This window comes from Arachis ipaensis, chromosome B4, assembly GCF_059453495.1.
Source record: "Arachis ipaensis isolate K30076 ecotype BB chromosome B4, ASM5945349v1, whole genome shotgun sequence".
NCBI lineage: Eukaryota > Viridiplantae > Streptophyta > Magnoliopsida > Fabales > Fabaceae > Arachis > Arachis ipaensis.
The window spans coordinates 41,113,175-41,185,263 of NC_142439.1; the positions used below are offsets into that span (position 1 = coordinate 41,113,175).

General features: G+C 35.2%; 2 protein-coding genes and 1 non-coding gene across 5 annotated transcripts; 1 reads left to right on the plus strand and 2 right to left on the minus strand.

Annotated features, from left to right (window-relative positions):
- Positions 1–12,751: 12,751 nt before the first annotated feature.
- On the plus strand, positions 12,752–18,666 carry LOC107639297 (TPX2 (targeting protein for Xklp2) protein family). The gene is made up of 10 exons (XM_088483330.1): positions 12,752–12,932; positions 13,050–13,107; positions 13,702–14,562; positions 14,746–14,940; positions 15,424–15,464; positions 15,541–15,627; positions 15,706–15,802; positions 15,916–15,987; positions 16,287–16,397; positions 17,864–18,666. The coding sequence occupies exons 2-10, from the start codon at positions 13,054–13,056 to the stop codon at positions 18,314–18,316; spliced, it is 1,971 nt and encodes a 656-aa protein (XP_088339456.1). The 5' UTR covers positions 12,752–12,932; positions 13,050–13,053; the 3' UTR covers positions 18,317–18,666.
- Positions 18,667–18,732: 66 nt separating this feature from the next.
- On the minus strand, positions 18,733–21,609 carry LOC107639298 (pentatricopeptide repeat-containing protein At2g01860). Of its 3 annotated transcripts, none has more exons than XM_016342776.3 (2): positions 21,319–21,609; positions 18,733–20,551 (listed from the first exon to the last, which is right to left on the minus strand). In XM_016342776.3, the coding sequence occupies exon 2, from the start codon at positions 20,492–20,494 to the stop codon at positions 19,025–19,027; it is 1,470 nt and encodes a 489-aa protein (XP_016198262.1). In that variant the 5' UTR covers positions 20,495–20,551; positions 21,319–21,609; the 3' UTR covers positions 18,733–19,024. The 3 variants fall into 3 exon arrangements, with proteins under 3 accessions (XP_016198262.1, XP_016198263.1, XP_088339457.1); XM_016342777.3 differs by having other exon boundaries at positions 21,312–21,609; XM_088483331.1 differs by having other exon boundaries at positions 21,210–21,609.
- LOC148567299 (small nucleolar RNA snoR101) lies at positions 21,173–21,236 on the minus strand. Its single transcript, XR_015882746.1, has one exon. It is a non-coding gene; the product is annotated as a small nucleolar RNA snoR101 (small nucleolar RNA).
- Positions 21,610–72,089: the final 50,480 nt, after the last annotated feature.

A 72,089-nucleotide genomic window follows, 5' to 3' on the forward strand; every position in this document is an offset into this window, starting at 1 on the left:
CTTTTCTACGGGCAATTACAGTCCGTTCCAGGATTCTTTTTAGCTCTCTATTAGAGACTTCAGCCTGCCCATTTGTTTGTAGATGATATGGAGTTGCTACTTTGTGGCTAATTCCATATCGGACCATGGCAGAGTAAAGCTGTTTATGGCAGAAATGGGTGCCCCCATCACTAATTAGTACTCTGGGAACACCAAATCTGCTGAAAATATGTTTCTGGAGGAACTTCAACACAGTCTTGGTATCATTAGTGGGTGTGGCAATTGCCTCCACCCATTTAGATACGTAGTCTACTGCTACCAAAATGTAAGTGTTTGAGTATGATGGTGGGAAAGGACCCATGAAGTCAATACCCCATACATCAAACAACTCAATCTCTAAGATCCCTTGTTGAGGCATGGCGTAACCATGAGGTAAGTTGCCAGCTCTTTGGCAACTGTCATAGTTACGCACAAACTCTCGGGCATCTCTATAGAGAGTAGGCCAGTAGAAGCCACATTGGAGGACTTTAGTGGCTGTGCGCTCACTTTCGAAGTGTCCTCCATACTGTGATCCATGGCAATGCCACAGGATCTTCTGTGCCTCCTCTCTAGGGATGCATCTGCAGATCATTCCGTCTGCACATCTCTTAAAGAGATATGGTTCATCCCACAAGTAGTACTTTGCATCAGAAATTAGTTTTTTCTTTTGCACCCTGCTGTACTCCTGGGGTATGAACCTCACAGCTTTATAATTTGCAATGTCTGCAAACCATGGTGCTTCCTGAATGGCAAAGAGTTGCTCATCTGGAAAGGTCTCAGAGATCTCAGTAGAAGGGAGGGACGCCCCAGCTACTGGTTCTAACCAGGACAGGTGATCAGCTACTTGGTTCTCCGTCCCTTTTCTGTCTCTTATTTCTATATCAAACTCTTGCAGAAGCAACACCCATCTTATGAGCCTTGGGTTTGGATCCTGCTTTGTAAGTAAATATTTAAGAGCAGCATGGTCAGTGTACACAATCACTTTTGATCCTACTAAATAGGATCTAAACTTGTCAATGGCATAAACCACTGCAAGCAGCTCTTTTTCTGTGGTTGTGTAATTCTTCTGTGCGTCATTTAGAACACGACTGGCATAGTAAATGACGTGCAGAAGCTTGTTATGCGTTTGTTCCAACACTGCACTAATGGCATTGTCACTGGCATCACACATTAATTCGAATGGTAATGTCCAGTTAGGTGCAGAGATGACTGGTGCTGTGACCAGCTTGGCTTTCAGGGTTTCAAACGCCTACAGACACTCTGTGTCAAACACAAATGGCGTATCAGCAGCTAGTAGGTTGCTCAGAGGTTTTGCAATTTTTGAAAAATCCTTTATGAACCTCCTATAGAATCCTGCATGTCCCAGAAAGCTTCTGATTGCCTTAACATTAGCAGGTGGTGGTAATTTTTCAATTACCTCTACCTTGGCTTGATCCACCTCTATTCCCTTGCTTGAAATTTTGTGCCCAAGGACAATTCCTTCAGTCACCATAAAGTGACATTTTTTCCAGTTTAAGACCAGGTTAGTCTCTTGGCACCTTTTCAGGAAAAGTGCTAGATGATCAAGACAGGAGTTGAATGAGTCTCCAAATACTGAGAAGTCATCCATGAAGACTTCCAAGAACTTCTCTACCATATCAGAGAAGATAGAGAGCATGCACCTCTGAAAGGTTGCAGGTGCATTGCACAGACCAAAAGGCATTCTTCTGTAAGCAAATACTTCAGATGGACATGTGAATACTATTTTTTCTTGGTCTTGAGGATCCACTGCAATTTGGTTGTAGCCTGAATAGCCATCCAAAAAGCAGTAGTATTCATGGCCTGCTAGTCTCTCTAGCATCTGGTCTATGAATGGTAAAGGAAAATGATCCTTTCTGGTGGCTGTATTGAGCCTTCTGTAGTCAATACACATGCGCCACCCTGTAACTGTTCTTGTGGGAACCAGTTCATTCTTTTCATTATGAACCACTGTCATGCCTCTCTTCTTGGGGACAACTTGGACAGGCCTCACCCAGGGGCTATCAAAAATAGGATAAATAATCCCATCCTCTAGTAACTTAGTGGCCTCTTTCTGCACCACCTCCTTCATGGCTAGATTTAGCCGCCTCTGTGGTTGAACCACTGGCTTAGCATCATCCTCCAATAGGATCTTGTGCATGCATCTTGCTGGGCTAATGCCCTTAAGATCACTTAAGGACCACCCAAGAGCTGTCTTGTGTGTCATTAGCACTTGAATTAGTGCTTTCTCTTCCTGTGGATTTAAAGCAGAGCTTATGATCACTGGAAAAATGTCACCCTCTCCCAGAAATGCATATTTCAGGGATGGTAGTAGTGGTTTGAGCTCAGGTTTAGGAGGTTTTTCCTCTTCCTGAGGGATTTTTAGAGGTTCTTTTATTTCCTTTGGTTCCTCCAGATCAGGTTGAACATCCTTAAAGATGTCCTCTAGCTCTGATTCAAGACTCTCAATCATATTGATCTCTTCCACCAAAGAGTCAATAATAACAGCGCTCATGCAGTCAATTGATGTGTCTGGATGCTGCATAGCTTTGACAGCATTTAACTTGAACTCATCCTCATTGACTCTCAGTGTCACTTCCCCTTTTTGGACATCAATGGGAGTTCGTCCAGTTGCTAGGAAAGGTCTTCCTAGAATGAGAGTTGCACTCTTGTGCTCCTCCATTTCTAGCACTACAAAGTCAGTGGGAAAGGCAAATGGCCCAACCTTGACAATCATGTCCTCAATGATGCCTGATGGATATTTAATGGAGCCATCAGCAAGTTAAAGACATATCCGGGTTGGTTTGACTTCTTCAGTCAACCCAAGCTTTCTGATAGTGGATGCAAGTATTAGGTTGATATTTGCTCCAAGGTCACATAGAGCTGTCTTGGTACAAGCACCCTCTAATGTGCATGGTATCATAAAGCTTCCTGGATCTTGAAGCTTTTCTGGTAAGCTTTTCAGAATGACTGCACTGCATTCTTCAGTGAGAAACACTCTTTCAGTTTCTCTCCAATCCTTCTTATGACTTAAGATCTCTTTCATGAACTTAGCATAAGAGGGTATTTGCTCAAGTGCCTCTGCAAACGGGATCTTTATTTCAAGAGTCTAGAGATAGTCTGCAAAGCGGGCAAATTATTTATCCTGTTCCGCTTGGCGGAGTTTCTGAGGATAAGGCATCTTGGCTTTATATTCTTCAACCTTAGTTGCTGCAGGTTTATTCCCTACAAAAGTGGTTGGAGAAGCCTTCTTAGAGGGATTACTATCAGCACTTGCAGGTGTCTGATCCCTCATTGACGTTTGAACGCCAGAACTGGGTAAGGAATGGGTGTTTAACGCCAGCTTCCCACCCTTTTCTGGCGTTTGAACGCCAGAACTGGACAAGGAATGGGCGTTTAACGCCAACTTTTCTCCCTTTTCTGGCGTTTGAACGCCAGAATTATTCCTCTCTGGGCTCTTGCTGTCCTCAGAGGGATTTTGGGCAGTGGTTTGGTCATCCTCTGTCAGTTGTTCCTTTCTTGGCTTTTTACTATTTTGAGCTGAATTATTCAATATCTTCCCGCTCCTTAGTTAAACAGCTTGGCATTCTTCTGTTATCTGTTTAGATAGCTGCTGTCTTGTCTGATTTAATTGTGCTTCTATATTCTTGTTAGCATTTTTAGTGTCTTGGAGCATCTCCTTGAATTCTGCTAATTGTTTTGTCATTAGAAGTAATTGCTGATTTAGTTCAACAATCTGTTCTTGGGGATTATGATCAGTAGTTGCTACCGTAGCCTCTTCTTTTATGGAGGACTCACTGTTTGAGTACAGATGTTGATTTCTAGCAACTGTATCTATGAGTTCTTGAGCCTCTTCAATTATTTTTCTCATGTGTATAGATCCACTAGCCGAGTGATCTAGAGACATTTGAGCTCTTTCTATAAGCCCATAGTAGAAGATGTCTAACTGTACCCACTCTGAAAACATTTCAGAGGGGCATTTTCTTAGCATCCCTCTGTACCTCTCCCAGGCATTATAAAGGGATTCATGATCTTCTTGTTTAAAGCCTTGGATGTCCAGCCTTAGTTGTGTCATCCTTTTTGGAGGGTAAAATTGATTCAGGAATTTGTCTGATAAATGTCTCCATGTTTTTATGCTTGCTGTGGGTTGGTTATTTAACCACCTCTTAGCTTGATCTTTTACAGCAAATGGAAATAGTAATAATCTGTAGACATCCTGATCCACTTCTTTATCACGTACTGTGTCAGCAATTTGTAAGAACTGTGCCAGAAACTCAGAAGGTTCTTCCTGTGGAAGACCGGAATACTGGCAATTTTGCTGCACCATGATAATGAGCTGACGGTTTAGCTCAAAACTGCTTGCTTTAATGGGAGGTATACAGATGCTACTCCCATATGCAGCTGTAATGGGGTTAGCATATGACCCTAGAGTCCTTCTAGACTGTTCATTTCCACTTTTGTCCATGATGGAGAAAAGGGAATTGATATGAATTGCAAATAAATTATATTTTTAAATATTTTTTTAATTAAAAGTAACCGAAAATAAAACAAAATAAATGGGAGATAAAATAAATCTTTCAAAAATTAGAAGAAAATGAAATAAAAGCAAATTGAAAACTAAATTAATAAATTAATTAAAAAGATTTTGGAATTAGCAATCAGAAAGATATGATTGAAAATTATTTTGAAAAAGATATGATTTAGAAGTTATGATTGCAATTTATTAAAAAAAAGATATGATTGAAAATCATTTTGAAAAAGATATGATTGAGAAGATATGATTGCAATTTATAAAAAAAAGATATGATTGAAGAAATTAAAAAGATTTGATTTTTGAAAAACATTTTAAAAGATCAATTTTTGAAATTAGAATTTTGACTTGACTAAAAAAAAGATATGATTTTGAAAATCTTTGACTAATTTAATGCAAAATTTCAAAATTTATGAGTAAAATAAGGAAAAGATATTTTTTTATTTTTGAATTTTAATGAGGAAAGAGAAAAACAACAAAATGACACCAAACTTAGAAATTTTAGATCAAAACAAAGAGAACAAACAAGAAAACTTTGAATGTCAAGATGAACACCAAGAACACTTTGAAGATCAAGATGAACACCAAGAACAAATTTTTGAAAATTTTTTAAATAAATAAAAGCACAAAAACACACCAAACTTAAAATTTTTAGAAAATCGAACACAAATTTTCGAAAAATTAAAGGAAAACACAAAGAAGACACCAAACTTAGAATTTTTAAAGATCAAGAAACAACTAAGAGTATGCAAATTCGAAAAATTAAAAGAAAGTAAAAGCATGCAATTGACACCAAACTTAAAATATGAAACTAAACTCAAATAAAAGACTCTAAACCAACAAAAATAAAATATTCCTAATCTAAGCAACAAGATAAACCTTCAGTTGTCCAAACTCGAATAATTCCCGGCAACGGCGCCAAAAACTTGGTGCACGAAATTACAATCACACTTTTGCAACTCCGCACAACTAACCAGCAAGTGCACTGGGTCGTCCAAGTAATACCTTACGTGAGTAAGGGTCGATCCCACGGAGATTGTCGGCTTGAAGCAAGCTATGGTTATCATGTAACTCTTAGTCAGGATATCAATAATTCTCGGATTTAATTGTAAAAAGTAAAAGAACATGAAATAAATACTTGTTATGAAGTAATGAAGAATAGGTTGAGGTTTTGGAGATGCTTTGTCTTCTGAATCTCTGCTTTCCTACTGTCTTCTTCTTCATGCACGCAAGGCCCCTTCCATGGCAAGCTTTATGTTGGGCATCACTGTTGTCAATGGCTACTTCCCGTCCTCTCAGTGAAAATGTTCCAAATGCGCTGTCACCGCACGGCTAATCATCTGTCGATTCTCGATCATGTTGGAATAGGATCCATTAATCCTTTTGCGTCTGTCACTACGCCCAACACTCACGAGTTTGAAGCTCGTCACAGTCATCCCTTCCCAGATCCTACTCAGAATACCACAGACAAGGTTTAGACGTTCCGGATCTCAGGAATGGCCGCCAATAATTCTAGCCTATACCACGAAGGTTCCAATCTTAGATTAGAAACCCAAGAGTTACACATTCAAGCTTGATTTCATGTAGAACAGAGGTGGTTGTCAGGCACACGTTCATAGGTGAGAATGATGATGATTGTCACAGATCATCACATTTATCAGGTTGAAGTGCGAATGAATATCTTAGAATAGAAGCAAGCGTGATAGAATGGAAAATAATAGTAATTGCATTAATTCATGAAGAACAGCAGAGCTCCTCACCCCCCCCCCCCAACAATGGGGTTTAGAAACTCATGCCGTAGAAGATACAATATGAAACGTGTAAAGTGTCATGAGCTACAAGATGAATCACTAAAAGTAGTTTTTATAGTAAACTAGTGACCTAGGGTTACAGAAAATGAGTAAGCTAGGGTGTTTAGTGTAAAAATCCACTTCCGGGGCCCACTTGGTGTGTGCTTGGGCTGAGCATTGAAGCTTTCATGTGTAGAGACTTTTCTTGGAGTTAAACGCCAGCTTTTGTGCCAGTTTGGGCGTTTAACTCCAGCTTTTATTACAGTTCTGGCGTTAAACACCAGAATTCTTAAGCTGACTTGGAATGCCAGTTTGGGCCATCAAATCTTGGGCAAAGTATGGACTATTATATATTGCTGGAAAGCCCAGGATGTCTACTTTCCAACGAAATTCAGAACCCAACAGCATCTGCAGTCTTTTTTCAGCCTCTGAATCAGATTTTTGCTCAGGTCCCTCAATTTCAACCAGAAAATACCTGAAATCACAGAAAAACACACAAACTCATAGTAAAGTCCAAAAAAGTGAATTTTAAATAAAACTAATAAAAATATAATAAAAACTAACTAAAATATACTAAAAATATACTAAAAACAGTGCCAAAAAGCGTATAAATTATCCGCTCATCACTTCCTCCTTTTTGCATGCTCCTCTTCCATTCTCACCAATCCATTCCTACCTTATACATCTGAAATCACTCACAAACAATATCAAGGTATCGAATGGAAAGTAAATGGAATAAAATAGACTAAATTAGGAACAAAAGAGCATGTTTTCATAATCAAGCGCAATTTAGGAGGAAAGCTCAAAAGCATGCTATTTAATGGAATAAGTGTAGGTTTATATGATGAAATCCACTCAATTCTAACCAAAAATTATCGTAAAATATGGATTCATCAAGCATCTTCATGCAATAACAAACATTTTTCTTTACTTTTGGCTTTATATTCTTGCATCTCAGCCATCACATTATCATAAGTGTGGCACAAAATCGTAGTCAACTTCTCAAATTCTGATGTAAATTCACAAATATTGTGTGAGAAATATACCAAATTATTAAATCTCCTACTTCTTGGCTCCAATAAAGGCTTGTCGTAGCTACTCTTGATACGTGTGTGCCTCGTCTTTACATTCTTACTTAAACATTCTAATATATATCTCGGTGACACTTTACCTACTTGCTCAAAGCTTAACGCACTCAAAGAATGATGGCACAATGTACCTCTTGACTTAAATAATAAGCACTGGCATTTTACTTCACATGATATCGCATTATATGTAACCACAAACTTATTGAATGTTGAGTTTGAAACCTATTCTACAACTTCATATGCCGTAAAACCTAGAGCGTACTCCGTTGATCTTGTGATACAATTCACCTTTCCTCTAAATTGTGCTTGAACTTTCTTAAACATCTCATGAGTATACACATGCTGAAATTGAGCTTCTATTGATGATTTTGTTGCACAAGATATAATAGTATGAAAATCTACAGCATCAGATTTTCTCTCTTTTTGCTCTCTACTTCCTATGCAATATAATTATCATATTTTTTCACAAATTCAATCAATGAGCTATTGCACATAATAAACTTGTTAAAAAAATATGCATGCTGTCACTCTTTTGTGTGCTTTTCATCCTAGCCCAAAAGTGGCGATCAAGATAAACTAGGATCCATAAATGACGATCTTTAAAAATCTCTAAAAAAATATAGAATATGTAAATCAGAAACTACAGCACCAAAACATATATAGTTTCACACCGTTATTACAAACTCAAAACACATAAATATCCAAACACTAAAAATAACATCATTAATTCCAATAAAGCCACCGTTACTTGAAAGTCACTTATTGTCTCCAACACCATACTTCATAAGAAAATCATTCCAATTTTTATCAAATACATCTTTTGCAAAAGAGTTTCAAACAAAATGACTCATCTCTTGTTCAATTTCTTCATGTCTCTTGTAGCCATTTAATTTTTATAGAATCTTCTTCATCATATGCCAAATACACCACCTATGAATTGTTACTAGCATACAAGTCTCAATAGCCCTTTGCATCGATACACATTGATCCATAAGAATACCTTTTGAAGCCTTTCCTCCATGAAATGAAGCCAATATTCAAATAACCATTTGAATGATTGAATATCCTTATTTTTTTTATCAAAGCACATCCAAGAAGTGTAGAATTCCCAGGGTGATTCACACCAACAAAAGAACCAAAAATCAAATTATATCTGAAGTCAATAACACAGAAACAAAATTAGCTATGGACCGAAAAAAGAATTAGATATGCACCAAAACGTGTTTCACAAAGCATAGAAACTAGAACAGCAAATTACCTGTTTGTATTGTAAGTGGTATCGAATGAACAATATCTCCAAAAACTCACAAGAAGTCCTGCTTCTTGTATTAGCCCAAAAAGCATTTTTGATTGAGTGATCAACCTCAAATTTAAGCTCATAAAAGAAGTTCTGATTCTTCTCATTCATTTTTATAAGTATTTGCCAAATTCTTTGGTATCATCTTGTTCAGAAATATTACGGACATTTCTTGTAATGTAATTTCTCACATCTTTTTCAATAAAACTTAATTCATGATGATCTCCTGCTGCTGTGACAAATGATTGATATAGTTTACTTGGTATAATTCCATCTTTATCATTATTCTCAGTTGTATGACACACAAACATGCTTAACTGCCTATATTGTTTAAGCATTTACACTTGATTTGGACAGCATAGATGTGAATGATTCAAAACAACTTTCGAAATAACCCAAACACCAGTGTCCTTCAATATATGTATATAAATTCTTACTGGACAATTTAATCCAGCCGAGAAGGTTGTCTTCTGAGTTAGAGATATGTTCGATTTTCATTTTTTTCTCTATTGCATGTAATCAATTGGTTCTTAATTTCATTTTCGTTCCTATTTGTGTTCCTTATTTTGGTAGAAAAACTTGCAAGTTTAGAATAATCTTTGTAGAATTTTTCAGCTTCTTCAAGTGTGTTAAAAGTCATCCCAACCTTTGGGACATACTGCTCATCAACATCACACAAACTAAAAAGAGACAAAAAAAAGGCTATAAGCACGACACCATAGTAAACTAACAAACCATCGAAAGTGTTCATATTTGTAATCAAAGAATTTCATCAGCTCATTGTTGATGAAAATCACATAAAAGTAAAAAAACACAATAACTAATTCCATTTAGCACCGAATGTATAGCATAAGAATCAACAACATCAACCACAAAATCATATATCAAAGTGACTACAACAAAAGACAAAACACCTAAAATAATTCTAGTTAACATTAAATTGTGTCTTAAAATACACAGAAACTATCATTAAACATAACATAAATAGATTCATTAAAAAAACAATGCAAAACACCTACATTTCATTCAAATTTAAATCTTCAACCATGAACACTGATTTTTACAAAGAAAAATGAAATTATTAAACTCATAGACAAAATTATACGAGCATCAACTACTAACGAACTATATTAACTAGGAACGAACCAAACCTCGTCCACTTAATTCAATTCAAAACAATAATCCAATTCGCATTGATTCAACTGATCTAAACTTACATCATTCATTATTTTCAAATACGAAAAACATATATGAATTTGATTTCATTGTTTTATCAAAAACAATTCAGTTCAAACAATATTCATCATAAAAGAAAAAGTCTATAAAGAAAGAGAGAAAAAATCCCCAGAGAAATCAAAGAAGAAAACGAAATTCGCTAAAAAATGTCGAGAAAGAAGCCATTTATGTTAAAAGTCTGTTACATATTAGGGGCAAGTGTATGTAAATGACTTGATTGGATTTAGTTAACTAAATCACTTGGTTATTGATGCATGAGCATCATTTGATAGTTTTCTAGTGAATTATGTTACTAAAGATGGTGATTTCTCATTAATTCTCTTATATTTTTATCAAGATACTTTGAGTACTTTATTTTATATGTTTTGCAGAGGATTAGTGAAGATTTTCCCAATAAACAAAGGACAACCAAAAGAAAATTTCAAATCACAAGCCAAAATCAAGTGAGAAAGCAAACAGAAGAAACAGAGAACTAGAAAAGAGGAAACAGAGGAGGAAGACACAAACAAGTAAGTTAAACGTGGAGAAGCCATGTTACACATTGGACCTAACTCCAAGAACAACTTCAAGTCACTTTTCTTCAAGAATGTGTAACATGGAGAAGCCACATTAAACGTCCAAGCTCATTCTCACCCATGCATGCATCTACGTTTAACTTGCATCAGCCAAGTTAAACGTTGGGCCAAAGGCCAGTGGCTTCCCCTTCATCAAGATTGCATAAGTTAAACATGGGAGGTCCAAATTAAACGTTGGGCCAAAAGCTAGCAAGTTCCTCTTCTCTATGTATCGCACAAGTTTAACATGGGACAACCATTTTAAATGTTGGGTTTGTGCCCAATGGCTCCCCCTTCTCATTATGTCGCACACGTTTAACTTGCATCATCCAAGTTAAACATTGGGCTTCCTTCCTCCCTCCTTGTGTCACACACGTTTAACATGGATAGTCCATGTTAAACATTTCTTCATGCAATGTTAAACGTCCAAGCAAGCTTCTTCCACATTCAAGCCTCTTCTTTACCTAAGTTAAACATAGGATATTCCAAGTTAAACATGGGCTTTCAAAGTCCCCTGGGAGATCTTTGCTTTATGGAAGTTAGTTAAAGAAAAGATATCAGTTGATTTAGTTTTAATTAAGTTTTGAATTAATTAGTTCTAAAGGTATTTAAGGGATTTTGAAAAACCCTGAAGAACATCTAGTTATTCCTATACACTTTTGAAACCTTGATTTTGTTTTTCTCATCATGAGTAACTAATCTTCTCTATTAAGGTTAGGAGCTCTGTTGATTCTTATGGATCGATGTTATTATTTTTTTATTCTTGATTTATGTATTGATGTTTCTAAAAAATTAAGTTTTGTTCTTCATCACAAAGATTTGAACATATTAGAAAATAGTTTGGATCTAAATTGAATTCTAAAATCATCCTGGGAAGGCTGTGTATTAGAATTTAGCTTGAAATTTATTCTCATGATTCTCTAAGTTTTGAAACTAGTTTGATAAACGGAAGTAAATCATCCAGGATTAGGACTTGAGACTTGTGTAGTTTTAAATCAGTGAATGTGCTTAATCTCTTATCTTAAATAATTAACTAAGGAATTAGTGATTAATTAAGTTAAAGAGAAATTGAATTGCCAAGAAATTGAAGTTTGATTAATAAGGATTCACCATAAGAAATATTTTTGCATGATCAAGGTAGAAAGTGAGAAGCATTATTTCTAAAAGTTTCAATATCTCTGAAACTTTAACGTTCTAATTCATATTACTTTCTTCATCTATTCACTGTTGCTTTTAATTGGTTGCTGTTTAGTACTTGAGTTATCTCAAATTAAGATTTTGTTTGTCTGACTAGAATAATCATTTGATCCTTGTTGCTTAGTCAGTTAATCCTAGTGAAAATGATAAATTGATAATTCACTCACCGTGATATTACTTAATACGATTCGTTACATTTATTGATAGTTTGTGGTCATATTAAATTCGCATCAATTATAAAATTTTATTGTATATATAATACGGTCATTTTAAAATAAAAGTTATTTTGTGACAAACAAAAGACATATTTTGTAGAAGCATTAATTATTTTAATACATCAAGAACTCATCTAGTTAATTTTAAGAACAAAAGTAAAAGGTTATCTAAATTTATTTTAGAATTAGTTTTAATATATTGATAATATAAAATATTTTATATAATAATTTAATTATATTTATTTTTTAGATGACTATTTATAATATTTATAAAAATTAATATTTTTACTAACATATTATACATATTATAATACAAAAATATTATTTATAAATAAAAATCAATTATTATAGATTTATATATAAATATATAATAATTTAATTTATTTTTAATATATTTTATATTTTAATATATATTTTTTATCAATAACTAATTTTAATAAACACTTAACATGTTAATTTAAATATATGTATAAAATTATTTTAAAATACATTAAAATTAAATTCTTTATTTTTATTAAAAGATCTGAGATCTCTAATGTTGTAGGTTCCGGTGCTGGTGTTGAAATTTATCACTTTTAATGAAAAGAGAGAAATGGGAACACGTGGGTGCACAGAGTCACCGCATTGCCGTGACTGAGTTCTCGTGCCTCTGTCTTCAGTCTTCACCACATGCTTAGGAGCCAAACGGTGACTTAACTATCCGTTAAAGCCATTAGTCATGAAAGTGAAACTGGCACATACCTCTTACTCTGAACGTGTCGCTTCAAAACACGACAAAACAATACACCCTGCACATGATTCTACCTTACATTATTAACTCTTAACTCCTTCTATTTTATTTATTTATTATTTCTTTAGAACCAACCAAAGAAACCAAACTTGGGAACCAAACTTGGGATTTAAAGGGGGAATCTTTCGAAGCATTATAGGCTTCCGTAGTCTCATGTGTCTTCTTGATACCTAACATGCTTCCTGGGTTTTGTTAACACAAGGACCATTGGAAACTGCGGTTACTTCTTCTTGCATCTTATATGCTTTCTTTGTTGTTTACAATTATGGTTTCTGTGCTTCTGTGTTTGTGTATGTTTCAGTAATATAAGGGTGTGTTTGGTTGGTTTCTTTTCAGGGTAATGATTGATGATATGGCTGGGGAGGTTGAAGAATCATTCAGCATTAACTTTCAGGTTTTTGTGTTGTCTTTTCATCCACTTTTGTTGATTTCAGCATGGATCTATAGTTTTCACTTTCAGTTTCAGTTATCATGTTCCATTCATAATCCATTACCACACATGCTTTTATGTTTTGGTAATTCTTAGTTAGTATATTCAGTTATTGTGTCATAGTCTCTGATACATTGTAGTTTCGATCTCATATATTATTGCTTCTTGAACTTAATCTAAAATTAGATTTAGGTAAAGAAATTGACTGGAATTGAATAGTGTAATATTGTTATTATGCCAGTTCATTCTTAGTAAGGTTGAAGGTATACTATTGAAGGTATACTATGCCAGTTGGATAGATTTTGTTTGTGTTCTAATTTCTATGGGTTGCATCTTAAGGAAACATTCATATCTATGATTTATAATACTGCATATACATGTTTTATCTCTTTTTTTTTCATGTAATTTTCTCCCCGGTCACTTGCAACTCACTGTAATATCTTGCAATAGTATCAACATTATGAGAATTGAACGGATATGGTATTAATGTTGATACGAAAAACTTGATTTTTGTTCATGACTGTTGTTGCTTTGGATTCTTCCTTGCCAAATTTGCAGGCCGATTCTATACATTCGGGCTCGATCTCATTCGGCAGATTTGAAACAGAACCTTTATCTTGGGAAAGAAGGTCTTCTTTCTCTCACAATAGGTACTTAGAAGAGGTTGAGAAATGTTCAAAATCAGGTTTAGTCACTCAGAAAAAAGCATATTTCGAGGCTCATTGCAAGGAGAAGGGCCTTTTTGGTTTTATTCCATCCGGTGGCCATGACAAATCGGATAGAGCAAACTGCGAAAACAAAGGCTCAGAGGGAAAGAGCAACCAAGAAGGTTTTGATTCAAATGATGATGTTCATTATGTTCAATATGATGAAATGTCACGAGAGGATTTCGATTCGGATGAAAATACACATTGTGTTCAGATAGAGAAGAATTTCCAAGAGCCAAATGAAGATGACTTCTATATTCAATTTGATCAAAGATTCCAAGAAGATTTTGGAGCAGATGTAGCAAGCAACTATGTTGAAATAGAAGAAAGATCCCAAGAGGAGTTTGTGCATAAACACAATGGTTCAGATTACCATGGAGATTATGAAATGATTACATGTGAAAGAGAATATGTCATCAGAGAATGTCCAATTGTTTCAGTTTCAAGTTTGCAGACAGAATCTCCTATGAACAGTTCAAATTATTTGGAAGATTTCACTCATAAAGATATTACTTTAGATGAAGCTTGTCGATTTGAAAATGAAACAAGAAATATACTCTTAGTCAGTAATGGGGGGATTACTGAAGCGAAGAAAGACAATGAAACTGCAAATGATGATGAATTTTCAAGAAGCACCAGTATGACCGTGAATGAACCAGCTCATGGTGTTGATAGAGCAATTTTGCATGATCCTGTGAATCCTTGTCCGAAGGTACACATTTCGAGTGTTTGGTGTGAATAGTGTTAATTGGGTGCAGAATAAATACTATGAAGATAGTACATCAAGATTACTTATCTTAACCATAACAGCATGTGCTTATGCTTATAATTTGTATTTCCTTCAACTGAAGCCTTGTTTCCCTTTCTTATACAACCTTGCTTCTTATATACATAGGAAACAAAGACAGAGCCTAGTCTGAATTTTGAAGTAAAAAATATTCAAGTGCGCAAAAGCAGTTCTTCAAGATCATCAAAGGACCCTGCAAAATATCATGGTAGAGAGAGTCCAAGGAGAACAAATATGGGAAAGAATTCCTCTAAACCTGCAACTCCAACTACTCAATCATTGTGCAGAACCACCACCAAAGAGGTAAGAATTTATGAGTATTAAAAATTTTGGTTGTTAATTCCATTGTATTGCTATACGGTATGAACATGGTTTCCCTTCTATATATTTGGCTTATAGTTGTTGGAGTAGTACCCCAAATCAGTTCCCATAAAATTTTTAGTTGGACACTTTAATTTTCAACAAATTTTAATCACCAAATTAGTCTCTAACCATTTATTTTGTTAGACAAATCAATCATTACGTCAATTAAAAATAGACAAATCTGTCCTTATCGTTGTTTAATAATGACATAACAGTTTCTAAGAAATTTTAAAATTCTCATATTAGTCCCTCCATATAGACGAACAATCTGATGTGAGGATTGATGATTTGTCTAAATAAGTAAAAGTTTGGATATTCATTTGGTGGATAAATCTGTTTGTCCGGCTAAAAGTTTGTTAGGGACTGATTTGGGGTATTCTCTACTCTTTGGATTCCCCTTAACTTTTGTGCCTCCGTATGCAGGTTTCTAAAGTTCCGGAAAGCCTAATTCATGAAAGAAAAAGGTAGTTGTTTCTCTTCTGGAAGTGTTATTATTCACTTCACATTTTTCATACCTGAAATGCTTTTAAATTGTGATAGTGATAAAGTATCAAGGATTAAAAAGGATGCAGAATCCCAAGCTACTGTGCTAAAAACCAATTCCAAAGGAATTCAAGAAGCAGAGAGGTTTGTAACCTGTAGTGCTATATGTACGGATTAATGTTTTGATTTCCTTATTTTTTATCTGTGATTAATGTCATATAGGTCAAATCGAACTTTCAATACAACAAAGTCTGATGGTAAGCCTAAGGCTGCAGCTTTCAACTTTAAATGTAGTGAACGAGCAGAACGGAGAAAAGAGGCAAGTGTTATCATTTTAGTCTCACTTTCCCTGTGCTTTTTATGTTTTTATCATTAAAAGAAAAAAATGGGTTTTTAAGAATGTTGATTTGTTTCCATGATTGTTTTACTTAGTTCTACTTGAAGTTGGAAGAAAAATTGCACGCCAAGGAAGCTGAGATGAATCAAATACAAGCAATATCACAGGTAATTTTAAGTTACCAATAATATCTTATGGTTCTTATAAGTTGGTATGCATGATAGAATATCAGGGTAAAGTTTTCAAACCGGTTAAACTTGAAGAAAGAAATGAAGTTACCAAGTTCCAAATGAGTTTCCTTTTTTTTTTTTTTTATGCTAATGTTAATATGTAATTTGTCTGAGTAATATGAAAGATCTGGGTTTCCAAAGGATTGTGTAACTCTAACTAAATGTAGCTGACTCCACTTAGTTTCGTATTTATGAAGCTTGAAGAATTTTCTTATATTCAAGGTCTAATTATGCAGGAGAAGAAAGAAGCTGACATTAAAAAACTCCGGAAGAGCCTTAACTTTAAAGCAACACCAATGCCTTCATTTTATCGCACGAATTCGTCTTCACAATCACAGGGTAATAAGGTACAGGCTTTCTAAGGAGCTGATTAGTTTGTAAAAATATTTTCTATTTTCGTTTTCTATTTTGATTTTCTGAAAATGATTTTCATTTTCAACTTTTCCCATTTTAGAAAAGGCTATTGGTTTGTGAGAAGAAGATTCATTTTTAAGTATCGAAAATAATAAAAATATGCTTTGTTGGTTTATTTTCAATAGTTTAAAATCACAAAACTATATTTTTATTAAATGTACTATTTTAGTTATTTAATTTTTTATTAAATTAACAATTAATTTTTATATGGTATGAATATGAAATAAATTATTATCTTATTATACTATTTTAGAAAAATTTGGTATCTCTTATATATATATATATATATATATATATATATATATATCAATTGAAACAAAAAATCAAAACTAAAATTAGTTTTACACCGAACGAATCAATTAATTAATATCAAAATTTAATGATGTAAACAATTTTTTAACAAATAATTTATTAATAAAATGAATAAATAAATATTAAAGTTAAAAAAATTTAAAACAAAAAACCAACTTTCTTGTCAATAATTTTAAGTTTTATATTTTTTTTAATTTTTATTATCGATACCTTCATAATTGATTATCATTTTAAAAAATTATTTTCATAACAAAATTATTTTTTTAAACAAAAAAATAAAGGTCAAAAATAAAGAAATTTAACAAATACATGTTAATTCGGATAGTACGTACTTAATACTAAATAAAATAAAAAACTCAATAAATATATATTTTAGTTCTAATTAGAGCTCTATTTTTTTCTTTAATTATCTTGTCTATATACTCAAAGATACAAAAATCAAGCATAAAATAAAAAATTGAGAATCAATTGAAATAAAAAAAAATCACTTTTTTCAAAAGATGTATGTTATAAATTGGTAAATAATGGATATCCTAACAACAGAACATATAGAGAAAGGAAGAGAAGGAAGAGAAGACGGAAAAGAACGAGCGAAGTACATTGGGTGAATGTCGCGTCAGTGAGAAAAAAAATAATATAAAAACGAGTAGGTGAACTCCGAACATTTGTCCCAAAACTAAAAACGCTGTTTTGGTGTAAAAACGTTTTCAAAAGTTAAAACTGGAAAGACTGAAAACATGACAATAGCGTTTTTAACTTTGTTCTGTCTTTTTAAAAAATGTCATATTTTCATTTTCATCGAAAATGAAAATGAAAATGAAAACTTAAACCAATCAGCCCCTAAATTTTCCTAGTTTGCTTTTTGTTTATAAATTAGAACTTATGATCTATACATGAACTGATTAGAACTTATGATCTATTCATGAACTGTTACGTCTTGTTCACACTCATCTTCAAAATTATGAGACTTCCTTAGACTTGGGGTCGGTTCAGCCTTTCTTTACCTCGTTTAGTTTAATAATTTAGTCAAGTAATTCGTCAAACTGTTATTTTAACTGCACCTAATCAATGTTAGTGGATTCCTCAGGCTGTGTCACGTAACACCAGAAGTAGCAAAGCACAGAATCAACCAAAATGTTCAGGGAGTGAAGCAGCTGTATCATTACCTTCAAAATCGAAGACCAGAAGTGATCAATCTTCTTGTGAATATGTAACATCAAACGAACGATATAGTATTTTGGTCGAAGAGTGCAGTCAGACAAATGTGTCTAAAGCCAGTCGAACAATTTCTCCTGCTCCATCAACCAGCCAGAGCTGCCGCCCCAATCCTGCAACAAATAATCGCCTTTCGGGAGAGAAAGACCGAGCAAAGGTTACACTGCAAAAACATAGAGTATCGGAGAGTAGTAAAGGAGCAAAAAGACAAGACAATGAAGGAAAAGACAGTGATCAAACTCAAAAAACATCAAAACACAGATTTGAGATCATGAGAAACAGTTCTTCTAGTGGTGGTAATCTCACTGTACGTGTTGCTTCCTGAAGAAGATTGCCCCTTCATCTTCAATCTTGAGCCATTTGATTAAAGCATATTGCAGAATGCTGATTGATGTAGCAGCAGCATGTTTAGACAGTATTATGCAAAATGCAGATTGAAATAGCAACAGCATATTAGTATTCAGGATATTTAATTGATGGTATAGCTGACGTAATTCAATGAGGGTTACTAATTTTAGTGGTAGCTACACTGTTATATAGGCAGCAATAGCATGTAAAAGTGAGCTTTAGTAAATACTAATTTGCATACTTTTTACTGTTGTTCCTGTTAGACCTTAGAACCTTAAAGTATTTATCATAAAATAAATGAACTTGATTGAACTTTTTGTTTTCAAATACATTACCCTTCAATTGATATTTCTTCTAAACCGTATATTGTTACCTATTATCAGAAACTGGCAGTTCTCAATCGAATGTCTCTAATCCCAGGCTTTTCACATTCCTGTTGGTTCTCAATTGAAACACAGTGAAAGTTAATAATATCAACATTATTATGGTCATACTTTCATACATATGGAGACACATAATAGATACAAGTGGTTTTCACAATTCACTTGTATACTACAAATTTTTCTGCCCCTCATCCTTGATAACAGAATGTACATGGAAGCTTATAATGGCATAGTAGCCATTACAGTATTAAGAAGGATTAAGAATTGATATAAACAACTAGAAGCTGCAAGATTATGAAAACCTATTGCTTTTGATTCGTCAAATCGGGTGAGGCCAAATACTTATCCAGCTTGAATCCTGCTTCCTCTGCCTCCTTGCAGATATCCTTGCACTTTGCCATTCTTCCGGAGGCCATGTAGATTCCAAGCAAGTCCTTGTATATGCCGTAAGTGGGAGAAAATCCTGCTTCTTTAAGCTTTGAAAAATATCTCACAGCTCTAGGTAGATCATTCAAAGCAACAAACAGCTTTATCACCACACGATAAGCCGGAAGATCGAAGAGGCAGTTTGAAGCCTCCATTTCCCAAACTACAGCCAATGCCTCCCTGTATTTCTTCTGCGTGTAGCGGCTGTGAATCAAACAACTGAACATGACAGCATTTGGTTCGGAACTGGACTGTATGAACCAGCTAAACAGGCTCTCGACTAATTCAAATTTCCGTATCTTATTGCACACTTTCATTATAGCTGTACAATCTTGCTGGCTTAGATTCAATTCATCTCTTTCTCCAAGTTCATCTAATAATGACTCTACATGCTTGTGTCTATCAGGGTTCTTTCCAAGTTCTAATATCAGTTTCGCATAAATGCCTGGATCCAACATTCTTTTGTCCCTTCTTGATACCGAAAGAACCTCCAATGCAAGCTTAAGGTTTCCGCCTTTAATGAAACCCTTTATCATTGCCTCCAAAACACCACGACTTGCCAAAGCAGTGAACTTTTCAATGTTGAATGGAATCTTCAACTCATGGTTCCTGGCCAAAACTTCAACCGTTGAGGCCAGAATCCAATCATCTGGGTAGAGATGATGTTGCTTTTGTGCCCAATTGAATGTCTGCAAAGCTCTCTCAGGGAGCCCCATATGACCTAATTCCCGTATTGTCATTGATAAGGATCCCTTCCTTAGGAACTGCACCCATTTTCCAAGAACTATAGATACATCTTTGTCTGGTTTAAGCTTATTGATCTCTCTTGCTAACCCAACTAGGAAACTTGGGCTCTTATACACTTTCTTAGCCATAGAAGCACGGGATGAAGCTGCTGCTGGAGCTGCTAATTTCACTAGTCGTTTCAGTGTAGGTAGTCCCAAGGGTCGAAGCTTGTAGGGAACTGGAAGTGGAAGAGGTCTTTTCCGTTCTAATTTTCCAGGCTTTTGTGGGATTCTCCCTTGAAACAAGGAAGAGATGGCTTCAATCTCATCAGATTCCCAAAGAACAATAGTATTTTCTTTTTCCTCTTCGTTGGCAACAATAGATCCTCCTTCACGGAAATCAATATCTTCCTCAGTTTTTTCAGGGGTGGTGCTAGGCTTCTTCAAGAACAGATTAACGCCAAACTCTGGAGGTTGCTTGGCACGTCGTGGAAGTTGGACATTCTTTGTTGATCTTCTCCTCCTATTTGAATGTGCAGCTAAAATGAATCTGTCATGTCTGCACAGAATTCTTCCCAATGGAACAAAATGAACACCAGGAAATGACACCGCGTAGGCCATTATTTAGAAGAATGAACCAGAAATATTATGGTTGAACTATCAATTGTCATTGAGAACCTGCAAAAAAGAATGATAATACACAACATATATATTAGTGGATGTTTGGTTTGGCATTGGTCATCTCCCAACGCATGTTAAGTTTGCCTCAAATGAATACAATTGTATTTGGATAATATTGGGTAAGCTCAACGTAGATTGAGTTTTGTTCTAAATAGCGATAAGATGTTAGTTACCTATTTTGACCTTTTATATTGAGTAGTATGTTAATTTTGATCTTTGACTTTCCTTCTAGTAATTTTGCATTTCAATGTAAGTTTAGATAACATGGTCCAAACAATATTCATTTTTCAAAATAATGTCCAACCAAAAAAATCCAAACACAAACCACATTGAAATTTATCCAATTTTAATAAAAATTAATTTTACAAAAGCACATTCATACCAACATTCATTTGCAAACACTAATCATCGAACATAACTTTATCAATTAAATCACATGAACTGAGTTCAGAAACCATATTGATTACAATATAAAAGTAATGGTCGAGCAGAACTTTTAACAAACAGATGGTATACAAATTCTAGATGGTATCAAACAAGTGTGTATTATCTTTTCATTCAAACATAAAGAAACTTGAAGCATACCATAAACCGGTATGTGAAGTGCAAAGGAATAAAGGCATCAACTAATGAACTTGTCAACAGAAGAACTTACCTGAAGTTCAGAGATCAAGTGTAAAACCATCATTTGCCATTTTCCTTTGCAATTTTCATAATTTTATTCAAATAAGAATTCGAAAACAAGACGAAAACAAACCATAAACCTCTGATGCTGTTGATGGATGACTACGGCGGAATTACAGCGCCGGATATGGAGAAACGGATAACAGAGATACACAACAACACTGACAGGACAGAGACAGCACGAAGAGCGGCTTTCCGCTGCGGTTTTTCCGGTAGGGACGCAGACGCCGAGCAAGAGAGGGACTCAGGGAACGTGGGAAGGGAGGTTGTTGTGAGAAGAATAGGAAGAGCGAAGAGACAGGGTTTCTATGTACATTTTGGTTTTATATACAGGGACAAAAGAATCTTTCTAGATTTGGATTTTGGAATTCAATCAATTTTGGACTCAGAACTTCAAATTAATCTCTAATTATTAGATCGTCGGACCATCCGGTTCAATTGAAAAACCAATGAACCGGATCTTAATCCAGTTCGTGTGATATAGTCTAATATAACACATTAAACATAATTATAGTCTAATATAAACCTTAAAATATCATCCAAATTAAAAGTATTACATAAACCAAAATGTTATGATCTCATTCAAATACAAACTTAAGTCAAATAACAAAAACAACCAATCAAACATAAAATGCCAACATCCAACTGATCCAAGTTTGTCATCAATCATCAAAATCTACCATAACAATACAATCTAACAACTAATCAACTTATCAATGCCAAATCAGCAAGCAACCCTAAACCCAACAACTAATCAATTATCAAGGTTTCAACAATAAACTATAACAATTAATCATGCTTCAAGCAACCAGCTTCAACAATTAATCATTTAGTAATGCTTCAAGCAATCAGTACCAAAAAATTAATCATTTAATCATGCTTCAAACAATCAGTTTAAGCAGTCAGCACTAAACAATCAGTTTAAACAATTAATCACTTAATAGTTAATAATGCTTTAAGCAATCAGCACTAAAGAATTAATCAACAACAAGCACCAAAGAATTAATCAGCAACCAGCACCAAAAAATTAATCATTTAATGAAGAATTCTAACTAATGAAGAACTCTAACTAATGCATCTGAACAAATCAAGGCTTATGTAGAAATCATGAAGACCAACACTGTTATGCTATTCCTTTGATAGCCATTTGGATTTTGGACCTGAATATTATCTTTCCCTCTTGAATGGTTCATATTCTTCTTTGTTTTACAAATTAGATTATGTAAATAAGCATGATTTTCAGTCACATAGAAGAAGACTTCTCTGATGCATGCTGGTTAACAGGAGGAGTCACTTCAACAATTATTATTACAACAAATTAGATTTATACCTAGGGTTAGTGGAAGACAGGGAAGAATGCAGAGCTGGCGGCGACAGGGACAGTGGCTGGGGTGGAAGGGTCGAACAGGGCTGGCGTCGGCGGGAAGACACTTCGCGACGGCAAGGAGTGGTGGCGGTGGCTGCGATTTCCACTGCTGACTTCGTGACGGACAGAGCTGTGCGAATCTCCAAGCTGGCTCCAGGAACTTGCGACGGTGAGTGACTTCCACGGAACTTGCGACCGCGGCGGTGGCTGGACGGAGGGTGCGCCGGAAGCTCGAGGTGGAGACTAGAGGCGTGGTAACTAAGAGCGAGAGGTGAGAGTCGAGGGTTGGAGGGTGGAGGCTCGAGAGTGTTGTCTGGGTGAAGAACTGAAGAGTGAAGACTGAATGCTAGGGTTCTTTTGGGAGCAAAACGCAGCGTTTTGGGCAAAAACTAAAAAACCGGCCGGGTCCCGGTTCAGTTCGACCGACTGGTTTTTGGCCGGTTCGGCGGTTTAATTTTTGTTCTTGAATTTGGCAGTTTTCCCTTCTGTCCGAACTGTGTTTGTTAACGGTTTTTGGTTCGACCGACCGGTTCGAACCGATTTTCAAAACATTGGTCTGAACACACCGCAAATTCAGAAAAACTTATTTGAATTGGTTTAAACTGCTGAAGAACCGGACATAACAACCATGGTCAACCTGCGCCTCCACCTTGGACCTGCAATGCCTGGAATATAGTAGGAACGCCAGCTAATTGCCTTAAAAAAAGAGCTATGACATGTCGGAAATGGATCCTCTCAATTGTTAAAAAAAAATTGAGAGTGTAAAGTGTGATCTCTAACCCTTCATTGCTCTCTCTCTCTCTCATATTTATTCTTGGTTTCACTTATAAAATTAATGGTGAGAGAACACACTTTACTCTCTCAATTGTTAAAAAAATTGAAAGGATCCATTCCCTGACATGTCTCGAACTCTCACCATGAAGGAATCTAATGCCACACTAGTCACTCGGCCATATGACAACCGATCCAAACCGGTGTAAACCACTCACAGTCTCACATCATAAAGGAATCTAATGCCATACTAGCCAATGGGCCGCATGACAACTGATCCGAACCGATGTAAACCACTAAAGAACCGGATATGATAACCGTGGTCAACCCGCGCCTCCACCTTCGACTTGCAATGCGTGGAACATATTAGAAAGTAGGAACGCTAGTTAATTGTCTTCAAAAAGAGCTACGACATGTCTCGAACTCTAACCATGAAGGAATCAAACGCCTCACTAGCCACTAGGTGTAACATCTCCTTTTTTAATTATGTTTATTATTTAATTAATTAAATTTATAATAATTTGAATTTTAACCTTATAATAAAATATAAGAAAAAATAATATACTTAAAAAACTAGCATATCTAATTTAAAATTTGAAAATACTAGTTTTAGTAAATTTTTATCTGACAATAAGCAACCTTTTAAGATATAGTCATAACTAATTCTATATTTATTGGATCTAAATGATCTTTAGTTACATGAAAAGATAAGAAAAGTAGTTTTATTCTTTAAGTTTAGTGTAAAATCAAATTCAAATTAAATTAGGTAGATAAATCCGTTACGAGTTCATAGTAGAGAATCGTGCTCTAACCAACCATCCTAATGTACTAACATTATTTCATAAATATCTCAAGCTATTATTATCCGATTGAATTTGTTCAAAGTTTGTTTTAAAGCTAACTCAATTCTATATAAATTTAAGTCTAATAGCTATTTCAAAATTCCAAATGTAGAAAATTTTATAGGACTTACAAAGTGACAATTCAGATTAGAGATTTCACCTAAATGCGAGTTACATTCTCCTAACACAATCTGTATATACCTAAGAGCTATTTGAATCATTTATTTCTCATTATATTCCCTTTTCTTTTATATAAAACTTTCTAGGTAACCTATCTTCTCTATCTTCTATTTTCTCTATAAATTGTCATTCGTGTACTTTATCCACTTCATTATCAGAAAAGTTATTATCTCTTCTCACTTTCTTACTTTGACACTAAATCCTTTGCTAAACTATTCACAAATTTTACTCATATATTATTCGAGAATATATCCTCTCTGAACTATGCAAACTATGGAATATGGAGATTTTCTTTCTATGCCTTAGTCAAAGATTCAGACCTACATTAAAACATACACAAAGTCTAGCCATGGAACAAGTCTCTCTTCGGTAAGGAATCATGTCTATTTGAATTGGAACATATATAGGATTTCTACAAACTTTACTGGAGGTAGGGTTTTATACTACTTTTTTGATATGTCATATTTTAAATATTTTTAAATATAGATGTTAGCATTGTATATCATGATATAGTATTTCTTTATTTCATACACATTAAGCATTATAATAACCATCTTATGTGCATTAAAGAACTGAGGGAATGATCCTTTAGTAAGGGAAGGTGACCCCAAAGACAAGATATTGAAATGATTCTTTAGTAAGAGAATGTGATTGATCGAGATGATCTTTCAGTAAGGGAAGATGATCACCAAACTTTTGGGATAAGAACCTTCGATAAGGAAAGGGGACTCCCACCTTTTTATACCGGTTTGAGCTCAGTACCTTCCAAAGTCAAAGTAATGTTAAAAGAATGCTTAAGAAAAGTTAAAGTCTATTTGATGCATTGCATAAGAGTTTTTTGGTCAACAAAGGATCATTTTCTTTTCATGTAAGAGAAGTTAGGAGAATGTCAAGAAAAACTAAGTCAAGGTCCATGTGTTTGTATTATTTATAATTTAACGTTATAGCCATTCAGTCATGAGTCACATGTATCATAACATAAGCAAATGAGAAGCATCTAAAAATCACACCACTCCAACTAACAAAGGCTTTTAAAAATAATAATTGAACAATATTGCATCATCATTATTTTTATTTTATAAACTTAGAGTGGCTAGAGATGGATACAATGACACCATATAGATAAACTATTGAGAAACTTTTGTTTTTCACCCCTTTCTCTATACCATCTTCAAGAACAATGCGGCACGAAACGATGCACTGCTCAATTGAGATGAAAAGACCAGTGCACGATTAGGAGCGAGATATCAGGGGCGTAGATACAGAACGTTAAGCACTTACACAAATTCATATTAAGAAGGGAGAATAGGCGGTTGATTTAGTAATAGTTATGCAAATTAAGAGAATTAGAAATTTTTGTGTGTCTTATTTTATCTTTATTAAGTAACTACAATTGTGAATTTGATGTTTTTTTATGATTATTTGATGTGAGTAAAGTTTGTCATTATTTTTGTTTTTATAGTTTAGTACGCCTATTTTTCATGTTAGTATCTCTAGATCCACTTATATTTTTTAACTAGTAACGGTTCTAATAAAAACTAGCTATCCACTATTTTTTTATATATAAATTATTTTATATAAAGATTTTATTTTTTCAAAAATATCGTAAAGTTTCAATATCAACGACCAATATAATCTAAATGAGGCTTAAATCTAGTTTAGAAATATTAGGGTGTTACGTTTTGGTATCAGAGTAATTTAATCGAATGGGGCCATATTTTATGCTTGTAAGATTAATTAATTATCATTTAGTTATAATTAATGTCATGCCATGAAATCTTTTCAATATGATGCAATTATATTAGAAATATGTGATCATCTAATAGTAAAAGTTATTGTGCTCTTATATTTTTATTTGAGACTTATCACCGTAATTGTTTGATCAAAATATGTATGTGTCAATGTCAAAACATATATCACTTAGGAACATTCTGTTCATACTTAAAGACATAGCCAAATGCACATGAGACATTCTCAAAAAAAAAAGTTAAGAATATTGTTCACATGTTCATATAGAATAATGGGTGACAAGTTATATAAAAATAATTTTAAAATTAGGAGACCAAAAAACTCACAATTTGCACCATAAACAAATAAGATTAACTTATCTAATTGCTCTTAAGTGAATGCATACAAATAGCGATATGTATCTAATTATGCCTTTGCATGTGATTTATATGATTTGAATATTTGAGTTTGATGTATTAGAATGTTGCTTGATGATTAATGATCTTTATTGCTTGTTAGAGATTAGGCTGTAAACTTAGATTTTCACTTAGGGTAATATAGAAAGAGTAAGTTGCATAGTTAATTTTCCATTCTATACATTACATTTTCAAGTAAGGTAAGATTTGGGTGAAAACTTAATAAGTCTAGTTTGTTGTCTTCAAAGTTTAGGACTATTTAAGATCTTTAGAAAAATTTATAATTTTTGAAAGTAAGAATGCTTAAAAACTTTTAAAATAGGAGGATTTTGATGCGTCTGCTCTTTAGTAATTTTTATTATGTTTTTTTTATGTTTTTTTTTATGTTTTCTTAGGTTTAAATACATAAATCTTTATCAATCCTATTAAAATAAACTATCAGTGCTACTTAACAAGTTTCATAGTGTTTTTAAGGAAATATAGGGTTTTAAAGATAAGAAACTCAAGTAGCGGAGTAATGATAATCAAAGAGTAACAAAACAGAAGAACTAAGGAAGCAGAAGGTGTACCTACGCACATAAAGGAGCGCAAGCACCAATCAAGGAATGCATCTAAAGGTGTGCGTACGCATACACTTATGCATACGCACGAGTCAAGATTTTTGGGAAAACGTGCCACGTAAGAAAGAGAATATTTACACGCCCTTAGCATCATCACTAGCTAAGAAACTTCTAAAAAACGGGCCAACAAACTCCCAGTAACTTCCCAAGATCAAATCAAATAACCTTCAGATTTGATTCTCCTTGATTATAGACTCTCCTTGATCTTAGATGGATAAAGATTTGTATTTAAATTTATTAAGTTAGTTTTTATCTTATTTTAAATATAAATTAGGAAGTTATCTTAACCATTCTGGTTAAGATAAGATTAGTTTTAGAATTTGAATTCGAATTTGAATTAGTAGGAATTTTAGTATAAATAAGTGAGATCACTCACTGAGAAAAGGCCACGGTGTGGGGGGCTACACTCTCTCCTCTTTGAAAATTTACAGTTTTAATTTCTTATGGATTCTCTGAAGAACATGAGTTTTTAATTCTCCTTGGTTAAGGTTAGGAGCTCTGTTAATTCCATGATTTAATACATTAGTTTTTCTACTTTTAATTTATACAATTGATTTCTTCTTAAGAAAAGGTTTTGGTTCTTCATATTAAAGGGTTTGAATATATTGGGAAACAAAATCTTCATTGATTTGAATTCTCTTAACCTCTTGGAAAAGTTGATTAATTGAATTTAGTTTGAAAACCGATTCTCATAATTTTTAAGTTTTGAAACTGGATTGATAAGTGACATAAAATCAACTAGGAAAGATTCTTATGAATTGTGTGATTTTATAAATCAGTGAACGTTCTTCAACTTTTTTCTTAAATAATTGACTAAGGGATTAGCGATTAATTAGGTTAAAGAAAAATTAAATCTCCAAAGAATTAGGGTTTGATTACTAATGATTTACCATAAAAGTATCTTTGTATGATTAAGATGGAAAGTGAAAAATATTAATCTGGAAGTTTTAATATCTCCAAAACCTTAACTTTCTTAATCATATTATCTTTATGTTAGTCACTGCCTTACTTTTTTTCATTGATGTTTATGTTTCAAAGTTTTCAAAATCCAAATTTTGATTGTTCGACTAGAATAATTAATTGACTATTGCTTGCTTAATCCGGTAATTCTCATGGGATCGATACTCACTCTCGTGAGTTTATTACTTGATACGACCTGGTTCACTTGCCGATATTTTGTGGTTTATAAAATCCACGAACAAGTTTTTAGCGTCCTTGCGGATGATTAATTGAGATTGACAACTACCAATTGTTCGATTATCTAGATTAGATATTTTTTAGTTTATTTAAATTTTTTATTTTATAATTTTTTTATTTTTCTTTATGTTTGTCACCCTTCATTTTTTTTGCTTTTTAATTTTTACTTTATTTTCTTAACTTCAATTTTATTTCTTTTAAAAACTTTTGTTTGTTTCTTTTTATTTTCTTTTAATTTTTGTTTTTTTTATTTTACTATTTATTCAGTTTATTTTTTTTACTTTATTTTTTCTTTTATTTTCGTTTTTCTTTCTATTTATTTTACTTTCATTTTTTATTATTTTAAAAAAATAAAGTGTCTTTCGGTTAAAATGATTTTAAAATTTAAATTTTTAGGATTTAATTTGAATTTAAGTTTGGTATTTTTTTGAATTTTAAATTTATAAGTAAGTCAGTTAGTTATTTAAAGTGCATAATTAATTTAAAAAATTAAGTTTGGTATTTTAATCTTTGAATTTTAAATTCTCAAATCTCTTTTTTGATTTTTTTAAAGGTTAGGATTCAGATTTAGTTTATTTTATTTTTTTTTAATTTTTTTCTTTATTTTATTTCTTTTGATATATATATATATATATATTTCTGTTCGTTCTTCTTTGCCTTTCTTTTTACCACATGATGCGTTTAATTTGGTTTTGTGTTTTGTGCTAAGGAAAATAACGGAAAGAGATTACATGGGTTACTACTCATACCCAAGGGATGATTCATAATATTGTGGATGGAGAAACTATCCGAATTTTGGTTGGCAAGGTCAAAACCAAGAAAGCTACAATGCTCCATATTCCATCTATCAAGAACCATCATCTCTATATTCTTATCAAGAACCATCATCTCTTGATCGTACCTTGGACAAAATACAATAAATAGTGAATGCATTTATGCAAGATTGTCCAACCTCACCTCCTAATTATTTAAATCAAAATTCTTCACCACTTGGTATACCTCAGCACAAAATTCCTTTCAACATTCATAAAATTCATTTTACTAGCCATAAAACCCGTTACATATCCCTCAAAACAAGTTCACCACATCACTTACATATCCACAAAACTATTCCCAACCTTCATCTCTTGAGCTAGCATTAGAACAATTTATTCAAGAGACTAGAGCACTTAGAGAAAAAAGTAAAGTCTCAAGAAAAAACCTAGAAGAGCACGTGAGACGAATGACACAACATTTTGTTGAGGAACCAACCAATGTCTTCCTGAGGCCCAAGGGAAGAATACAAGGCCATAAGTGAAGAGGTGCTTAGCAAGGAGATTGAAGATCAAACTAAGGCTACAAAAGAGGAGTTAGAAGTGCAAGAGCAAGACCAAGAGGCCCATATACCAAGTGAAATTCCAATAAAGAAGGAGGTTGTGGAGGCATACAAGCCTAGAATTCCATATCCGTCGAGACTACAAGAGGTGGCAAACAAATAGGAAAAATTCCTCCCAAAAGAAGCAATGCAAAATAATACAAAGGAAAGGAAGGATGGCAACTAAAGGAGTCTACACTCCAATGAATCAGGAAAGTACAATGTGGTTTATTTAATTTGACCATCAATCCAAGAAGTTCTTGATGAAGGGGACATCCTAGCCATTACACAACACCAAAGTCCTGAAATCAGAGAAGTGGAGGGAAGCAAGGAAAGCACTCAAAGAAGGATCGTGGTCAACAAACAAAGAACATTATCTTGGGCAAGAAGAAAGCCGAGAATGAGTCAAGCTAGAGACATCAAAAGAACACTTGATGATAGGCAACTCAATTAGTTAGTATCCTTTTTCTTTTCTCCTCCATCAAAGTCCTTTCTTCTAATAAATTGAAAAAAGAGAAAAAAAAATGTTTCCAATGAATAAGCTAGGACAGTAAGTAATGTTGGTTAGTAGTTCTTCCCTCTATCTTATCTTTCCATATTCTTGCATCATGCATATCTCCATGCATCATCTTATCCATACTTATTATCTTGTTTATCCTCTAAGCATCATATCATAATAAAAAGAATTGTTTTACGAAAGGAAGAATGAATTAATTAAATAAAATCATATTATAAAGTGGTGATCCATGAATTGTAATTATGAAAAGGCTACCACAAGGGAATGACCTTGAATAACAAGAGGAGGATGATCCCTCTGAAACAAAAGCTTAGAAAAGTATTATGAGATCTTATAAAACAATCAAAGATCCTTGGGCTAAAGAGAAAAAGAAAAAGAAAAAGAGGAGTAAAGAAAGAAAGAAACAAAAAGAAAAGAAAAATAAAAATCAAAAGTTACAAAGCTCTGAGCATCAATGGTTAAAGAGCCCAGTTATGTGTCTGTGGTGTTGATTGTCCAAGGATAGGCTTCGGTAATTAGATCCGAGGGGTGCTTCATCACCTGGTAACTTGGACCAACTGGTTCGGGATTATCGATCGAAAACCCACTGTTGATTTTGGAAAATTAAAACTCGATTGAAGTGATGATCAAACATTATTGGATTATTATCAATTGTGTGTATTATTTGTTTTGCTAAGTGTGCAGGAAATTAATTTAATCAAAGCCAACCCAAGAAGCATGAAATGTAGCCCAAACCCGGTCTAGTCCACATATGCACATTGATCCTTAATAAACAAAAAGCCTCAACACACGTTGTCCATCAGAAATGCAAATATAAGGAAAGAAAGGAATAAGCCCAAATCTCTTCCAAGACCAATTCGGTGTTTACACTCAAACCCATCTCTCTTCAACCTAATCACTAATAGGACAAGTAAATTAAACTTCATTTGAATCCTTTCTCGATTTCACCGAACACAAACTCTCTCTTCTCTCTCTTCTTTTTCTTTCTTTTCACATCAAAACTCAGAGCCAAGAAAGAAGAAAATGAAAAGAGTCGAAGTTAGGGCACAGTAAAGAACAAAAAGGTCCTTACCAATTTCAAGCAAGAAGAAGGGCTACAACAAAGGGATAAATCTCATCCGGACAGAGCATCACAAAAGGTGGTTTCCCTATCTGTGCTACACCAAGAAACTGTGAAGAAATCTACTGAGCTTCAAGCACAAATCAAGCAACCATGGAGAAAGTGAAGTCAAACATGCTCAGATCGATCTTCATCAACGATCAGAAATAAAGCTTAGGGCCAAAGAAAAGATACACGGCCAAGATCAAAGAAGATTGAAGAAAAAGGATGAAAGAGAATAGGTATGTTGCATGCCACAGATTCGGTACTCTCTCTCTCTCTCTCTCTCTCTTCTGACTATGTCGCTGCTAATTCTGATGCTGGAGAAGAAGACAACCCAAAGTGTTGAAACTTGGTTCATACCTTGGAAGCTTCACTCTTTTATAATAAGGGTAAACGGATAAGGATTGAAGGCAAGAGAGAAAGAGCACTTGTTTAGGTTTTCATAGCTCCCTGAGCTGTTCTTGTTCTTTTCCTTCATGGTTTTTATTTTGTAATTCTTTTTCTCAATTTAGTCTGTTTGAGTTTTATTGGAAAAAGGCAAGCATGGTGAGATTTGTAAGAAAAAGCCAATGAGAGGAAAAAGGCAATGAGCTAGACTTGGAGAAAAAGCCAAAAATATCTCAGAAATTCTTTGTATGTATTTTTGTTTTGTGTCATGATCTTGTAGGATTTTCTTGCAAGTTAGGTTAGCACTTTGCTATTGAAAGCTAGGTTGAGTCCTAGTCAAGTTCAGATTGGTTTAGAATCTGGACTTGTCCCAGATAGGATTGGGTAGATCCTAGGGAGAATTGGTGACTGTAATCTATTGAAAAGATAGTGAAATTATGTCACTGTTGTGATGGAGATTAGATGTAGGCTACATTACACTAGATAGCTGGACCAGGATATATCTATGTGTCAATCTCTACTCTCATCTCTGTTTCTAATTCTGCACAATAGGAGACAAAACAAAAATATTTCCTACCGAGTTAAGAGACAAACCCAAAATATCTCCTGTATTTTCATAACAGAAAGCAAGTTTACATGAGAAAGAAAAAGGGGCCAAGATTCAATCCCCATTCTCTTAGGTAGCGTTTGTTTGCAGAGACTGGAACTGAGAATGGGGGACAAGAACTCAGTATTATGTTTGTTGAGGTAGAGACTAGTACTTAAATTTGTGTCTCTGTCTCAAAAATTTCAGTATTTTAGTACCTCCAAAAAGTAGGGACACTAGAGACTGAGATTTTTAAAGACAGAGACAGAAACTTTAATAATATTTTTATACCTAAAATACCCCTATTGTAATTAACTAATTCCAAAATCTATCCTTTCTTAAAATCAAATTAGAGCTTCAGTGTGAGTAGCCCTTCACTCCATCTTCTCATTCATGTTTCAAAGAGTGGTCGTTCCAGCCTCTGCGTCACCAGTCAGCACAGCCCCGTCGTAGCTGCCGTCGTAACCACCACAAGGTAAGTGAGTAGCAGTTGAAGTTCCTCTTCCTAGGCCACGATTTTTCATGTCTTCGTTTGCTCCTTCATAGGATAACGTTTGAGGAACCCAGTTGAGAAAGTCTCCCCTGTTGCTGTCGAGTTCATCAGACTTCGTTGTTGTCATCACAGTTTGTGTAACCTAGGTTAGTTGGGGTCAAATTTTTATTACTGGTTTGGGTCTATTTTTTATGTCGCGAGTTATGCTCTGTGGATTTCGTTCATTCTTCAACTAGATGCATAGAAAGAATCTGGGTTTTTCTCTCTTCATTTCGATTTGGTTCTTTGTTCTTTAATTTCGTGTGTGATGTGCTTCTTATGAATTGGTTTTGGTCATGCTTGGTTATTTTGTTTTTCATTCTTATGCATGTTTTGATTCTGAAATCTGGGCTGCTCTGTTTGCCTAATTTACGTGTATTTAATGCGAGAATGTGTAAATTATTTTGTGAAATTTATAATTATTGTGGCTATAACCAGCACAGTCACTATTATTTCTGAAATCGTATTGAAGAGGAATTTGTTAGGTTAGTTGTAGTTTAAAGAGTAGTGGAACATGCTTTTGATAGGCTTTAATTTACTTGAAACTAACTTAAAATTGAGAAGTAAACTTCAGTAGAAATAGGTTACTTCAGTAAACTTCTATTAGACACTCCAATTTTAATAATTTATATGTGAAAATTGTGTTAGCATCATAGTTAACTATAATAGTGGCATGTCGGTTCATATTATGTTCGTTTCACATTGCTACTGCTAGAATAGGATTCGTGTATTGACTGCTGATATTTAATCGGAAATTAGTTATCTTTTTCTTTTTATTCTTAAGTAATGTTGTTGGGTGTAATTTTTATCATAGAATATATGTTTTTGTATGTTTTTTCAATCCTATTTAAATGCAGTGTTTGTGTGTGTACGTAATGTAATGTGTTGTATGGGTGAAGGTAAAATTTGGAGTGGTTGCAGTGAAAATAGAAATGCTTCTTGTCTTTGTGTCGGTGAATGTGAAAGAGAGGCTATTTGGTAAAAAGAAATGTGATGTGAATGTGAAAGGGAAAGGAAAATTGAGTGAGTGGATGGGACGGTGGTGATATTTTAGTTTTAGGAGCTGGTATATGCATGCAAGTGTTTCAGAGTCAGAAGCTATCCTTTTGTGTGTGTGATGTGATCTGATGTGATCCTTTTGTGTGTGTTATGTGATCTGATGTGAATTGTGATGTAATGATGTCTGATTTATTAGAATAACTTTTTTCAAGCTAAGAACGGTCAATGTTAAAAATCTTAACCTTTTAACAGGCACATTCTTCTTACCTTAGTTTTCATGAAATTTCCAAAGTCCAAAGTCCATATTCCTTGTAAAGATATATTTGTTTTATTATTATTTAATTTAATAAAAATATATGATATGTATAAGAATTTCTTTGGATGTTATTAAATTATTAAAAAATATTTTTAATGAAAATTTTTTACTTTTATTTTTTAGTATATTTAACAAAATTTTAATAATAAAAAATAAAATTCTAAAAAATATATCATTTTTATTAGTTATGTTTTACATATATTTCTATAAAAGGTCTTTTTTACTAAAGAAAATATTTTTAACATATCAGATTCTTAAGTTTGATAAACTTCATATGATTAGACCTGGATACTGTTAACTTTCTTTTGGTTCCAGATTTTTTATTTTGTTTTTGGTTCTAAGAAGATATAGCAGATTTTGCATTAAGTAGTTAATAGGAATATCATTCTTTTATATTTGTAGTGTGAATAATACAATTTCACAAACTCTAATTATATTAAGATCTGAATTTGGGTGTCATACGCAGAATTATTTTGCTTTTGCAGTAGGTGTCTGATAGTGTCTACTTGCATGCTCTTTTTTTGGAGTTTTAATTGAATTTGGAAAGGGTAAAAAAAGGAAAGAGAGAAGTGGGTTCAAGTCCAAAATTAGGGAACAGCAGCTTTGATTACTCGTATTAGGTGTTATTGATTGGTAACTCTGGTGTTGGCAAGAGCAGCCTTTTTTTCTTCTTGATTTCTCATTAAGCAATGGAACATGCTCTATAATATATATTTGCCTCAGCCATTCATCTATTTCATGTATTTTGAATATTTGCAGAGTTTATTAACTCAACTTTCTTTCAATGTATGCTCTTTTATGTATTATTCCATCTTATATCTATGGTCCATATTTTTTTCCTTCTAGTTTTTCAGCAGGAACTTCATAAAAAATTTGTTAAACGTCGTTTATTTTTTCACATGCACATCCGACCAAGTTCTACAGTCCTGGCAACTGATAGCTGATGCCATTGTTGGTGTGAACGAGAAGTGGAAGGTTGGCGAGAAGCTCACACAGCTTGGGTTCGGTGATGACTAGGGGTGCACAAGACCCGGTCTGGCCCGAAGACCCGGACTGGACCCGATGACTTCGGGGCTAATTTGGCCCGGCTTCGTTATGGCCCGGTCAGACCCGAGGTTTTAATAGATGGCCCCGGTTATTTATTAAATCGGGTTCGGGCCAAGCCTCGGGTCACCCGGCCCGGCCCGTTGGACCCGTGTAGTTGTTTGCTACTTAATATTTTGTTGTTATTGGTTGGTATGACACTATAAATTATTATTATTATGTTAATCTTGTGTTGGTTGTTAACTTTGTTTTAATTGTCTTTTGGACTTTGAATGTTTAATGTGTAATTGATATAATTATTATTATGAAACTTTAAATTATTATTATTAGATTCTAAATTATTATTATGCGAATGTTGCATTGTTATGGAAGAATTATTTTTAAAAATTTAGAGGTTCAAAAAATGTAGAATCTAATTTTTGGTGATATCGTGATAAAGTTGATCAAGACCCGGGCTTCACCCGGTCTAGACCCGGCTTAAATGTGGTCCGAAAGTAACACGATTTCATCGGGTCTAGGGTCGGGTAAGGGTCTCATAAATAGACCCGGTCATTATTTAGGGTTGGGTTTGGGTCACGGCGAACCCGACTTCACCCGGCCCCATGTGCACCCCTAGTGATGACGAGGTGGTGAGGGCGATTTTGAAGTTTGCTGAAAGTCCTAACGTGTATGCACACTTCGGGGTGACACCTTAAGAAATAAGTACTCAGAATTAATAAAAAGGAAAATTTACAATTTTATAACAAAAAGCTAATGCCCTAATTCTTAGACATCAGTATCGCAAAATTGTCCATCCATTCTATTCTGAACAGCTTTCACGGCGGCTACTCTAGCCGCCTTGGTAGCCCTGTTAGCAGCTATCACTGCTTTGTTCACCTCATCGTCGACACGCTTAAGGTTAATCGTGCTATCGGCCATTTTTCTTGTAGCCTGCAATTAGACAAACACATAGATAAGAAAAAAAAACACCCAGTTTATTTGGAGGGAAACAGCAGGATGATTGAATGAATTGAATCCCTGAAGTGCTCGAAGGACAGCATGAGAGTGTGGTGGCAGAGGGTGCTTCAGGTTGCCAGCATCCCATTCACCGCATCTCCGGTCGGCATTTCGAAAGGTGTAAGTTCCGATACCTTGCCTGCGCCACTCATGCCGTGCTCCTTCATAGCAGTGTTCATTGGCAAAGTAGTATACACCAAATCCATGGATTTTGTCTCCAAAATACTCCCCTGCATACCTATCCCCATTTCCACACCAAAACACAAGATAGAAATTGACAAAATTCTATACAAGTAAGAAAAAATCAGAGCAGTGAGAACAAGAAAGTTACCTAAAATGGTAACAACCGAGTCTATACTTGACGCCAAAAATAATATAATGTCAAAAATCCTCATTGCCATCATACAACATTAACATAATAACTAATAAGTTAACAGCAATAATAATTTTTAGTGCAAACATTGATTTAGTTAAATTAACGGCACTAAAGTCTACTTGTGAAAATTATTTGGTCCTTCTACCTGTTTAATTTGGTTCTTTTCTAGCTAAAATAAATGCTAGTGCCTCTGGCTTTTTCAATAAAATTTTACACTCCTAGTATGTTAGGCAGTAATAATAATACATTCCCAAATTAATATAGCACACCAGGTCATATATTATAATTTCAACTAACTAAATCATATTGATTATTGCAGGTCATATAAACTAATTTTGGATTTAATAAGTTTTCGAAAATTAACCAGATTTGTTATTCTATAAAATGTTGAATACTAAGTTAGGATCAATTCAATTAAGTGAGTTAGTCACTTGTCTTATGAACCTTTGGGTAGCTACCGATTGGTTACTTATCAATTGGGAATAATGTAAAGTAACCATAAGTTTGAAACTGATGAAAAGTAAAGCAAGAAAGTGATTCAGTTATAATTTTTATCAGGCTAAATAAAATTCAAAGTAAAAAACTGAGGAAGCTTAATTATTTCAACCATTTCAACTAAAGATATAATAATACAATGCCATAAAGAAAAAGAAAAGAAAAAGAGAATTCAAAGGGGAATGGGGCACAGGCAGTAGTATTTAATTTTCACACAACATCAACACCTGAACCAAATCAACTTGAGCAGTTTCCTACTAACTCCAATTCTCCAATTTTATTGTATTAAGGACCACAAAAGGTCACAGATTCATGTGAAGATGCAAACAAATTAGTGGACAAAGGAAAATTAGGAAAATAAACATTTCATTTTTCTAAAATAATTTCAAAATTAAAAGCAATTCTGAACTTGGGAAAACAAAAAAATAGATTCAAAAATGCAAATACGGCAGGTTCGAATAAGTAACTACATACATAACTCTATCCCTATACCTTCTTCATTTGGTTAGGTGGCATTATCAGGAATTAAATTTAAGAAAAATGTGTTGTAGAATGCATGTTCAGAATCAAGACTCAATATAACAAATCAGATTAAGTCAACAGATGTCAAAGTAGATATGAATATTGTGCTTCACGAACTTATCGGGTCCGTTGAGAGACAAGAGACACAGCTTCGACACGGTGGCGATAGTGGCGGCACAGACCCGAAAGCACCCAATCCGCAGCAATGAGAGAACCGTTAGAGGCTTCAAGACGTGATTGTGATGCGCTGGAGATAGGCGCGCCGTCGTCACTCAGTCGTATCCGGCATTTCTAGCGACGACGGGAAGACCGGAAGATTTGGGAAGAGGAGACAAGAAGAAGTCTGGACTGGGTTCGAGCTACAGTAGGTACAGGAATAACTGAAATCTAGATTTGGGATTAGGGTTTCATATAAAATTTAAGGGTATAATTGTAAATTTAACAATTTCAGTATTTAGTTTTAATTCAAACCAAACAGGATACTGAGACAAAATTCAATCCTGTACACTATTACACCAAACACAATACTAAGACTTTTTTATGTTCCTGTCTCTCAGTCATTGTCTCTCAGTCACTGTCTCGCAAACAAACACTACCTTAGCCACTGATAACCATCACCCACAATCAAAAGTTCCCTTGAGACACAACATTTAGTTGTCCAAAGAGGCACCGAACATTGATGTCTGGGATTTAAAGTCTTTTAACTATATGCTTGTGGTGTGGCTTTGTCAAGGAGAGGCTTGCGTAACTAGATCCGCGGGGTGCCTTATCACTTGGTAACTTGGGCCAACTGGACCGGGATTATTGATAAACCACAATTTTATGATTTATCTTGTATTGAATTTGTTGGATTTTATCAACTTTTCCCACATTTATTCAATGAAATAGCATGGTTTTGGAATTCTCCCTAATTTATGCTTAAGAGTGAAAACATGCTTTTTAGGCCTTAAAATTGTTAATTTTAATTCACTTTGATTCTATTAGAAGTCTTGATATATTTGTTGAGTGATCTCAGGGTTTATAAGGCAAGGATTGGATGGAAGAAGTGAAGAAAAAGTATGTAAAGTGGAGAACTCATGAAGAAATGAGCATTTGGAGAATTCATGGCGACGCGTACGCGTGAGAAGGTCATTTGCCAGGCGACGCGTACGCGTAGCCGACGCGTACGCATGATAAATGGCACGTGACTCACTTAAAGGTAAAATGCTGGGGGCGATTTCTGATGCTATTGAACCCAAGGATTGGAAGGGAAAGAACACAAGTAGTCATAATTTTAGTTTTAGCATGTTTTAGGTTAGGTTTCTAGAGAGAGAAGCTCTCTCTTCTCTCTAGAATTAGGGTAGAATTAGGATCATTTCATCTTAGATCTAGTTTGTAATCTTGTTTTAATTTAGTTTTCTTGCCATTTCTTGTTATTACATCTTTGCTATCTTAGTTTACTTGTTATTTGCTTTATTTGGTTGTCTTTATGTTTATGCACTCTTGATACTTTTGATCTTTATTAATGCAATTTATATTTTTATGTTATTATTGCTTTCTTTAGTTGTTATTGTTGATTTCTTGCAATTGGTAGTTGTTAGACTTTATTATTGTTGCAATTTTACTATGCTTTTCTTTTATGCCTTCCAAGTGTTTAATAAAATGCTTGGTTGGATTTTAGAGTAGATTTTTGTGCTCTTGGCTTGGGTTGCTGATTTGGAGACTCTTGAATTATCAAAATCTCTTGTTGATTGGTAATTGAAAATTGCCGGTTAGCTTGAACTTCACTAAATCTAGTCTTTCACTATGAGTTGACTAGGACTTGTGAACTCAAGTTGATTGTATGCACTTGACTTTCCTTCATTTGTTAGAGGTTAACTAAGTGAAGGCAATTTACATTTACCATCACAATTGAGGATGATAATGAGGATAGGGATTCCAATTCTTACCTCTTTCCAAGACTTTTCTTAGTTGTTAGCTTTATTTTCTTGCTATTTTTACTTTCTTGCCTATCATTCAAAACCGCAAAAATACTTCCCTTCATAGCCAATAATTGAGCACTTCATTGTAATTCCTAGGGAGAACGACCTGGGATTAATACTCCCGGTTATTTTGATTTGTATTGTGACAAACCTTTTTAAACTTTGATTGGAGGATAAATTGTTGGTTTGAAACTATGCTTACAACGAGATTCCTTTGAGAAATTCTAGACCGACATTTATCCTCCATCACGTTTTGGGCGCCATTGTCGGGGAATTACAAATGTGTGCTTATTATTGGTTATTGTATATATGTGGATATTGTGAATAGTTTGATTTTTGACTTCTTTGTTAGGTTTTTCTAGTTTTAGTAGTTTATTTTCCTTACCTCTTATTAGTTCTTGTTTTTATTTTCTCTTTTCATTATGAAATCTCATCCTTTTGGCTATGAGTTTGGTTACAACTATGTTGTAGAAAATGCAAGCTTTAATGATGATATGTGCTATGGGATTGGAAATCAATCAAGGGAGGAATTGCATGCTCATGAACAAACCTCTTGGTATCCATACTAATTTCCTCCGGCCGATAATGATCACACTCCATCCTATATTACATATCCCTATGAACCAAGTCCACAACATAGTTCTCAACCTTCCTCACAAGCCACATTCTACCAAAAACCATCCTATGATCTATATCCCTCATACAACCAATCACCCTTACCTCATTCTTATGACCATTATGCAAGAAAATCCTTAGAGCCACAACAATTTCAACACAATCACTCCCAAAAACCACCATTCTTCCATACACCACCTCAATACTCTCACCAAATTGAACCACCTTCCTACTGTGAACCTTTTCTCCCATATGATGAATCATCCCCTCCAAGTCTCTTCTTACAAGTGTGCGTATACACGAGTCAACATTTTTGGGAAAACATGCCATGCAGGAAATAACCTTCATATTTGATTCTCCTTAATTATAGACTCTCCTTGATCTTGGATGAATAAAGATTTGTATTTAAATTTATTACATTAGTTTTATCTTATTTTAAATTTAAATTAAGAAGTTATCCTAACCACTCTGGTTAAAATAAGATTAGTTTTAGAATTTGAATTAGTAGAAATTTTAGTATAAATAAGTGAGATCACTCACAGAGAAAAGGCCACGGTGTGGGGGTTACACTCTCTCCTCTTCGAAAATTTATAGTTTTAAGTTCTTAAGAATTCTCTGAAGAACATGAGTTTCTAATTCTCCACAGTTAAGGTTAGGAGCTCTGTTAATTTCATGGTTTAATACATTAGCTTTTCTACTTTTAATTTATGCAATTGATTTCTTCTTAAGAAAAGGTTTTCATTCTTCATCTTAAAAGGTTTGAATATGTTGGGAAATAATTCTTCTCTGATTTGAATTCTCTTAACCTCTTGAAAAAGTTGATTAATTGAATTAAGCTTGAAAATCAATTCTCATAATTCTTAAGTTTTGAAACTGGATTGATAAGTGACATAAAATCAACTAGGAAAGATTCTTATGAATGGTGTGGTTTCATAAATTAGTGAACATTCTGCAACTCTTTTCTTAAATAATTGACTAAGGAATTAGTGATTAATTAGGTTAAAGAGAAATTAAATCACCAAGAGATTAGGGTTTGATTACTAATGATTTGCCATAAAAGTATCTTTGCATGATTAAGGTGGAAAGTGAAAAATATTAATCTGGAAGTTTTAATATCTCCGAAATCTTAACTTTCTTAATCATATTATCTTTACCTTACTCACTGCCTTGCTTTATTTCATTGCTGTTTGTGTTTCAAAGTTTTCAAAACCCAAATTTTGATTGTTTGACTAGAATAATCAATTGACTATTGCTTGATTAATCCGTTAATCCTCGTGGGATCGATACTCACTCACCTGAGTTTATTACTTGATACGACCCGGTACACTTTTCGGTGTTTTGTGGTTTGTAAAATCTGAGAATAGATTTCAACACAAAGCAGTCAATTTCTGAACCAAATAATCTATCTAACAAAGTTTATACATACATATATATATATATATATATATATATATATATATATATATATATATATATATATATATATATATATATATAATATCTCATACAGGATCATATTGTCATATTAGCTTTTACTTCAAGTATAATACATTTTTGAATTTTTTTTCTATTACCTTTCTTTGTCTGATAACTTCCTTTCATAACACCCTTACTACCAGAATGTTATGCTTCTAGCTGCGCCACTCTGATAGCGAGGTGTATTACGATGACTTTAAATATATATTTACATAGTAGAAGCCTTTAAACTGAAAATTGGATTTTACTTTGTGTGAAAAACCGAAAATACTTTTTCTTTTCTTTCATTATACAATCATGCATATCTCATTACAACTCATTACAACTCAATGCATATAAAAGAAACCTTCATGCAAGTAACACGCCAAACTTCATACATATCTCATTACAACTCCTATCCCTCTTTATAATAATAATAATAGTAATAATAATAATAATAATAGTGAGGAAAACTAATAACTAAGGCATTGAAATAGATACAGCGCAACCGAAATATTCAGAAAGGTCTTCGCAGGCTTCTCATCCATTTCCTAAAAAAGATAAGGCTGTATGGGGGAGAACCTAACCACACAGTCTCACTAGAGGAGTTGTAGAATTTTCACAAGAGGATATATATATAAAAAGTTATTATCGACCATAGTGATCATCACTCGTCTTATGAATCTTACCGATCAACGGTTAATTACCCAAAATCCAGATTTATATTTCAACTTATAAAAATTCCAATCAAAACAAATATATAATAGCATTTCACTACATATACCAAAGAAGGAATTTCACCAAACTAACCGCTGATTCATTCAATATAGCATAACCAAACAGCCTCCGACCCAACACAAAATCACAACACGGTCTCTGGCCCAACACAATATCACATTACGGTATCCGGCCCAAAACAATATCACATCTCGGCCTCCAGTCCAAAACAATATCACATCACGTTTTTTGGCCTAACATATAAGCAAACCACGGCCTCTGGCACATGTAAGAACCGCGAATTAATTAACCGATTAATTAACGTTAAAAAAAATAATAATTTAATTGCCCAAATTAGGTTCAAAATTTTAGCATATTAATTAGAAAATATATGTATGATATTCGGACTCAGTAGATTTTTGTGAGTTGAAAAAATGTAATTTTTTACAAAAACTGCGTAAAATTACGACTCGGCAGATAAACTGGTCGAACCGGTTTACGTCTATCCGGAACTGTGCAAGAATAATTAAAAACAGTAGAAAACCTTAGAAAATTATTTAGAATGGAAAATCGGGCATTAATTTTAAAGGTTTGACCTGAAATTGGGCCAAACGGGCCAAAAACGCTAATGGGTTGGACTGGGCCCAAGCCCAACATATAAAAGGTCACTTAAGTGACAAATTCACTCACTTTCAGCACAAGAAGGCTGAAGCAACGTGAATGAGAGGAAGAGAGGAGAGGGTTTCAATAAACACTATTTACCTCATCATTCATTTGATCATAACTCAAGCTACGGTGCTCCGATTGACGAGCCATTTACGGCTACGCAAAGATCTCGTTGAGCTCTTTGATTTCATCTGGACAAAGTGGTAAGAAACTTCCAATTTCTTGCCCAGTTCTTCCTTCTATAACAGATTTGGTTTTGGCTTTGGTGAATGAGTGGTTCTTGTGATTTTGATTAATTAGGTATAATCTAGCACCGGGTACTTAGTGGGTTTTGTCTTAATCAATTGTGGGTAAAGTAAGCTCACTCTTACCCCTTGTGAAATTGAATATTTATGAACCTTAGGTATTAATCTATGGTAAATTATGTATGTCTAGCTTGAAATGTTGATTGTTGATGCTTGTTGGAGTTGAGTGGTGGCTTTTGGTGGATTGTTGGTGATTGAAAGCTTGGTTGGACTCAATTTTGGGATTTTGTACATATTAAAAATCGGCCAAGGTATGATTTCGGTTTCTTCTATATAATATATAATATTTTTGGACACTTAGGCTAGTGACCCATAGGATAGGTTTGGATTGAATTGGTCGTTGAATTTGTTGTATGATGAAGTATGATGATGTAATGATTTTGGTTATTTTGATGTATTATGGTATTGATGTTGATAAATGAGGTTAGAGGTTGGAATTGAGGTTGAATGATGTTGAATTTATATGATTGGTAGTAATGGAATGATGATTGATGAGTGTGTTTGATTGAAAAATGGTTTTAGTATGACAGATTGATTAATAATGTTGAGGATTATGTAATGTGAGTGAAAACTTGGTAAGAGTGGTGAATTGAGATATAAAAGGGGTAAGATCTTATGTGTTTTGGAGTTTAGTGAGGTTTTGGTTTGGTTTCGGTTGTGAAATTTGGAAAATTGAGAACCTTGTGAATTTGGTGAAAACTAGTTTTTTGTGAACTTTGACGGATCATAACTTGAGCCTCAGTTTTCAAAAATTGTTGAAAATTATTTTAAATTAAAGTTTATTGAAAAATTTTTAAATTGATATAAAGTTTGTAGAAATTGAAAATTTTGTAGAGAAAGTTATGAACGTTTAAAGTTTGGGGCTTAAAATTGATTTATGCAACTTTGTAAAATTCTCTAAGTTTGGGGGTGCATGCATACGCATACCACCCATAAACATATGTGCCATTCTGTTTGGCACCTATACGTACGCGAACGCTTGTATGCGTACGCAAAATGGGAAGAAGTTGCATGCATGTGTACACATACATAATGCATGCGTACGCATAGACCCTGTTTTTCAGAAAAATGCTTTTTCTTCATTTCCAAGGGTTCTCTAACTTTCTAAGCTTCCTTCCACGCTGTTTTAAGAGTACAATCTAATCCTTAGGATCTAATAATACTAAAGATAAGTTAGTGAATTATTTTAAAGAATTTTTGTAAGAATTTAGAAGACGGAGACTTAGGTTTCTGGTGTATTGAGGACGGATTAGCTGAGAGAGATGACGAAGTACTGTAATAACGATTGATATAAAGAATTATGAAAATTATGAATTGACAGTGGTTGAGATGATTTTGGGACTCAGAATGCAATGATGAATTATTGATGCACTGAAAAATGATTTTTCTGAAAACCACTGGATTACTATTATATACTGAGAACTGTTGAGATGCTATGCGCCTGACAGGGATGGTTTGGTTGGATCCTTCCTGTTGAGGTCGTGGTGGTGGCGTAAGGACGGTGGTTCGTCCTACTTACGTTGAGATGTGAGGTCTGTGGCAGAGTATCCTGCTCGTATCCTTTTGGAATCACAAGAGTGTGCGCGGGCACTATATTCCTGCACCATGGGCCAGGGCACGATATCCCTAGGGGGTACCCATTGTATTCATGACCGAAAGGTGACGTCTCCATGGAGATGTGTCGGATTGGCAGTTGAACCGATAATGTGATATCACAGCTAATAGGACAGGCATTCATCATGTGCATCTTCTATCTGTTTGTTTGCTTTACCGACTTGAAATTGCTTGCCTAATTGTATAACATGATTAATTGCTACTTGAATTTATTGACATACATGCTATACTTGTGCTTTACTTGCATTGTTATTACTTGTGTTTTCTACTGAGATTAAGGAGGTTCGGAAGGCGGTGGCAATGGGATCGCATGGCAGATAGGCTGGCGAAGGCTGTGGGACAACGGAGAATTGTTAGAGTAGAAATCCACTAAGTTAGTTTACCCTTTGTCATTGTGGCTTTTAAAGTTAATGTTTTTAAAATTTAACTTATGTTTAAGCCTGAATCTCATGATGGATATGAAGTTCTAGGATTGCCTCAGGCATCCAGGAGTCTTATATCTTACATCACTGGGCATTGTTACCATACTGAGAACCTCCGGTTCTCATTCCATACTCTGTTATTATTTTTTAGATGCAGGAAGCAACCCACCTAGGTGAGTTGCTTTGATGGTGCCAGAGCGGAGGATCTCTACTATATTTGGAAGTCTTTTGGTTTATTTGTTTAGTTTCTCTCACTTTTGTATTTATCTTTGCCTTAGAGGCTTACTTTGAGAGATATATTTTATATAAGATGTTTTACTTTCAAAACTCTGTATGTCTGTATATACTTGTCAGCTTAAACTTCGTGAGCTGCGACTAGTATTCTTTGACTATTATACCTATATTTTGTTATCTTATATCTTTATCTTGTGCCTCGATTAGTGTAGCTTCATGTGAACTTTTGTGCTTTTCAAACTTTGTTTTTGAGCTTAATCTTTCATCAGACTTCTAGAATATATTATTTCCTTCTATATAAATATGTACAAACTTTAGAATTGTTGTAACCTCTGATTAACCTTTGATTTATGGCATGAGGTAAGGCTTAGGGTAATTAGGGTGTTACAACACACCATATAATCAATCAACCAGCATAATTCCGAACTAATAGCCACAATCACAAGTAATGAAGTTCAAACACAATCAAGAGCAATTGCAGCAAGTATGACAATTAGCAGTTAAATAGAAATATTCATATAAGCAAACCAAATACAATATACACACCCAAACAATATCACATAAATACATATGATGCATGCCTGTCCTAGTGACCATGAGCTCATGCGTCGGTTATCTTGCCAGAACACGACACATCCAGTAGCTAACTCAGATATCATCTCTCTCTGTTGTTCATCTACACTCTTGGGATATAGTGCCCGATATCTTTTCATAGAGAGTATGGAAGTAAATATTCTGGTATTTATTGCTACTACACTGTTCATTCTAGTTCCCACTGCCTTTTTACTTATAATTTATATAAAGACGGTAAGTCAAAGTGACTAATTTGACTTAAAACATGATTTCATTTCTTAATTCATGTCAATACAGTGAATGAAAAAAAAGATTCTATTTTTTTCTTAAGATTTAATAAATGAAATAATCGGACTAGAACCAACAGAATTCTATAAAATCTGGATAGATAATATGGTAGAAAGAAATCAAATAGTGCTCTCACACTCTCGGGATATAGTGCTCGCCACACTCTAGGGATATAGTGCCCGCCACACTCTTGGGCTATAGTGCTCGACACACTTCCCAGTATATAGTGCTCCCACAATCTTGGGATATAGTGCCCGACACACTTCACAAACAGAGAGAGAGTACAATGGAACACAGGAAAATAGAACATACACAACCAAGATCACAAGCAAAATTGTGACTGTAAAACTCGAATAATTAATAAATAATTAACTCATAGATTAATATTTATTCTAGAAAATAAAAAAATTGAATTTTATAGTTTAATGAGAGAGAGCTAATTAAAATAAGAATTTTGATACTAATTTTAAAGAATTTAGCCCAAGATTGGGCTGAACGGGCCGAATTGGGAGAATCGGGCCTGTATTGGTCCCAAGGCCCAACCCAAAATATAAAAGTCCATGAGCTTTAGCTCATTTATTCCTCAAGCAAGCTAAACACGCTGAACAAGTTCAGCAAGGGGGAAGAACACCTCCAAGAAACACAAAACCCTTGTTGAGATTCAAATCCAGATAACTTTTGATCTGGAGCTCTGATCATCACACCGTTTACGGCCACGTGACCGCAGTGTCGAGCTCTACAAATCCAGTACTTAATTAGGTAAGGAAGCCACGTTTTCTTCCTCAACTTTCTCCTTCCCAATTTCAAAATTTGATGAACAATTATGTTGAAAATTATTTAATTTCGGTGTTTAGGTTCAAATTAGCTTGCAGGTTTTGTCGTGTTTAGCTCACTTGAGCTGTGGGCAAGGTAAGCACCCTCAACATCTTTGTGTAATATTGAGTTAGTGAACTCTATGTTAATTATAGTGGTAATTATGATGTTAGATTGAAAATTGGTTCTGGGTTGGAGTCAATTTAAGAACATGGAAGCTTGAGATCAAGTTTTGGAGGCTAGGTTTGTTGGGGAGGAGCTAAAGTTTCCAAGCTTATGGTGCGGTATACTGTGAAGTGTTCCAGGTTTATCGGAGAATCGGCTAAGGTATGGTTTCGGTTTCTCGTAACTAAAATATAATGTGTCGTGAAAACTTTGGTTAGTGACCGTAAGATAGGAATTGAATTCTTCATGTTGTTGTTGGTTGAGATTGCCTTTTATGTATGCGGTTAGTGGTTTTGGAGGTTGCGATTGAGGCTCTTATGAATAATGTGTGTAACTTTGTATATGATATTGGTTGATATGCATAATGATTAGTGCATTTGAATATTGTTTGAACTTGAATTATTGAGTTGAGACTGATAAAAGTGGAGAATTGGTAGGTTGGGGATGAATAAAGAAGTTGGAAATATGAATTGGGAGTGCTTGATGCTGTATGGTAAGGATTGGGTTGGTTTTTGAAAGGTTTGAAATTAGTATGTTTTGAAAGTTGATGTTTGTAAATTTTAATGAAAACTATGATTTTTACCAACTTTGGTGGAGCATAACTTGGTTTCCAGACCTCCAATTTTTATTAAACTTATCTAGAAAGAAAATTTGGTCCGAAGGGTTTACACCGTTTGAAGAACGGAGGAAAAATATTTTAAAACGAGAAAGTTATGCGCGATCAAAGTTTGGTGTGCAAAACAGAGATTCTGGACTTGGCAGCTTTTTGAAACTTCTGCTATTCATGCGTACGCGAGGGACACACGCGACGTGACCATTGAGCACTGCCGAGAGTGCTTGCTGACGTTAGGATTTTTGCCAGTAAAGAATTTTATAAAAATAGTTGCGTTGTAGATATAGTTTCTAAACCAACAGAAATCCCTTCGTACAAACGTTTTGGTTGTCACAAGTAACAAACCCCTTTAAAATTGATAACTGAGTATTTAAACCTCGGGTCGTCTTCTCAAGGAATTGCAGGGAAGTATGTTCTTATTATTGGTTATGAGTCTTGTAAATTGGGGGTTTTGAAAGTAAGGAAGCAGTATGTTGAATGATAAGAAGAATAAAATAAATAACTATAAAATAGAGTCTTGGCAAGGTATGAAAACTGGAAGTCCTATCCTGGTTATCCTTATTAATTGTAATGAGAATTGGATTTTTCTCCCACTTTGTTAACCTCTAACTATGAAGGTAAGTTAAGTGAATGAATTAATTTTTATTCCTCGGGTCCTAGTCTTTCCTTGAGAAAAGTCAGAGTTATTGGAATTCGAATTAATTCTTGAAGAATTCCAATTTTTAATCAAGAATGAGTTTGATAACTCAAGAGTCACCAATTATTTAACCAAAGCCAAAAGGGAAAATATCTAAATTAAATTAAAAGCATTCATATAAATAAAGCAAAGCAAAATTAAATTTGAAAATACCTCGAATTGCATTCACAAAAGAAATTAAATCTAACATGGATATTCATAAATTAAATTGGAAAAATAAATAAAAAAAACATTGAACCTGTGATCGCAAAAGATGAAATAATCATAAAATGAAAAGAATCCTAATTCTAAATCCTAAGAGAGAGGAGAGAACCTCTCTCTCTAAAACTACATCTAATCCTAAAATTGTGAATTGTGAGCTTGTTCTATGAATGGATTCATTCTCCCACTTTATAGCCTCTAATCTGTGTTTTCTGGTCCGAGAACTGGGTCAGAAACAGCCCAGAATTCGCTGGTTGTGAATTCAAACACGCTGATTTCTCGTCACTGCGATGCGTCCGTGTAGATCACGCGACCGCGTCACCTAGAGTCAGGGAAACTATGACATATTATATATCAAATCCAAGCCCCGGACGTTAGCTTTCCAACGCAACTGAAACCGCGTCATTTAGACCTCTATAGCTAAAGTTATAGCCGTTTGAGTGCGAAGAGGTCAAGCTGGACAGCTTAGCAATTTCTCCAACTTCTTGTATTCCTTCCACTTTTGCATGCTTCCTTTCCATCCTCTGAGCCATTCTTGCCCTGTAATCTCTGAAATCACTTAACACACATATCAAGGCATCTAATGGTAATAAGAGAGGTTTAAACATAGGGAACTTAAGGCCAAAGAAGCATGTTTTCAATCAAAGCACAAAATTAGGAAGGCAAATGTAAAACCATGCAAATAGTATGAATAAGTGGGTAAAGAGTTGATAAAAATCACTTGATTGAGCACAAGATAAACCATGAAATAGTGGTTTATCAACCTCCCCACACTTAAACAATAGCATGTCCTCATGCTAAGTTCAAGAGAAGCTATAAAGGAATAAAGAGGAAAGTAAGAATGTATGAAATGCAACCTATTTATATGAATGCAACTACATGTAAAATGTTTCTACCTACTTAGTTAAAAGTAAACAAATCTTTCAAGAAGAAATATGAACTGGATTTCACTAATTCAAATCATGAAAATGAAGTACAAATAGACTTGCAAGAAGAAAATAGCTCATGAAAGCAGGGAACAAGGGATTGAGCATCGAACCCTCACTGGTAGTGTATACACTCTAATCACTCAAGTGTTTAAGGTTCAATTCTCTCAATTCTCTACTAACCTTGCTTTCTAAGGCTTGCTCTTCATCTAACAATCAACATAAATTTAATGCACATATACACATATCAAGAGGTCTTTTAAAAGTTGTAATGGGGTTAGGGTCAAGGTAGGATTGTATTTGGCCAAGTGGACTAAAATCTGAATCCTTAATTAACTTAAACTTTTTCCACCTAACTTAAGACAATCCATGTAATTACAATGCAAAATTTAACTACCCATTAACTATGTTTTCCACATATTCATGCATCCGATTTTGAGTACAGTACATATGCATTGCTTTCATCATTTACTTTGGGGCATTTTGTCCCCTTTTTCTTATTTGCTCTTTTTCTTTTCTTTTTCTCACTTCTTTTTTTTTATTTTTTTTATATATCTATATTATTTTTTTTCTTTTATTTTTCTCAATGCATATGATTAAATTATTGGATGCATGAATCATGTCCTAAACATTTTTTTTATTTTCAGAAAATTCTAACATACTCAATTCTCAAACCAAATGTTTCCAAATTCAATTTCTCCACACTTAAATCATAAGCACTCTCACTAGTCTAAGCTAACCAAGGATTCAAATTAAGGGCATTATTGTCTTTCGCTTAGAGTTAATGATGTGCTAAAGTAAAGAACAAAGGGGTAAAATAGGCTCAAAATTGGTTTGCAAGGGATAATAAAAGGTAAGGCCATATGGGTATGTAAGCTCAGTGAAACAAAGGCCTCAATCATGTAAGTGTATGCATACATCAAATAATGGAAATATAAAATTAAGCAAGACAAAGATCACAATTTTAGAGAGAAAAATACACACTAAAACAGAATATTGGTTGATAAAATGCAACCAATTTAAATAAGCTCAAAATCTCACTGGTTTTGTATGTTCGAGCTCTAAACCATGTTCCAGTATAATATTTCTTCAAACAAGTGTAACATTAAATTTTATTCAAATTAGTGAAATGCTCTTACAAGGTTTCTTGAAAAAGAAAATATTACTTCAACCAAGTGGTAAAATATGCATAAAATCAAATAATCATGCAATCAAATTTGTAAATGCAACAACTAACAAGGAAAATAAATCATTGGTGTTGAGATAGAAGAGTGACTAACCCATGGAGATCGGTATCGACCTCCCCACACTTAAAGATTGCACCATCCTCGGTGCATACTGAGATGTGCAGGTGGACGGGTTGTTCCAACTGGCGCTTTTCTCTAAAGATTGTGCAGATGGACTTGTCTTGTTTCCCCATATAAACGTCTTCCGGTTCCCTTCCGGGTGGCCATCCTGAAAGGAAAAGGAAAGAAAAGTAACCCAGAAATAGAGATAAGAAAATAAATGAAGTATGGGTGGGTTAATGCCAATTGATAAGGGTCTCATTTACATGGAAGCTTCAACATGTACGTGAGAAAATAATATAAGCATATGGCATACTAGTGGTGCAAAATTTGCAACAAATGAGAGAAAAATGTGGGTAATGCAAGATAGTATAAGTTCATATCAATGCAAGAGAAGTACAAGTATCATAAAAGATTAGCATTGATTTAAATAATGTTACCCAATCAGAATAAAACAAGTCATAAGCACTAAGATAATATCAGAAAAGATATAACAGTTGAATAAGAACATTTGAACACCAATGGTAAAATAATAAATTTAGAAAAGAAAATTAAAATATACAAAATTAAAATTTAATGAATGAAAGTATGCAAATAAATAAAATAAAATAAAAGATAAGAAGAATGAGAAGGGAAAGAAATAAAGTAAGAAAGAAAGAAGAAAGAAGAAAAGATAGAAGAAATTGGGATTGGGGAAGAAAAGATAAGATAATTGGCTGATCTGGATAAGTTGTGCGGCGCAAGCGACGCGGACGCGTGGGGGACGCGGTCGCGCGACTTGCGCTTAAATTAATCGATGCGGTCGCATCGGTCACGCGGACGCGTGACGCATTTTGTGCTACTGGCGCGAGGGCAGCCTCGCGCTCGCACAACTCTCTGTTCAAAATGCATTATTGCCAAATATCAGGGTGACGCGGTCGCGTGGTCGACGCGATCGCGTGAGTGGTCATGACAGTGACGCGGATGCGTGAGCCATGCGTCCGCGTGGTAAGGCTGGGCGTTCAGCGCCAGTCCAGCACCACTCCAGCATAACTTTCGGCTATGCACCCTTTTCACGTCGATTTTCATGTCACGCGGCCGCGTGGGTGACGCGGTCGCGTGGGAGGCAAATTTTCCACCTGACAGGGACGCGTCAGCGATGTGGTCGCGTGGATCAATTTGTGCCAAAGGCACACCTCCAGCCACGCTATCGCGTGACTCTCTGTTCCATTTTTTTCTTTCCAATGAACTGGCGACGTGGACGCATCAGTGACGCTGCCGCGTCGCGTGCGTGCTTCTCTTTTTTTTTTTAATCATGAAAAGTGCAGAATGCAATGCTAATATGAATGTTATGCATGATCCCAGGTCCAATGAAATAAAATAAAACTTAAAAATAAACAAAACAGACTAGAACTAAAACTGAAAAAGGAACGATCATACCATGGTGGGTTGTCTCCCACCTAGCACTTTTAGTTAAAGTCGTTAAGTTCGACATTTGGTGAGCTCCCTGTTATGGTGGCTTGTGCTTGAACTCATCCAGGAATCTCCACCAATGTTTATAATTCCAATGGCCTCCGGGATCCCAAACTAGGCATGTAAAGCCCTTAAGAAGCTTCAAACAGATTCTTAGGCTCCTGAGGTGACAAATGTCAGAGCAGATTCCAAGATCCCAAATCTTGCTTTTACACCCATTTTTGTCGGGATCTGTATTTTTTCAGCCGGGTGATAAGTGATTTGAATTCTCACTGCAGCTACCAAACAGCTTCTTAGACCCATTCAATTGAGCTTTACACCAACCTTTGCGTTTAAACTTAAAGCTTCCAACCATAATGAACCTTGCAGGACAATTCTTACCACTGACCATTCTCCTCTTACTCTTAATGCCACAAAGAGCTCTAAGTTGACCATCCGTCTCCAGTAGCCCATATTCAAGTGGAATTAGAAAGCTAAGGGATATGAATTTTACCCACTTGAATGTTGTAAAGGATGATGGCAACTTAGGGGAGGGGTCTCCAATAACTTTGGCAAAGTGATTTCAAGCTCCACTCCTTTGTGCTTTTTGACAACTTCCACCTCCTTGCAAACTTCTTTAATTTCAACCTCTTCCTCTTGGTAGCTTTCTTCCAATTCAATCTCTTCTTCATTATTTACCAAGGGCATGGGAGGTAGTGCTTGTTCTTCTTTAATTTCCATCTCTTGACCAACCTCCTCCAAGTCTTCAACCATGATATGCTTTGGAGGTTGTACACCCTCCTCAACATCAATTTCAATCGCCTTAGAAGGAGGTTCTATAACCTGACTTTCCCATGGAGGTTCAGCATCTCCGAAGTCTGCAACCACTTCTTCCTTTTCAATAATTACAGCTTCCTCCACTTGTTTTAGTATAAAGTCATGCTCCGTACTGTCCATTGGAGTTTCTAGTATCTCCTTTATGCTACGCTCTTTTATTGATTCTCCACATGTAGCCATAGGAGTTCCTTGAGTGTCCGTACGTCAGAAAGCTAATTGATTTATTGCTTGATTCAATTGATGAAGTGTGGCATTAAATTTGTCAAATGTTTCCTTGAGTCGCTCCGTTGATTCTTGGGGTGATGGAGATGGACATGATGTATAGGGAGGTGGTGGTTCTTGGGAGTAGTTGTGTTGGAATTAGGGTGGTTCTATGTATGGTTCATTTGACTCATAAGGTGATTGGTATGGTGGATACGGGTTATGGTCATATGGAGGTGAATGGTGATAGTTGGCTTGTGAGTGTGGTGGTTCAAAGCTATGTTGAAGAGGTTTATAGGCATATGATGGGGGTCCATCATATCTATCATCTTGGTATGCATCGCGGAATGGTCTTTGTCTGTGGTACTGTGGAAGGTGTTGTTGCTGGAAGGGTTGATCAGATCCTCGTGGCTCCTTCCATCTCTGATTGTTTTGACCTTGATGCATGTTCCTGTTATAATTTTCATTCTTTGCAACAGCATTGGAACCAAACTCAAAGCGAGAGGGGTGAGAACTCATAGTTAGTTAATAAAAATTTAAAAACAAAAATAAAAGCAAATTTGAAATTCAGATTTTTGAATCTGAAAATTAAGATTTGAATTTTGAATTTTTAAATTTGAAAATTGAAAATTGATTTTTTTTAAAATAAGATAGGATAAGATAAATTTTTTTAAAATAAAAATCTGAAATTTTTTTTTCAAAAATAAATCAATTTGAAAGCAAATATTTACAATAACCAATAATAAGGCACACGTTTGCAATTCTCCGGCAACGGCGCCATTTTGACGTTAGGATTTTTGCCAGTAAAGAATTTTATAAAAATAGTTGCGTTGAAGATATAGTTTCTAAACCAACAGAAATCCCTTCGTACAAACGTTTTGGTTGTCACAAGTAACAAACCCCTTTAAAATTGATAACCGAGTATTTAAACCTCGGGTCGTCTTCTCAAGGAATTGCAGGGAAGTATGTTCTTATTATTGGTTATAAGTCTTGTAAATTGGGGGTTTTGAAAGTAAGAAAGCAGTATGTTGAATGATAAGAAGAATAAAATAAATAACTATAAAATAGACTCTTGGCAAGGTATAAAAATTGGAAGTCCTATCCTGGTTATCCTTATCAATTGTAATGAGAATTGGATTTTTCTCCCACTTTGTTAACCTCTAACTATGAAGGTAAGTTAAGTGGATGAATTAATTTTTATTCCTCAGGTCCTAGTCTTTCCTTGAGAAAAGTCAGAGTTATTGGAATTCGAATTAATTCTTGAAGAATTTCAATTTTCAATCAACAATGAGTTTGATAACTCAAGAGTCACCAATTATTTAACCAAAGCCAAAAGGGAAAATATCTAAATTAAATTAAAAGCATTCATATAAATAAAGCAAAGCAAAATTAAATCTGAAAATACCTCGAATTGCATTCACAAAAGAAATTAAATCTAACATGGATATTCATAAATTAAATTGGAAAAATAAATAAAAGAAACATTGAACCTGTGATCGCAAAAGATGAAATAATCATAAAGTGAAAAGAATCCTAATTCTAAATCCTAAGAGAGAGGAGAGAACCTCTCTCTCTAAAACTACATCTAATCCTAAAATTGTGAATTGTGAGCTTGTTCTATGAATGGATTCATTCTCCCACTTTATAGCCTCTAATATGTGTTTTCTAGACCGAGAACTGGGTCAGAAACAGCCCAGAATTCGCTGGTTGCGAATTCAAACACGCTGATTTTTCGTCACTGCGACACGTTCACGTGGATCACGTGACTGCGTCACCTAGCGTCAGGGCAACTATGGAATATTATATATCAAATTGAAGCCCCGGACGTTAGCTTTCTAATGCAACTAGAACCGCATCATTTGGACCTCTGCAGCTAAAGTTATAGCCGTTTGAGTGCAAAAAGGTCAAGTTAGACAGCTTAGCAATTTCTCCAACTTCTTGTATTCCTTCCACTTTTGCATACTTCCTTTCCATCCTCTGAGCCATTCTTGCCCTGTAATCTCTGAAATCACTTAACACACATATCAAGGCATCTAATGGTAATAAGAGAGGTTTAAATATAGGGAACTTAAGGCCAAAGAAGCATGTTTTCAATCAAAGCACATAATTAGGAAGGCAAATATAAAACCATGCAAATAGTATGAATAAGTGGGTAAAGAGTTGATAAAAACCACTCCATTGAGCACAAGATAAACCATGAAATAGTGGTTTATCACTTGCATACGCGAGATGTGTGTCGCGTACATGGACGTGGCATTTTCCTTGGTTGTGTACATGACCATATGGCGCACGACGTGAGCAATACTCTCGGGTTGAGGGGCTCGAGTACACGAACCATGACACATGTGCGAGAGGTCGAATTTTTGCAAGGGCTCATATGCGAAGGATGACTCACGACGCGAGCATTCGTTACGGGTTGCACTCCTCGCGTACGCGAGTCCCTGATTTTCCAAAACCTTGATTTTTATTTCTAAATGCATTCCTCCAGCTTTCAAAACCCTTTTAATTCTTGTTTAAAGCCTGGTAGGTAGAATTTGGGTAGTGAAGTATAATTAGGACTGTGAGGAAGGTAACTTGTTGGTGAAGAAAGAGGTAAAGTAATGATGAAATATAGCTAAAGATGATGATATGAATTCACCGATGATAATGGTGGAAGTGCTAATTATGTATTGAGCCGGAGGGCTATATTGATAACTGAATTATGGCTGGTAATGATTATATGATTATTGATTGATTATGTGGTTTGATGCACTTCCAATATCTGAGATACGAGTTTGCTTGGGTGAAAGCAGTGGCTTGCCACCATGTGCTCCAGGTTAACACTCGATACTTTGCTGATCCTATGTCGTAAGTGTGGCCAGACACTTAGACCTTTCCACATGAGCTTGCCCCCATGAATATACACCGGGGTATGTTATATGATTATGAATGATTATGATTTGAGTTTTGGGGATACACGACAGAGGGACAGTCCAATGGTTAGCTACCAAGACTTGTCGGGTTGGCTATATAACCGACAGATGAATCTCATCAGCCATAGGACAGACATGCATAATATGCATCTATGTGTTTGTTTGGTGTGCTTTGTTTGGAATGCCTAACTGATCGCATAAACTACTTGCTACATGTTTATCTGTTGTATCTGAATCCTAATTGTGATTTCCTTGCATGTAATATCTGTGTTTGAAATAAATGATTCTAGTGGTGGTTGGGAGGATCAGAGGAGTCAGAAAGGGGAGTATTAGATAGAATGAAGATCCTTAGTTAGTCGCCTAATCTATTTTTAGTTTAGTTATGTTTTATAAGATTAGATCATATGTCGGAAGTTCTAGGATTGCCTTCTGTAACACCCCGTTACCCTAAGCCTTACCTCTAGCCGTAAATCAAAGGATAACAAAGTGCCATGACAGTCCTAAAGCTTTTAATATATAATATATATCCAAGAATTTATATAACTAGAAGCCCAATGAAGGAATAAGCTCAAAGTCGCATAAAACGGAATTACGAAAAGCAAAGTGTTCACACATGATAACTAAACACGTAGGTACGAACAGAAGAAGACAATCAAGACATAATATATATAAAACCTTGTAGGTAGCTCCCGGATACACAAGGTAATAATTATATTAAACAAGATGTATATAAGTATGATATACAAAAAGAGGACTAGTCACAACCTACGGAGTTTAGGCCGGCTAGTCAAACTGCAAGTAATCAAAGCAAACAAGCACATAAGAGATGCATATGATGAATGCCTGTCCTATTGGCTGTGATATCACTTGTCGGTTATAGTGCCAATCTTGACACAAATCTGGTCAGCAACTCCTGGACTAGTCTCTCTGTTGCACATACTCATGAGGAATAATTCCAAGGGATGAGTGCCCTACCACCTTCTCCATTCAGAGGGAAACGTTCCGAGGGAGAGTGCCCTACCATCTTCCTCTATATGCCACATGATTTTATGGGATAGTGCCCTACCATCTTGTAGCTAAAGAGAAAATGCATACTCAGGAGGAATAATTCCGAGGGATGAGTGCCCTACCACCTTCTCCATTAGCGAGAAATGTGAGTGGGAAGCCCTGCTTCAACCCTCACATTCGAACATAGGCGAGAGACTGCCACAGCCCGTACGACGGATAACAAAGCATATCACAATCACCTACTCAATCTCAGATGTCACTGCTCATAGTACAAGTCCGTTTATACTCATCTCATTAACCATAATCGTTCATGTTTCTCAAGTCATGATCACCTCAACACTCCGTCCAAACACTCCAGCTATTCCATCCACAGAACTTTCCAAGCCTAAATCACCGTCTTCTAAACTCATAGAAGAAATCATTCACAGTTGGAATAGACAGTAAGATCGAATTAATCCAGAAGAACAAACCATCTCCAAGCCTTAACCATCTTCATATCATTCGAATTCATAATTACTGAGTAACGTTTTATTTATTTTCTTTTCATGCGAATTAAACAATCAATCAACTTCTCTATCCGCTTGACTAAGATCTACAAGATAACCATAGCTTGCTTCAAATCACAATCCTCATGGGATCAATCCTGACTCACTCAGGTATTACTTGGACAACCCAGTGCACTTGCTGGTTCAGATGTACGAAGTGTGGGAATTCGTGCACCACCTGAAAAAGTTGATATAAAAACACTAAGAATTTTATGGTTAGATGTATGAGAAACTAAGAAATCTGTGGAATTCAATGATACTAATGCACTCTTGTCTAAAATAGAATTTTCTAGATCTCTCTCACAAGTGTGTTTATTGCTCTCAGTTTCTTTTTCTCTCATTGACTCCTCTCACTCACTATTCTCCTCTTTTCTCTCAAAACACTCCCTTTCAGTCAAACATAGATTCTTTTCACTCAAACAGTCACTCTCTTTCTCAGTTTCTTTTCTTTCATATTTTTCAAATTGCTCAATCCTAAGGACCTAGTTGAGAAATTCTGCACTTTTGAATCTTCCACAGACACATCTCCATCTACAGCATACTCAACAAATTCTTCCATCTCTGACTTTGAAGAAGATTTAAAGATATGCATAGAAGAAATCCTCTTCTTATGTCGATCTATAATATTCTTCTTGAAATCAGAAACTTTGACTTTTGTCTGATCCTCAAATTTTGCTCATTTGGAATCCCAAATTGCTATAAATTGTTGCTTATGCTCCATGTCAATGGCCAATATGACCAAATCCTCCATGGTCGTGTAACGGTAGCGTTGTACTTTATCTGTAAGTTCTTTGCGTAATCCAAACAAAAATTGTTTCATAAGAACCTCAGGACTCCTTTTAATATTGTCCTTGTCCATCAAATATAGAAACTCCTTGTAGTACTCCATCACCGATTGTGAACCTTGTTGTAAATTAAAAAATTCTCTAAAAAATTTGTTGTGGTATGATGATGGCACAAATTGGCTCCTCATGATTTTCTTCATCTTCTCTTAGCTACAAAATTGGGCTCTTTCCGTAACGTTTTCTAGATCTTCCTAATTCACTCCACCATATACGGGCATCATCGAAAAAATTGGCTTGTACCAGTCGAACCTTCTTTTCTTTTGAAAGGATGCAATTTGCAAAAATTGACTCTACCTTCCTTTTCCATCTGAAATAAGCTTCAGGATCATTTCTCCCTTTAAATGCAGGGATTTGCAACCGAGAACCCTCTTTCGGATATGAGATTCCTTCAAAATCCCTATTGTAATACTCGATCTTTTTTTTTTTATTTTTTATTTTTGTTGACTCTAAAGTGAATTTGAAGAAATTAAAAAGAAAAAACAAAGAGACTAAACAAGACCCATGGAATGTGTAGATAAATAAAAATTTACCTACGACCTATAACTGATACCAGAAGATAAGAAAAATTAGAATGGAGGATAAAGGGATAAGAAAAAAAATGGAGAAAAGACGCAATAGAAAAGACATAGCCGAAACATAAAAGGATAGATAAAGGTTTCTCTACTAGACCTCTAAGAAACCTGTTCTTAGCAACTTAGGTCACCAGAAGGGATTCCCTACTAGACCTTCAAAGAACCTGTCCTTGATAACCTAGATCAGATGGATAAAATTGAAGAAACCACCACCTAGAATCACTATAGTGTTGGATCCTTCAATCTTCTTCATGCAACAAGAGAATCAAATCACTCAACTCACTTAATCATACTAAAAAAACGTGCATAAAGCTCTAATAAAATTCTATTCATCAAAAGTTATGTAAATTGTCTCTCCAAAGGTGTTTAAATAGGTCCTTAACAAACTAGCTAAAAGATAAGATAAGATAACTTAATTTAAATCTTCTAAGGATAAGATAACTAATTTAAATCAGATTTAATCTTATTGGATTAGATCGGATTTTATTTAAATTTTAAAATCCTAAAGATATGATAACTAATTTAAATCAGATTTGATTTTGTTAGATTAGATCAGAATTGATTTAAATTTAAAATCCCTAAAAATATTACTAAGCAAATCAGAAGCTAATCAAATCTTCCAACAAACTCTATCAGCAAAACAAATTAAAATAAATGCCTAAAAAATTCAAAAATTAACAATAATTTATGCTTTCCACTGAATTTGAAAACATTATTAGGCTTCTTGCAGTCTTGACTTAGCCCAATGGGCCTTATGGATTGTCGCCATTTCAGCACTACTGTTTTTAAGACAGACTCTGGGTCTTCTTGATGTCCAAGACCGGCATGGTATAATTCTTCTAGTATTCAGATCTTTGAACGTGACAAGATTACCATTATGTCCCTTAGCTCTAAAATGACGAAAATGCCCTCTGACCACGTATCATCCTCTCTCTCTTCAAAAAGATTCATTCTCGAATCTTGAATGAGAAGCTCTTGTTCCCTCCAAGGAATCCAAACCGAATCTCTTGGTTCAAATACCATAGTTTGATGGCTCTTCTCTACCCACTGAATTGTGGCTATGTACCTCATATGTGCAAGTTCAATCTTTCCAACCATACTTTCACTATCTTGTCCAAAGTGTGCACTTTGTCTTTCTTCCTTTTCATCCATATTAATGCCTCCATAATTGACCAGTGAATCTACAAAGCCTGGAAAAGTTGATATAAAAAATACTAGGAATTTCAATGATACTAATGCACTCTTGTCTAAAATAGAACTTTTTATATCTCTCTCACAAGTGTGTATATTGCTCTCAATTTCTTTTTCTCTCATTGACTCCTCTCGCTCACTATTCTCCTCTTTTCTCTCAAAACTCTTGCTTTTAATCAAACATGGATTCTTTTCACTCAAACACTCACTCTCTTTCTTAGTTTTTTTTCTCTCATATTTTTCAAATTGCTCACATCCCAAGGACCTAGTTGAGAAATTTTGCACTTTTGAATCTTTCAAGGACACATCTCCATCTACAGCGTACTCAACAAATTCTTCCATCTCTGACTTTGAAGAAGATTTAAAGATAAGCGTAGAAGAAATCTTCTTCTTATGTCAATCTATTATGCACCACTATTTCGTGGTACATTTTATGCTTAATTGAGTTGATTTTATCCACTAAACTCACACTTATTCATATAATTCACATGTTTTACATTTTCCTTCCTAATTTTGTGCTATGATTGAAAACATGCTTCTTTGGCCTTAAATTTGCTAATTTCAATCCTCTCTTATTACCATTCGATGCCGTGATATGTTTGTTAAGTATTTTCAGGATTTACAGGGCAGGAATAGCTTAGAGGATGGAAAGGAAGCATGCAAAAGTGGAAGGAATACAAGAAATTGAAGGAATTACTAAGCTGTCAAGCCTAATCTCTTCGTACTAAATCGATCATAACTTGAGCTACAGAGGTCCAAATGAGACAGTTTCAGTTGTGTTAGAAAGCTAACATCCGGGGCTTAGAAATGATATGCAATTTGTCATAGTTGCCATGCAGTTATGCAATGCGCATGTGTGGATGACGCGTACGCGTGACCTTGCGAAAGTTCAGTGACGCGTACGCGTGGGCGACGCGTACGCGTGACAGAGCCACGTGCTGCACGTATCAGAAAATACTGGGGGCGATTTCTGGGCTGTTTTTGGCCCAGTTCCAAGCCTGAAAACACAGATTAGAGGCTGCAGAGTGGGGGAATCATTGACACAACTTTCATTCACACAAAAATTAGGTTTTAGATGTAGTTTTCTAGAGAGAGAAGCGCTCTCCTCTCTCTAGGTTTTAGGATTTTTAGGTTAAGTTTTTCTCAATATCAGATTTTTACTTTGCTTTAATTTAGTTTCTCTTCTACTCTTATTTGTTCTAGCATTCTAGTTTATTTATTTCCTTTCTTGATTACTTTACGTTGCCAATTTAGTTTATGAACTCTCATGTTAGTTTTGATTTCCCTTTTAATATAATTTGAGGTATTTCATGTTTATTGCTTCTTCCGTTATTTGTTATCATTGATTTTGCAATTGTTGGTTTTAGATTTTACATTCTCTTATTGCTTTTCTATGCTTTTATTTTGTGCCTTCCAAGTGTTTGATAAAATTCTTGGTTGGATTTTAAATTAGGTTTTTATGTCCTTAGCTTAGATTGAGTGATTAGAGACTCTTGAATTGTCAAAGTCTCTTGTCGGTTGGTGATTGAAACTTGCTAGTTGGCTTGAGCTTCACTAACTCTAGTCTTTGATTAGGACTTGTGGACTCAAGTTGATTTTCTCACTTGACTTACCTTCAATTGTTAGAGGTTAACTAAGTGTTAGCAAAAGGCAATTACCATCACAAGTGACTATGATAATGGGGATAGAAATTCCAATTATCAATCCTTGCTAGGATTTTTCTTAATTATTAGTTTATTTTATTGTCATTTTACATTTCTTGTTCAACATTTAAAAACCCAAAAAAATATACTTACCCATAACCAATAATAACTACACTTTCCTACAATTCCTTGAGAGACGACCCGAGGTTTAAATACTTCGGTTTATTTTTATTGGGTTTGCTTTAGTGACAAACAAATTAAATTTGATTAAGGTTTAATTGTTGGTTTAGATCTATACTTGCAACGCGATTATTTTTGTGAATTCTTTGCCGACATTTTTTCCTCCATCAATTTTTGGCGCCGTTGCTGGGGAATTGCAAACGTGTGACTTATTATTGGTTATTGTACATATTTGCCTTTTTACTTATTTGTTAGTTTTTGTTAGTTTTAGGACTTTGTTGCTTATTTTTATTAGTTTTTGTTTCTCTTTGCTACTATGAATTCTCATCCCTTTGGTTACGAGTTTGGTTCAAATTATGTTGTTGGGAATGGAAGCTATAATGCGAACATGCATCAAGGTTGGGACAATCAAAGATGGGAGGGGCCATAAGGATTTGATCAACCCTTTCGGTAACAACCTCCTCCAATGTGCCATGAGCAACAACCATTCTACGATGCATCCCAAGACAATGGTTATGGTGGACCTTTTCGTGACAATCAACAACCCCCACCAACATACTATGAACAAGAGCCATTCCAGGACGCATGTCAATTCAATAACTATGGTGGACCCCCTTGTAGTTACCAACAAGCCCCACCATATGCCTATAAACCCCCTCTCAACATAGTTTTGAACCAACATACTCACAAGCCACCGACCACTATTCACCTCCATATGACCCTAACCCTTATCCACCACTCCAACCACCATACGAACCATACGAACCATATGAACCATATCCAGAACCACCACCTCAATATACACCATCTCCATTCCCTTATCAAAAAGAACCACTTCCGTATTATGAGTCTTTTCTCCCAACAAATGAACCCTCCTATCTACCCCAAGCTCCCATAGATGATACCTTTAGTGTTATTCACCAAAGGCAACAAGAGCTTCAAACCACACTTACCTCTGCTCTCACTGGTCTTACCTTTACTCTCCAAGCTCTTATATCTCGTGTGGATCCATCCTTTACTCCCAATAATCAACCCTCAAGCTCTAGTGCACTTCCTTTTCACCCATTTCCATCAATTCAAGAGCAATATGATCCCAATTATGCTATTGACATGGAACAAGAGAGAAGAGATTGTCTTAGGGACTTAATGGATCGGGTTCACGCATCCATACTTCAAAAGAAGCAAGAGGATGCCCAAAAGGTGGAAGTGGGAATTGAAGAAAGTTGTCAAGAGGTGGGACACATCAATGAGGAGTTTGATTTTGTATTAGAGCAAGTGGAGGAAGCCGAAATTATCGAAGAAGAAGAAGAAGTGGTTGAAGACTTAGGAGATGCGAAACCTCCATGGAAAACTCAAGTCATAGAGCCTCCTTCCAAGACGTTTGAATTTGATGTTGAGGATGGTGCACAACCTCCAAGGCATATCATGGTTGAAGACTTTGAAGAGGTTGATCAAGAGATGGATTCAATCATTGATGAATTCTTTTATACAATTGAATCCTCTTGATAAACCACTATTTTATGGTTTATCTTGTACTGATTTGAGTGGTTTCTATCAAGTCTTTGCACACTTATTCATACAATTTGCATGATTTTACAAATCCTTCCCAATTTTGTTCTATAATTGAAAACTTGCTTCCTAGACCTTTAAATTGTGTATTTTAATCCCCCTTTATACCATTCAATGCCGTGATCTATGTGCCAAGTGTTTTCAGGCTATATAGGGCAGGAATGGCTTAAAGGATAGAGGGGAAGCTTGCAAAAATGGAAGGAGCACAAGAAATAAAGGAGGCAACCAGTGAGGATCGGCTCACGCGTGTGCGTGATTTGAAGATTTGCACAGCGACGCGTGCGCGTACCTGACGCGTATGCGTGACTGACGCGTACGCATGACGTGCGCCACGTGCAGAAAACGCAGAAGACGCTGGGGGAAATTTTGGGCTGAGTTTGGACCCAGTTTTCGGCCCAAAAACACAGAATAGAGCCAGGGGACAAGCAAAGACTCAACACACATTCTCATTCGCATAGTTTTTAGTTTTAGTTTGGGATCTTAGAGAGAAACACTACTTCTTCTAGGGTTCTTTGATTTAAGAAAATTGTCGTGTTGGTATAGAATTTCCTCAAATGAATGAATTCTCGTTGCAAGTATAGTTCTACACCAACAAACAATCCTCCCAATCAAAAATATTGGTTGTCACAAATAACAATCCCCAATAAGAATTAACCGAAGTATTAAGACTCCGGGTCGTCTCACAAGGAATTGCAATGAAGTGCTCAATTATTGGCTACGGGGATCAAGGGGTTTTGTTGATAAGAGGACAAGAAAATAAATGTGCAAGAAAAGTAAAGAGAGCAATTAAAGAAAGCAATTAATAAAGAGAGACATTCATGGCAAAGATTGAGATCATAGGCTTTCTATCCTAGTCATGCATGATTAATTCATCTTATTTAGTTAACTCACACATCGGGAGAATGTCAAACAAGACTAATTAATCATGTCACAAATATAAACAAGAATTTATCTCATTACGTCAACTCCAACAAATAGGGAGAAAGTCTAACGAGACTAGCTAATCTCAATCCAAAAGTCCTAACTAACTTACTAATTAAACTAGCAAAAGATTAGCGTCAATGGAAATAATATTCCATAAGTCCTAATCAACTCACTAATTAAATTAGCAAAAGATTAGCGTCAATGGAAACAATATTAGCTAACAACTCTAGATCACCAACATAAGTTGGGTTTTCATGACTCAAGATTGCCTAATTACTCTTTCCAAGCCAAGAATGCTCAAAATCTACTCCAACATCCTTCCAAGCATTTTATCAAACACTTGGAAGGCATAAAAGGAAAGCATAGTAAAATGTGCATGAAATATAAATCTACCAACTATCAATTGCAAGAAAAGTAAATCAACAACTCAAATCATCAATAAAAAGAACATCAAACATTAAATTGCATTAAAAGAAAATGGAAATCCAACAAGGGTTCATCAACATAAAAGTAACAAAATAAAGGAAATGAACAAGAGGAACTAAGAAGATTAAGACAATAAAATACTAAAATGTAATGAGAATTAAAATCAAAAGAAGAATTAAAAATTGGATTTAAGAAAAGTAAACCTAACCTACCCTAAATTCTAGAGAGAAGGGAGAGCTTCTCTCTCTAGAATTCTACCTACAACATGATAAAAACTAAACTATGACTACTCCCCTCCATTCCCCCTTCAATCCTTGGGTTCAATAGCATCAGAAATGGGTTGAATTGGGCCCAAAATGAGCTGCAAAATCGCTGGGGGCGATTTCATTAAAGTGAACCCACGGCAGAATCGGCGCACACGCATACATGGCGCGTGCGCGCCCCTGAGCGCGATTCAACATATGGCAAAATTTATATCATTTCGAAGCCCCGGATGTTAGCTTTCCAATGCAACTAAAATTGCCTCATTTGGACCTCTGTAGCTCAAGTTATGGTCGTTTGAGTGCGAAGAGGTCAGGCTTGACAGCTTTACGGTTCCTTCATTTCTTCATGAGTTCTCCCATTTTGCATGCTTTTCTTCTCACTTCTTCCATCCGATACTTGCCTTATGAACCTGAAGTTACTCAACAAACACATCAAGGCATCAAATAGAATTAAAGTGAATTAAAATCACCAATTTTAGGGCCTAAAAAGCATATTTTCACATTTAAGCACAAATCAAGGGAGAATTGCAAAACCATGCTATTTCATTGAATAAATGTGAGAAAAGGTGATAAAATCCCCCAAAATAAGCACAAGATAAACTACAAAATTGGGATTTATCAAATCTTCCCACACTTAAACCAAGCATGTCCTCATGCTAAGAATAAAGAAGGACAAGAAAAGGGATATGAACATTTATTCAATGTAAAGAAACTATATAAATCTATCTACATGCATGCAACTAAATGCAAAATGCTTCTACCTACTTGGTTAAAAGCAAATCAATCTCCAAGGACACATAATAGCAAGTAGGGCAAAGGTCATATGACGACTCACAAACTCTACCAATTCAAATATCAAAATGAAGTTCAAATAGACTTGCAAGAAGAATGCTCATGAAAGCCGGAACAAGGAATTGAGCATCGAACCCTCACCGGATGTGTATCCGCTCTAGTCGCTCTAGTGTATAGGGTCGGTCACTCAATTCTCTTCTAATCATGCTTTCCATGATTTGTTTTTCATCTAACAATCAACAATTATTCAATGCATGCATACATTCATCATGAGGACTTGTTCATAGGTTGTAATGGGGCTAGGGTCAAGGTAAGGATGCATATGGTCAAGTGAGCTTGAAATTTGTATCTTTGATTAGCCTAAACTCTCACTAAACACATATAACAACCTATACAATTCTAACACATAACCTAGCTACCCATGATTCCCACTTGTTCACATACTCATGCATTCTCTTTAATTCACATTCCATATGCATTGATTTTTATTGAACTTTACTTTGGGGTATTTTTATCCCCTTTTTATTTCTTTTTCTCTTTTTTTTCTTCTTTTTTTTTCTTTTTATATATATATTTTTTTCTACATTTTTTTTTTTGAAAAATATATACAAACATATCAATGCATATGGTTTTACATATTTAATGCATAAGCATGTACCCAATTCCCAAAAATCTTCAACAAAAAATACAAAAACACACTTTTCTCTCAACCAATGTCCCAAGTTTCCCATACCCAAATGATACACATCCTCACTAGCCAAAGCTAATCAAAGATCCAAATTAAGGACATTTATTGTTTTTCGCTTATGGGTAGTGATGTGCTAACATTAAGAACAAAATGGATTAAATAGGCTCAAATTTGGCTAACAATGGTTGATGAAAGGTAGGCTATTTGGGTAAGTGAGCTAAATGAAATGATGGCCTCAATCATATAAATGCATGTACACGTGGAATAATGGACATAAAGAATCAAGCAAATCAAAGATTACAATCATAGAAAGAGAATAATACACACAAGAATGAAAATAAGTGGTTATATGATGTAACCACACAATTAGGCTCAAAACTCATATGCTTGTGTTCTTAGCTCAAAAACCATGTTCCAAAATAAATTCTTCAAGCAAGTTTGTCACAAAAAATTTTTTTCAAATTGGTAGAGTGCCCTAAAAACAGTTTTCTTGGAAAAAAATCATCACCCTAACTAAGTAGTCCTAACATAAAAAAATGCTCAAATATGTACAAATTTTAACTATCATGCAACCTATCATGCAATGCAACAACTAATCTAACAATGACAAAAATTAAAAATTGGTGTTGAAAAAGGAAATTGTTACCCATGGAGGTCGGTCGGACGACCTCCCCACACTTAGAAATTTGCACCGTCCTCGGTGCATGCAAAGAAGAGCAAGGTGGACGGGTTGCTATAGTTGATGAGCTCCTTCAAAAGGTTGTGCGGGTAAACTTGTTTGTTGCACCCATTTAGAAGCTTTCTTATTCCTTTCCTTCTTGGTGGCCAACCTAAAAAGAAAGAAAAAGAAAGAAAATTATGCCTACAACAAAGACATTAAAGCAATTAGAACATAGGCGGGGGCTAATGCCAAATAAGAGTAAGGTTCTCAAATACATGTTAGCTATGTATGTAAGTGAGAGAGCAATATAGGCAAAGGCATATTAACTAATACTTGATGCAAGAACAAATTTAAATCATGAAGAGCACTCAAAAGCATCAAGTTCAACTAAAAAGAGTGGGTCATGAAAGACATGCAAGTTCATATCAATGCACAAAGAATATAAGAGTCATACAAGATTAAGCATTGATTCAAAAACTTTATCACCCAACAATATCAAACAAGTCAAGAGGCACCAAAATAATGCAAGAATTTCTCAACAATTGAGTAAGGAAATGCAACACCATTATTAAAATAAGAAACTCAAAAAAATAAGGTAAAAATAAGCTATGAAAACAAAATAAAAATGGAAAGAGTGGAAGTATATGAATGCAATGGGCAAAAGAAAATGGAAGAGGAAAAAAAACTCTTTTTTTTTACCGGCGCGGACGCGCAAAGTGCGCGCACGCGCGGGTGGCAGGCACAGAATAGGCACAAAAGTGGCACAACTCTCTGGAAAATGTACCAGGAGTGCAAATGGGTGATCGGCGCGTGCGCGCAAGGTGCGCTAGCGTGTTGATCTGCGAATTGCCAAAAGGGTGCGTACGCGCCAGGTGCGCGCACGCGTGGTTGGTTTGTGCCTCAGGCATGGTGCTAGCGCAGTGTAGGCGCAACTCTCGGGTCAATGTATGGAGGGGTGGTTTTTTTCAATCCACGCGTCTGCGCACATGGCGCGCTCGCGTGGATGGTCGAAAATGCTTGAGGTGCGCGTATGCGCCAGGTGCGCGCATGCGGGGTTGGTGCTCTGGTTTTCAAAAATTGTTTTCTATGTTTTTGCACCAATCCAAGCATTCCAAACCTCCAAACAGCTACCTAAACACCATAAAAGCCTTATTTAAACTACTAGACTCCCAAATAAAATCAACTAACTAAACAAAATATGAAATTAAACCTAAATTACCAATATTTACAAAGAGGAAAAGGGAAAGATGTTACCGTGGTGGGGTGTCTCCCACCTGGCACTTTTGTTTATTGTCCTTAAGTTGGACTTATGGGGAGCTCCTCATCAAGGTGGCTTGTGCTTGTAACCATCTTGGAACATCCACCAATGCTTGAGTCTCCAATAAGCTCCATTCTTTAATTTTAATATCTTCAAGCTTTGATGGAGTTCTTCACAAACCATAAGCTCCCAAATTTGATTCTCCTTGTGCGATCCGGGATCCCACACTTTGTTTTGACACCCATCTTCAAATTGATCATCATGATTCCACTTGGGTGGCATGACCTTAGAATTCTCAATTGAGCATCCAAACATTCTCCTAGACCTATGCAATTTGGTTCCACACCAAACCTTGCAATCAAACTTCGAGGAAGCAACCATAATGAACCTAGAATGATGTTTCCAACCACTACACAACTCTCTCCTACTCTTAACTCCACAAAGAGCTCTAAGTTGACCATCATTTTCAATCAAACCATATTCAAGTGGGAAAGTAAAGATTAGAGATAAGAATTTTACCCACTTGAATGTTGTGTAGGATGGTGACTTAGGAAGGGGTGGTCCCAATGATCTTGCAAGTTCTACTCCCTTGTGCTCTTCTTTGATTATCTCCACCTCTTTGCAAGCTTCTTCAATTTCAATTCCTTGCTTACCAACTTCTTCTATACACCCTTCATTGCTCAAACCATGTGTTGGAGGTTGTGCACGGTCCTCCTTGTCATCAATTTCACAACACAATGAAGGAGATTCATCAATTCCAAAAGACTCATTAGTTGGTGTGGAATCATCTTCAATGATGGAGCTTGCTTCTTGCTCAACCTCCTCCTCTTGGTAACTTCCTTCCAATTCAATCTCTTCTTCATTGCTTACCATGGGTATGGGAGGTGAGGTATCTTCTTCCTTACCCTCTATGTCAAACCCAATGGGAGAGGATTCAATTGTACATAGGAATTCTTCAATGATTGAATCCATCTCTTGGTCAACCTCTTCAAAAGCTTCAACCACTTCTTCCGGCTCAATTGTCTTGACTTCCTCCCCTTGTGGCAATCCTTGTTTCACTCCTTCCTCTACACCTTGAAGCTCTAAACTCACTCCCTCACTATGCTCCTTGATTTCTACTCCACATTCAACAATGAGAGTTCCTTGATCGCATAGTTGGGAGGAGGCCATCTTGCTAACGGCTTCCGCTAGGATAGCCATCTTGGCTCCTAGCTCCTTAAACTTCTTTTCATCCTCCTCGTGTCGCCTTAGGATATGAGATTCAAGATCTCTCAATTCATGCGTGGGGCTTTATCGGGAGGTGATGGTGGAAGAGAAGGTTCATTGTTTGGGAGGAAGGTTTCATGATTGGAAGTTAGTTCATCTTGGTAAGGGCATGGAGGTGGTGTATATTGAAGTGGTTCTTGAGAGTAATTGTGTTGGAATAGTGGTGGTTTCATGTGTGGTTCATATGGTTCATAAGGTGGTTGGTATGATGGATAAGGGTTGGGGTCATATGGAGGTGTTTGGTGAAAAAGGGCTTGTGAGTAAGGTGGTGCAAAATTATGTTGAGGAGGTGGTTCATAGGCATATGGTGGGTTTTGTTGACAATCATAATAAGGGTCACCATATCCATTAGATTGATATGCATTAGGATGAGAGTTATACCCATAAGAATCCGGAGGGGGTTGTTGCCAATAAGGTTGATCAATCCCTTGAGGCTCCTCCCATCTTTGATTGTTCCATCCTTGATGCACATCCTCATTGTAGCTCCCATTTCCTACAACATAATTTGAGCCAAACTCATAGCCAAAGGGGTGAGAATTCATGATAGCAAGAGAAAATAAAAACAAAACTAGTAAGAACTAATAAAAACTAACTCCTAAAACAAGCAAAAACTAGCAAAGAAGAATATTAACATATATACAATAGCCAATAACATAACACCATTGCAACTCCCCGGCAACGGCGCCATTTTCCTCATATTCATAGTTTTAGAGTTTTTATGCTTTTGATTTGGATATTGAGAAGAGTCACTACTTCCGTTGAAGTTTCTATCATTCTAGTTTGTTTCCTTATTCCTTTACTCTTTTAATCACCCATTAACCCTGTTCAGATTTAAGTATGGATATTTTTTATTTGGGATTAATTAATGCAAAGAACTACTAGATTTTTAGTTATTATTTTATTTAATTTATCATGTTTTCTTTCTATTTCCTTTATATGCATGTGAAATTGGTATTCATGTCAATGGAGTAGACTCCCAACTTGACTTGGGAGTTGATTAAAAGGAGATCCTTGAGTTGGAATACTCAAGTGCCAATTTTAATTGGAAATTGTTGGCTAACTCTCTATTCACTAATGCTAATCCTTCCATAGGAGAGGATTAGGACTTGTAAATCAGAGTTAGCTCAATTACTTGACTTTCCTTTATTTGGTAAAGGTTAACTAAGTAAAAACAACAACCTCTTACTATTACACTTGGAAAAATCCAACAAGGATAGAACTTCCAATTAATCTTCTCCCAGTCAAGGCTTTTTATTTTGATTATATAAATTCTCTCGCTAATTTTCATTGCTTTAATTTACAATCATTTATTTTTCCGTTCTCCAACTATTAAAATTTCTCGAAAAATTCTTGACTAATAAAATAGCACGGTTTTGTCAACTCGTTGGGAGACGACCTGGGATTTCTACTCCTAGTATTTTATTCTCAATTTGTGACAATTCTTTCTAAATTGATAAGCGGAGTTTTCATCGGTTAAGAACTGTACTTGCAACGTTATTTCTATATTAATTCTTAATCGGCAATTTTTTGCCCGTCACCTCTCCCATTGGACTTGACATGGAGATCAAAGAGGAAGAGGTTGAAATTGAAGAAACTTGCAAAAAGGTGAAAGTTGTCAAGAAAGAACACAAGGGAGTGGAGCTTGAAATCACCTTGCCAAAGTTGTTGGAGACCTCTCCCCCTAAGTCACCATCATCCTTCACAACATTCAAGTGGGTAAATTTCATATCCCTTAGCTTTCT

Coding starts and splice junctions, on each gene's coding strand:
- LOC107639297 (XM_088483330.1), top strand. CDS start 13,054: ATGATTGATGATATGGCTGGGGAGGTTGAAGAATCATTCAGCATTAAC. Junction 13,108..13,701: donor CATTCAGCATTAACTTTCAG/GTTTTTGTGTTG, acceptor CCAAATTTGCAG/GCCGATTCTATACATTCGGG. Junction 14,941..15,423: donor GCAGAACCACCACCAAAGAG/GTAAGAATTTAT, acceptor CTCCGTATGCAG/GTTTCTAAAGTTCCGGAAAG.
- LOC107639298 (XM_016342776.3), bottom strand. CDS start 20,494: ATGGCCTACGCGGTGTCATTTCCTGGTGTTCATTTTGTTCCATTGGGA.